This window comes from Dipodomys merriami, unplaced genomic scaffold, assembly GCF_024711535.1.
Source record: "Dipodomys merriami isolate MVZ:Mamm:240054 unplaced genomic scaffold, mDipMer1.0.p SCAF_1, whole genome shotgun sequence".
NCBI classification, from domain to species: Eukaryota; Metazoa; Chordata; class Mammalia; order Rodentia; family Heteromyidae; genus Dipodomys; species Dipodomys merriami.
In genome coordinates this window covers 56,741,682-56,813,770 of record NW_027202270.1, presented here as the reverse complement: position 1 = coordinate 56,813,770, position 72,089 = coordinate 56,741,682, and the positions used below count along the sequence as shown (strand labels likewise).

Genomic DNA, 72,089 nt, shown 5'->3' with positions numbered 1-72,089 from the left:
AATGTTGGCTATTCATTATTCACCAAAAATATTTAGCTTGATAGATAATAAACCATTTAAATTTAAAATACAACTCTGCAGAGCTTGATTAATAATAATTTATTATATAATTGCATGTAAGGAACTGTCATTTAGCCCTGAATTTTTTAAATCTCTAAATGGTGTTGGCAGAGGTGCAGAAGAATATGAATAGCAGTGACCTGTCTAAACCACACAGCTTGTGTGATAGCTCTGAGAGCAGCATTGGATTCCTGTTGATGTAAAATGTCTCTCATTTTTGTTCGAAGTAGCCCTGTTTCTTTTTAAGTTAACTTTTAAAATTCTATAAATACATAGTGGAATTAAATTCATTTCTAATTCTTTTGTTTCTACTTTGATTTTATATCATTTTTGAAAAATAATTATCAACATTGGTAATCACTAGTAACTACAGACGCATCACTCTATGTATTGGATGTACATTTCCTCTTTCCTTCCTCTTGATAATTCTATGTGATGCTGGACCCTCACCTGAGTCATTCATCTCATTAGTAGTAAAATCAAGGAGTCTAGCTTCAGAAGCATTTCTTCACAATTCTTCTCTTAAATAAGATAGCAAGAAATAGTAACAAACAATCTTAGATGTCCAGATCTCTCCTTAAATTGAAATGCTAAAATTAGAAAACTATCATTATTAAGTGAAAAGAGATCATAATAAATGCAAACTAAAGCTTTTATTGGGTCTGCATATCTGTTCAATAATATGGTAGATTTACACCTCATTCATATTTTCTTCTGATGGTAAATTCAATCATAAGAAGTCCCTGATTGGTACATCCTTTGCTCAAGGAGACAATATGTGGGACCTGATATCCACCTGTGCTCAGAGATTGCTACATTATTTGATTAGTTGAGTCATACATCTAAAAATGAGCTTGGTATCATCCTCATTAAATTCTAATTTTGTGTCTAAAGGTCAGGGCTTAAGCTAATGTCATTGCTACAGTGTAGTAGACACTGTAGTGTTCTGGAGGAGAATCTTTTCCTTTTATTATTATTTTCTTTTTATTGTAATCTTTACGTATTCATACAAAGGAGTTGCCATTTAACAAAGCAGTTTATGAATATAATATATCTTCATCAATGTCACCCCATTTCTCATTCATCCCTTCCCTACCCACCCCTTCCCTCACTCTTAATTTTGTAGGATATACATTGGATTCTTGACTTCAATCCCCCCTCTTCTCATTTTAATTCACTTACCCCTTTATTTTGACCTCATTCCATCTCTTTCGAGTACCTGCTTATAGGTGTTTTATTTTGCTGAACTTTGATTTTGCCTTTCTAGGAATTGAACTATTTCTGTTTTCCCTTTAATCTACCATATTTCAGTTAATACATTTGTATACACTTGCATACCACCAAATGGATTTACTTATAAGTTTATAAGCTAAATCTACTTCTACATATAAGAGAAAAATGCATCCTTTGTCTTTCTGCGCCTGACTTACTTCAGTTGACATAATTTTGTCCAAGTCTTTCTATCTCTTTTCAAATACCACAATATCATTCTTTCTCATAAATGAGTAAAATTCTATTGTGTATGTATGCCACATTTTCTTGATCTATTTATCAACTGAGGGGTATCAACTGAGCTGATTCCATACTTTGGCTATGTTGAATAGTCCTGTAATGAACATGGTTGTGCTGGTGGCTTTACTGTATCGTGGTTTGTTTCTTTTGGGTCAATGCCCAGGAATGAAATTGCTAGGTCACAGGTCATATACTTAATTTTTTGGGGAAACTCCCCACTGCTTTCCAGAGTGCATAATGGGGCTTCAAAATACCCACAAACTACTTTCCTACATATTGCAGGATACTTTACAAAGAAATGTAATAGCCAAATCAGAACAAAACACTACTAAATTATAATTCCAAATGCAGATGATACTGGTGATTATTGAAGTGTGAAACATAACTTCAACTAAATTACCAAAATTAAATCATCTACTTCTTGCACACAGTTAATCAGGAAGCTCAAAAACTCACCTAATGCAGGTGCTGAGATGATGGAACAAATTACATAATGATGTGCACCACTTTGTTATGCACTGACCATATCAGTTAGGGAACATGATTCAATTAATATTCAGATTAATATTAATATTTAATTAATATTCAGCAATTATTCCTTCTAGGAAGTGGCTGTAGAGAGATAGATTCATAAAACTGAACACAGAAACAATAGAATAAAGCTCTATACTAATACAGAAAATACAAGGATATGCTAGGCACAGTAGACTATAAATATTTTCTATTACTTTTTAGTGGTTGCTGTAAGGATTACAATATGCAACTTTACCTTTTTACAGTCTACTTAGAGCTCAAATTGTACTGCTTCATGAAGAACATAAAAACAAACTAGAAAATACTTCACTCTTTTTACTCATTCCTGTCCTTTAAGCTCTAACTGCTTTCCCTGTATATATTACTGATACTATAAGAAAAGCTTATTTTTTATTTAAAGAATCCATATATTATAAGAAAAATTATTAGGACAAAAATATTTTCATGTTTTCCAGACATTTGTCAATTTTTATGCTCTTCACTTTTCTTGTAATATACAATTTTTTTTATCTCATATCAGTGCCTTTCAATCAAAAGAAGTTTGTTCATTTAGCATATTTATAGGACAGATCTACTGGCTGTGAATTCCCTTCATTTCCTTCCTTCTACTGATATGTATTATCAAATTTAACTATTTTTTTCTATTATCTCTATTCTGCTATTAAGTCTTCCCGGTAAAACTTTTATTTCAGGTCTCTTGCTTTCTATTAATGAATTTCCATGCAGTTCTGGTTCTAGTTTCTCATTCTTTCCTAAGAAGTCTTATCTTTTATTTGATACGAATAATTTTTCCTTTGACATCATCCACTTTAAAATCCTTCTCAGCTATCACAAACATCTGAGTCATGGCTGAATGATTTCCATTGAATGACTAACTTATTACAGAGAAATTTGAAATTATTAAAATTATTATCATTATTATTGCCATTTGTGGTACTGAGGTTTGAAGTCAAGCCTCACAATATGTCAGGTGCTTTACTCCTGAAGCCATTTTGTTACCCTTTTGTGGATTACTTACTTCCAATCTATAAGTTACTTCTCAATCTATGCCTAGGCTGTGATCCTCAAATTTGTGCTTCCATGAGTTACTGCAATGACAGGTATCTACTGCTACAGCCATCCTTTGACTGAGATGGATTCTTGCCAACTTTCTTTTTGATTTTGCTAGGTTTGCTTCTCAACTTGACAGAATTGCAGTGTGAGACACTGCACTTGTCTAAAATAATTGTAATTATAAGTTATTTTAAGTCCTAATCTGGACACTGTGATGATCAGATTCATTTGTGCTCCTGGCATAGTTTCACTTCAGTAGTACCATTTGCAAGGAGAATAACCCAGGCAAAATAAAACTCTTCTTCTTACCCCCTCAATAGGCACAATTTCAAATCACTTTGCTCCATTACTAATCCTTAGTTTGACTCTAGAGTTTCCACAGACATATTTTTCTCTACACATAGTTGCTATTATTATTGTCTTTGTGAAGGAGGTAGGCTGGAATCTCCTATCCCATCATCTTCCTGACGTCATTTCTCATTGAGTTATTTATATATTTTTACTTTACAGATACCATACAGAGGGGTTACAGTTACATTAGTAAGATAGTGAGTAGATTTCCTATTGAGCTTTGTTACCCCCTCCTTTATTTATCCCCTATCCTCTCTTCCCTCCCCACCTCCCCAAGTCTTCCCCGCAACGCCCTGAACCTGAAGTTGTAAAGATCGTTTTCAACATAGTGTATTGTGCATCTCATTGTTACAATGGGTCAACCTGTATCTCTATTGCAGCATTTTTGTTTTTTTTTCTTCCCCTCACCAAATTAGAAAAATGTATACACAAGATGCAGGGCACCAGAATTAAATCCAGTGAAAACAGGGATAATACCGTAGCGGAGGAACATACCAAAGAAACAACAACAAAAAAAATCACAGAGTACATTATAAATATGTTAAAAGTAATAACAAGGAAGAAAAAATGCACTTGTGTGCCTATCTTGGGGTTGATTTCGCTTAACATTATCTTATATGTTCATATGTACATAGCTTTTGAACTTTACTTGTTCTACACATATACTACTTACTGCAAATGAGAGAAACAATGGGATCTATGTTTTTTGGGTCTGGCTTACTTCACTTAATGTATTTTTTTCCAAGTCTTTCCATTTCCTAACAAATGGGAAAACGTCATTCTTTCTGATGGAGGCATAGACTTGCACTATATATATATATATATATATATATATATATATATACATACATACATACATACATATTCACATTTTCTTGACCAGTTCAGTTACTGAGGGACATCTGGGTCAGTTCCATATTTTAGCTATGGTAAATAATGCTGCAATAAACATAGTTGTGCTGGTAGCTTTAGTATGGTCTTGTTTGTGATCATTTGGGTAAATGCCACAAAGTGCGATTGCTGGGTCATAGGGAAGGTCTATGTGGAGTCTTTTGAAGAACCTCCATACTGCTTTCCAAAGTGGTTGAAAAAGTTGAGAGTCCCCCCAACAATGTATTAGGGTTCCCTTTTGGCCACATACTCTCCAGCAGCTGTTATTAGATTTCTGGTTTATAGCCATTCTAACTGCTTTGGGTTTCTTTTATAGCTAGAAATTTGAGCATTTCTTCATGTGTCTATTGGCCATTCTTATTTCCTCTTCAAAGAAGTTGCTCCTTAAGTCTTTAGCCCACTTACTTCTTGGGCAGTTGTTTCTTTGAGGATTTGTCATTGGGGAATTTAACTTTTTGAGTTCTAAGTACATTTTAGATATGAGAACCTTGTCCATTGTATGTTTAGTGAAGATCTTCTCCCAATCCATGGGCTTTCTACTGATCTTGCTAGTTATGTCCTTTGCCACACAGAAGCTCTGCAGCTTCATGCAATCCCATTTGTCCAACCTTGTTTTGATTTGTTGTGTTTCTGGGTCTCTATTAAGAAAAGTTCAGCCTGTGCCAAGTAGTCCTAGAGTTTCTCTTATTCCTTCCTATAATGTTTTCAGGGTGTCTGCTTTGACTTCGAGGTCTTTCATCCATTTGGAGTTGATTCTGGTGCAGAGTGAGATATAAGGATTTAGGCTTAGTTTTCTACAGGTGTTTAACCAATTTCGCCAGCACCATTTACTGAAGAGGCTGTCTTTCTTCCATTCTATTTTTTGAGCTTCCTTATCGAAGATTAGTTGGCTGTAGGGCTGTGGGTTCATTTCTGGATTTTCAGTTCTATCCCATTGGTCCTGAGGTCTGTTCTTGTGCTAGTACCAAGCTGTTTTGATTACTATGGCTTTGAAGTAAAGTTTGAAATTTGGTATTAATATTCCTCCAGCAATGTTCATTCTGTTAAGGATCGTTTTTGCTATTCAGGGTCTTTTATTGTTCCATATGAATTTTTGGGTTGCTACTTCTATTTCATTGAAGAATGAGGTTGGAATATTGATATGTACGGCATTCAATTTGTAGCTAGCCTTTGGCAGTATTGCCATTTTCACGATGTTGATCCTTTGGATCCAAGAGCATGGGAGGTTTTCCACTTCCTTAGTTCTGCTTTAATTTCCTTTTTCAGGTTTTTAAATTTCATCGTAGAGGTCCTTCACTTCTTTATTTTAGTAATTTCTAGGTATTTTATTTTTTGTGGGGCTACTCCAAAAGGAGTTACTCTCTTAATTTTAGTTGTGCTCTTCTCAGTTTTGGCTACAGAAAATCCATTATTTTTTGAGGGTTAATTTTATACCCTGCTACTTTGCCAAAATTTCAGATCAGCTCAAGTAATCAGAGTGGAGTCCATGGGATTCTTTAAATACAAGATCATGTCATCTGGGCTGGGAAGGTGGCTCAGTGGTAGAGAGCTTGCCTTGCATGCCGGAGGCCCTGGGTTCAATTCCTCAGCACCACATAAGCAAGAAGAATAAAGCTGGAAGTGGTGCTGTGGCTCAAGTGGTAGAGTGCTAGCCTTGAGCTGAAGAGCTGAGGGACAGCACCCAGGCCCAAAGTTCAGGGCCCATGACCGGACCCCCGCCCCCCAAAAAATCATGTCATCTGCCAAGAGGGAGAGTTTTACTTCATCCTTCCCTATTTGGATCCCCTTTATGTTTCCATCTTGTCTTAGAATGCCTTGCTGTAGCTAGGCATTCTAATACTAAGTTGAAGAGAAGTGGAGAGAGTGGACATCCTTGTCTCATTTTTGAGTTTAGAGGAAATGGCTTTAGCTTTTCACCAATAAATATTATGCTGGCTGTAGGTTTGTCATATACAAACAGCCTTTATTGGAATGTTCCATGGATTCTTAGTTTTTCCAGAGCCTTCATCATAAAGGGGTGTTGGATCTTGTCAAATGCTTTTTCTGCATCTATTGAGATAATCATATGGTTCTTATGCTTGCTCTTGTTGATGTGATGAATTATAATAATTGTGTTGCATATATTGAACCAGCTTTGCATCCCTGAAATGAATCATATTTGATCGTGGTGTATGATTTTTTTGATGACTTGTTGAAGTCAATTGGCCAAAACTTTTTTTTTTTTAATATTATTTTATTTTATTTGAGAACATACTGTACAGAGGGGCTACAACTACATGGGCAGGATAATGCATACATTTCTTACCAAGCATTGCAGCCTCCTCCTTTGTTTACCCTTCACCTCCCTTCCCAGCCTCCCCCCTCCCCCCACCCAATTATACCCCCCTCCCCCCCCCACCGACATTGTAAAGCTGGTTTTGACATGACATTTTGTACTTCTCATTGTTGCAACAGGTCCACCTGAATCCTTAAACGACTTGTTTGCCCCCATCTCCTCCACATGTTATACTGACATCAAATATAGTGAAAGCGGGGGTTACACTGTGGGGGAGGGACATACAAAGCAACAAAGAAATAATCTTATAAATGCGTTAGAAACATATGCATAAAAGAGACGAAAACATTAAAATACATATTTAAGGGTTCATTTTCCTAACATCACATTATCTGACCTTTTCTGCTTGACTCATACCTATACTAGATATTGCAAATAAGGGAAACCATGGGACCTATGCTTCTTTGGGCCTGGCTTACTTCACTTAATATAATTTTTTCCAAGCCTTTCCATTTCCTAACAAATGGGGAAATGTCATTCTTTCTGATGGAGGCGTAGAATTCCATTGTGTATATATACCACATTTTCTTGATCCATTCATCTACTGAGGGGCATCTGGGTTGGTTCCATATCTTAGCTATGGTAAATAATGCTGCAATAAACATAGTTGTGCTGGTAGCTTTAGTGTGGTCTTGTTTGTATACATTTGGGTAAATGCCCAAAAGTGGGATTGCTGGATCATAGGGGAGATCTATGTGAAGTCTTTTGAGGAACCTCCATACTGCTTTCCAAAGTGGTTGTTGAGAAGTTTTGCATCAATGTTCATCAAAGAAATGGGTCTATATTTCTTTTCCTTTGTTGAGTCCCTGCCTGGTTTTGGGATGAGGATTATGATGGCTTCATAGAAAGATTTTGGCAGCAAACTTTCACTCTCAATTTCATTGAAAGATTGGAGGAGTATTGGTGTGAGTTCTGCTTTGAAGGTCTTGTAGAATTTTGCTGAAAATCGATCCCATCCTGGGTTTTTCTTGGATGGAAGGTCTCTAATTGCTCTTTCTATTTGATGCTTGATATAGGTCTGTTAACTTGGTTTAACTCCTCTTGGCTTAGTTTTGGCATGTCGATATTTGTGAAGAAATTGTCTATTTCATCCAGATGCTCAAACTTATTAGCATACAGGTTTGAGAAATATTATAATGTTCTGAATCTTTTTTCTGTAATGATATTTCCATTCTCATCTCTGAGTTTGTTTATTTGGGTTTGTTCTTTTTTTGATAAGGTTTGATAAGGGCTTGTCAATTTTGTTAATTTTTTCCAAGGACCAACTCTTTGTTTTGTTGATTCTTTCTATGGTTTTTTGGGATTCAAATTCATTTAATTCTGATTGAACTTTAATTATCTGTTTTCATCTATTGGATTGGGGTTAGTTTGCCGCTCTTTTTCAAGCAGGTTCGGATGTCTCATTAAATTGTTGGTTTCAGATCTCTCAGATTTGTAGATGTAGGAACTCAGAGCTATCAACTTGCATCTGAGTACTGCCTTTGCTGTATCCAAGAGGAACTGGTTATTTGTGTGCTCATTTTTGTTGAATATCATGAACATTAGAATTTCCTTTCTAATCTCTTCCATGACCGACTGGTGATCCAACAATGTGTTGTTCAGCTTACATGTGTTACAGGGCTTTCTTTGCTGGCTTTTGGTGTTGAGTTCTAATTTCATTCCCTTGTGGTCTGAGAGAATGCAGGGCATAATTTCAATGTTTCTGAATTTGGACAAATTTGCTTTGCAACCTAAAATGTGGTCTATTTTGGAGAATGTTCCATGTGCTGCTGAGGAGAATGTATATACTGATACTTCTCTGATACTTCTGGTTGAAATATTTAGTAGATGTCTGTTAAGTCTAGTTGGTCTATGCAGTTGTTTAGATCTGAGGTTTCTCTGTTGAGTTTTTGCCGGGTTGATCTATGCAGTGTGGATAATGGCGTGTTAAAGTCCCCAACAATTAATGTGTTTGGATCTATGTGAGATTTGAAGGAACGTAGTGCTTCTTGGATAAATTTGGGTGCTCTATTATCTGGTGAATAAATATTTAGAATTGTAATACCCACCTGAAGGAGAGATCCCTTAATTGGTATGTACTGACCTTCTTTATCTCTTCTCACTAATTTTAATTTGAAGTCTATTTTATCTGATATTAACATTGCAATTCTCACCTGTTTTGGGGGGCCGTTCACTTGGTAGATTTTATTCAGGCCTTTCACTTTCAGAATATGTTTGTTTATATGGGCAATGTGTGTCTCTTGAAGGCAGCAGATAGAAGGATCTTGCTTTTTTATCCGACTAGACAGTCTGTTGCTTAATTGGAAAGTTAATTCCATTAATGTTGACAGTTAGGGCTGAGAGGTGTTTGGGAGTTTCTGCCATGTTATCCACCTTCTTGGGAGCTGAGACAACTGGGATCTTCCTATGATTCTTGGATTCTCTGGGTGCAGTTTCTTGGCCTTTATTGTGCTCTTGTTGGTTTTCTATGTGTAGGACATCTTTAAGTATCTTTTATAGGGTTGGTTTGGTGGAGATATATTGTTTCAGTTTTTCTTATGGAAGGTTTTTATTTGACCTTCTGTTATGAAGGAGAAGTTAGCTGGTACAGTATTCTTGGTTGATACATGTTTGTCTTAAGGCATAGCATACATCATTCTAGTCTCTTCTTGCTTTTATTTTCTCTGATGAGATGTTTGAAGTTATTCTGGTTGTTTTCTCTTTATAGGTGATTGATCTTTTGTTCTCGACAGCTTTAAGGATCCTTTCCTTGGTTGAATTGATCCTGTGCTGATTATAATGTGATGGTGGGATGTCGTGTTCTGGTCTGTTCTATTTGGGGTTCTAAAAGCTTCTTGTATCTGAATAGGCCTATCTTTTTCATGTTTGGAAGTTCTCTGCTAGGATTCTATCAAATAAATTTCCTAGACCATTAACTTCTGTCTCTAGCTGCTCCTCTATGCCCATTATCCTCAGATTAGGCCTTCTGATGGCGTGTTCCAAATGTTGAATAGATCTCTAATATTTCTTGGATTTGTCATGAATTGTTGTCTGTTTTTTTCTCTATAATATCTAGGCTGTCTTCAACCCCAGGGATTTGATCTTTTGCATGATCTAACCTACTGTCAAGACTTTCTATATTGTTTTTATTTCTTTTCCTTCTAATTGGTCGGCTATAATGGCTTCAAATTTTTTGTTGGAGCTTTGTTTTAGATCTTCTAAGAATTTCTTTACTTCCTAATTTTGTTTTCAATGTTCAATCTCAAAATCTATTATTTGATTGGTTATGGTTTCATTGGACTTCCTTTCCTTCTGATGGGCTCCATTTACATTCCCTTTGTGGCTGGATTCTTTCAGCTCTCTGTTTGTGGATTCCATGAATGGATCCATTGATCTTTGTCTAGTCTCATCCCGTTCATGGATTTCTTGTATTAACTTTTTATTAGCTTCCTCACACTCACAAAATTCCTCTAATAATCTTTGGTTAGCCTCATCATGCTCATGAAATTTCTGTATTAATCTTTGGTTAGCCTCATCTTGCTCCCTATCACGCTTACACAGAGTCCTTTGCATGCTTTCAATCCTTTTATTCAGCATGTTTACCAGTAATATCTGTAGAGCATTTTGGGAACTTTGCTCTGGATTATTCATTAACTTCTCTGTCACCTGATTTTCATGAGTGGGGGTTGAGATACCTGACTTGCCATTTTTCTTGTGTTTCTCTGACTTGTTCTGCCTATTTGGTATGAAAGCAAAACCAATTTCATGCTAGAACACTATTTTGAGGCAAGCAACAACCAGAACTCAATAGTTGCACAGATTGATTGACACAGTCAAAATGAGTACAGATACAATGTAGTTTAACAGATATAATCTAATTCAACAACAATCAACTCTGGATTATTGGACTAAGAACATCTAAATTGAGTCAGCAGACCAGGGAGAATTGTGGGGAGAATATAAGATTAGAGGAATGTGGAAAGGGAAAAGGAAAGAGAGAATTTAACCAAGTCCTAATTCCAGAGAGGAAACTGATAGAAGGAAAGGATGATAGAGATAAACAAACAAGAAAAAATGAAAGAATAAAAATTTGAATTTAAAAAATGAAACATTTAAAAAATTATATAAGTATAAGGAAATAATACTGATAGAGGAAAAGTATAGAAGAGGAGGAAAGAGATAAAAATGAAAAATGTAAAATTAAAAAATAAAAAAATTAAAAAATTAAAAAATTACATAAGTATAAAGAAATAATACTACTATTAAAGGAGTTAAGGCTAAGAGTTTATGAACTGAATAATCAATATCTGAATTAAGTATGCACACAATGAAAGATAAGGTCTACTAATCAACAATGGGTATATATGACCAGAACAGCAATTAAATCATGCCAAAAAGAGAGAGAGAAAAAAAAACACAAAAAGGGAAGAGTTAAAAAAAAAAACCTCACACACACCTAAAATAAAAACTATTAAAAAAAAATAGAAAACTATTTTTAAAAATTAGGTAGATAAAAGAGTTCTTCGATTGTTTTTTGTTGGGGGGAGGGGATGATGTATCTCCCATGTCTGTAACCAGACTCATTGTGGAGTCTCTGATTTGCTTGTGTTTGGTTTTTCCTGTGGCTTGATTGATTTCTTTAGTCAGTTTGTTTGTGCGGGAAGAAAGAAACTCTGTCTTACCCAGGACTTTGTGGATCCTCCTCCCAGGCTATTTCAGTGGAAAGGAGATCTGCTTTGAGTATCACAAATGAGGGAGATGGCTGTTTCCTCTAGCTTGGAGTTGCTGTGATGAGGCTAAGTTGTGGGTAGGGTTAAAGCCTGTCAGCAATCAGTAGCTTTTCCCTGAGCGGCTAGCACCTAAAACAATCACAGAGCCCAGCCTGGAGCCATACTGAGTTTCAATTGTTTTTCTTTTACCCCTCCTGCTGCAGGGTCTGCTGCCTAAGCTGCAGTGGGGAGGGGCAGCCTCTTGCTCTGTTTACCCAGTGAAGAAGTCACTCCTCCGGGGGTGGAGCCACTGCTGCCTGGGAAGGGCAACTTTCCTCTAGGTGGAGCTTAGCCAGGCATTGTCATCTATTGTCATCTTCCAGGGCCTGAGTTGTGTGCTAGCTACTCTAGCTCGGTCTTAGTATCAAAGATGGAGTGCTTCTCTGGTGGTGGGGGAAGGGCTACCTTCCCACCGCTGCTCTGAGAGAAGGAGTGATGATGTCTTGGGGTGTACTTATGACTATCCCTTGGTTTTTGGGCCATCCAAGGTCTGCTCCTTGTCAGTTCTTGTTGGAGGTGAGTAAAATCTGCTTGCACACCACCTCTGGTGCCTTTGTCCCAGGCTCTCTCTGTTGCTATTGTGGCCGCAACAGCAGCCGCTACCGCTGCCACTGGGGACCCTGACAAGTGCTCAGATCTGTCTCTTTAACCAAGTTGCTTGGATTTTTCCTCTCTGTTCAAACTCTCTGTAGTATGATGGCACACTTGGTCTGGCTCTCTAGCCTAGATCTTTTCACTGGAACACTAAAACTGCTTTCTATGAAAGAGCTTGGTTAGCCTACAGCTTCTCCTCTGTCATCTTCCTCCAGACTCTGGAACACTTCTTCTGTTGAGTTTTAATCATTGAACCAACCTTGCATTTATAGTATTTATAAATTTGAATGAATTTTAGTTCATTCATGTAACCTCATTCAATTTGTTACAATTCTGTTAAGAGTATTTGGAACATTGACCTTACCGTCTTTCTTTGTAATATTTATAGTTTTAACATAAGCCCAATTATTGGTCCCAGTGATTAAGTTTGAAAAATTTAAATCTTTTCTCCAATTTCCAGAAGGGTTTTTGTAGTAAAATTGTTTTGGCAAATATTTTTAGAGTTATTAATGATGCCACCCCTCCATATTTTTTTTGGAGGAAGGTTGTAAAGCACATGCATTTTTAAAACTGATATTGAGCTAGTTCCATTTTTTTTTGTTTGTTTGTTTGTTTTTTGTTTTGTTTTGTTTTTGGTCGTGGGGCCTGAACTCTGGGTGTGGGCCTGGGTGCTGTCCCTCAGCTCTTCAGCTCAAGGCTAGCACTCTCCCACTTGAGACACAGTGCCACTTCCAGCTTTTTTTCTTTTTGCTTATATGGTGTTGGGGAATCAAATCCAGGGCCTCATGCATGCGAGGCAAGTGCTCTACCACTGAGCCACCTTCCCTGTCCTCAGATAATTTTTATTCTTTATGAACTTTGGTTGTTTGCATCTTTCAAAATATTTGCTCAATCTTATTGATCATCTAAATGAACCAAAATTGTGTTCCTTTTTTCCAGTTTTGCAAATTTTTAAATAATTTTTATTGTGATTAAGTGATTACAAAAATTTCACAAATTTCACAGTATTGTAAGGTAATGATACTAATTTAAAGTCACAAATACATTCTCACCTTCATGAGGCAAATTATCAGTATCATGGTCTATAAAGTTTGTGAATTCTATGAGCTTTGACAATACAACTATTTCTTCCACATCGGGTGGATTATACATTTCTTTCCTTTTGCTTAGTGTTAGCTGTTCCCTCTATCTCTTATTCCCTCCCTCCCATTGCTGCCCTTGAGTTGCTTAGTTCATTTTCATCCATTTCCAGTGCAGCTGATGAGGCCTTCTATTTTATGTTTTCCCCTGTTTCCCTCTGATTCTGTGTCCTCCTCCTACTTTCCCTCAGATGTGTGCATATATACTGTATATGTGGTCAACAGCATGGGTTTATTTAGTAATGATAGGACAATGACTGGAGGTCCTTTGTTTCTCAAGTCCTGTTTACATTGTCATATCTCCTTACATTTTGTATTTAACACCCATACATCAGGGAGACCATGTGCCATTTGTCTCTTTGCTCTTTTGCTCTTGCCTTACCTCACTCAAAATGATTTCCATCCATTTCCCTGTGAATGCCATTATTTTGTCCTTTCTAAGAGCTGCATAATATTCCATTGTGTATTGGTGCCAAAGTTTTTGGATCCATTCATCTGTAGTGGGCCATCTGGGTTGTTTCTATATCTTCGCTATTGTGAATAGTACTGCAATGAACATGAAGGTGCATGTGTCCTTGTATCCTGGTTCTTGTTCGTCAGGGTAGATGTCTAGTGGTATAGCTGGGTCATAGGGAAGGTCTATATTTAGCTTTCTGAGGTACCTCCAGACTGCTTTCCAAAGTGGCTGTATTAGTTTACATTCCCACCAGCACTGCAATAGGGTTCCACTTTCTCTACATCCCCTCCAGCAGTTGTCATTGGCTGAATTTAGGATGTGGGCCATTCTGACTGGAGTAAAATGGTATCTCAGGGTTGTTTATATTTGCTTTTTCATTACAGCCAGAGATGATGAATATTTCCTCATATGTTTCTTTGCCATTTTTATCTCTTCTGAGAAGTCTCTGTTTAGTTCCTTTGCCCATTTAGTAATTGGTTTGATATGTTTGGGAAAGATAGTTCTTGAGTTCCCTGTATATAATGGATATTAGTCCCTTGTCTGATATATTGCTGGTAAATATTCTTTCCAATTAGTTGGCTGTCTTTATAGTTTGGTTTCTATGTCTTTAGCTGTGCAGAAACTTTTTATTTTAAGGTACTCCCATTTGTCAACTCTCTCTCCAATTTGTTGTGATGCTGGGACTCTGTTCAAGAAGTTCCTGACTGTGCTTATAAGTTCAAGTATCTCTCCTACTCTGTCCTGTAGTAGTCCCAGAGTTTTAGGTTTGATGTTAATGTTTTTAATCCATTTTGTGTTGATGTTGGTGCTTGGGACAGGCTAGGGTCCACTTTTAGTTATCTGCAAGTGGCTGCCCGGTTTTCCTAGCACCAGTAGTTAAAGAGGCTTTGCTTCATCCAGTGTATGTCTGGCTCCTTTGTCAAATATCAGCTGATTGTAAGCCTGTGGTTTTATTTCTGGATCTTCTAATATATTCCATTGGTCTTTGGGTCTGTTTTTGTGCCAGTACCAAGCTGTCTTTGTTATTATTGCTCTATAGTAGAGTTTGAAGTTCGGCATCAAGATCCCACCTATGTTGTCTTTTTTTGCCTAGAATTGTTTTCTCTATTCTAGGTCTTTTTTGTTCCATATGAATTTTTGGATTGTTTCCCTATTTCAGTAATGAACGTTTTGGAATTTTAATGGAATTGCATTGAATTTGTATGTCAATTTTGGCAATATGGGCATTTTCACTATATTAAGTCTGCCTATTCAAGAACATGGAAGGTCTTTTCATTTCCTGGTGTACTCTGTGATTTTTCTTTATGTTTTATGGTTTTCATTAAATAGTTCCTTCACATCTTTGGTTATGTTAATTCCTATTTTTTGAGGTTATTTTTACTGGGGTTGTTTCTTTGATTTCCCTTTCTGCTTGTATATTGTTGGGGTACAGAAAGGCAACTCATTTTTGTAGGTTAATTTTGTATCCTGCTACTTCGCCAAAGTGGTTTATAAGTTCTAAGAGTTTGGGGGTGGAGTTTTTGGGATCAATGTGGTATAATATGTCATCTGCAAAAAGGATAGTTTTACTTCTTCCTTCCCTATGTGGATCCCTTTAATGTCTTTTCCTTGCCTAATTGCTCTGGCTAAGAGTTCCAGAACAATATTAAAGAGGAGTGGCAAGAGTGGGTATCCTTGCCTTATTCCTGATTTTAAGAGAATTTGTTGTAGTTTTTCTCCACTAAGTATAAGATTGTCTATTTGTCTGTCATATATGGCTTTTATTGTTTTAAGGAATGATCCTTCTATTCTTATTTTCTCCAGAATTTTAACATGAATGAATGTTGTGTTTTTTTTTTTTTTTTATCAAAAGCCTTTTCTGCATCTATGGAGATAATCATGTGGTTCTTGACCTTGGATCTGTTCATGTAATGGATTATATTTATTGATTTACATATGTTAAATCATCCCTACATCTCTGGGATGAAGTATACTTGACTGTAATGTATGATTTTTTTTTTGTTTCTGGATTCTGTTGGCTAGGATTTTGTTAAGGATCCTTGCATCTGTGTTCATCAAGGAGATTGGTCTGTAGTTCTCTTTTTTGTTGGGTGTTTGCCTGATTTGGGTATGAATGTGATATTGGCTTCATGGAATGACTTTGGGGTAGCTCCCTCTGTTTGTATTTCTTGGAGAGTTTGAGGAGTATGTATGGGTATTAGTTCCTCTTTAAAGGTCTTATAGAATTCCATAGTGAATCTGTCTGGTCCTGGTCTTTTCCTTGTTGGAAGGCTTCTGATTGCTTCCTCTATCTCATTTTAAGATACTGGCTTAATTAATTCATTTATTTCGTCTTGGTTCAGTTTGGGCAATTTGTATTTCTCTAAAAATTCATCCATTTCTCCTAGATTTTCCTTCCTTAGTGAGTATAGATTCTGAAAATAGTTCTTTATAATTGTCTGGATGTTTTGAGTATTTGTTGTAATTTTTCCAGTGACATCCCTGATTTTATTGATTTGGGTTTCCTCTCTTCTTTTTTTAATTAATCTTGACAGAGATCTATCAATTTTGTTGATTTTTTCAAAAAAAAAAAGAGCTTTATGTTTAGTCTCTCATCAATTTCAGCTCTTATTTTGGTTATCTCTCTGCATCTAGTAACTTTAGGTTCAATTTTTTCATGTTTTTCTAGCACTTTTAGTTGTAACATGAGATTTTTTTTTTTGTCGGTCGTGGGGCTTGAACTCTGGGCTTGGGTGCTGTCCTTGCACTCTTCAGATCAAGGCAAGCACTCTACTGCTTGATCCACAGCACCACTTCCGGTTTTCTAGTGGTTTATTGGAGATGAGAGTCTCACGGACTTTCCTGCCTGGGCTGGCTTTGAACCACGATCCTAAGATTTCAGCCTCCTGAATAGCTAGGATTACAGGCGTGAGCCACCGGCACCAGGTGTGACATGAGATTATTTATTTGGTCCTTCTCTATTTTTTTTTTTTGATGTGTACATTGAAAGCAATAAATTTGCCCCTCAGGACTGCTTTTGCCATGTCCCACAGGTTTCTTTGTGATGTGTATTCATTTTCATTGAATTGTAGAAACATTTAATTTCTTCTGTGACCAAGGTGTTGCTCATAAGTGTGTTGTTCAATTTCCATGTACTTGAGTAATTTCTACAGTATGCTTTGTTATTGGGAACTAGCTTGATTCCACTGGGGTCGAATAGGATACAGGGGATTGTGTCAATCCCCTTGTATTTGCTTAAATTCCTTGTATGAACTATGATATGATCTGTTTTGGAGAAAGTTCCATTCTGCTGAGCAGAATAGGTCTTGTGTTACTAGAGGGTGGAAAACTCAGTAGATGTCAATTAATTCTGCTTTAGATATGCCATCATTTAAATCGGAAGCTTCATTGCCAATCCTGTGGTTGGTAGACCTGTCCTTTGGTGAGAGTGGAGTATTAAAATCTCCTAATATTATTGTTTTTGGATCTATTTTATTCTGTAAGTCTGAGAGAATTTGCTTAACATATTTGGGTGCACCAATGTTTGGGGAGTATAAGTTGATAATGGTAATATCCTCTTCTTGGATTGTTTCCTGTATTAATATGTAGTGTCCTTCTTGGTCTTTTTGTATTGATTTTAATGAAAAGTTTATTTTGTCAGATAACAGAATGGCAACTTCTGCCTTCTTGCTGGGAGCATTTGCATGGTAGATCTTCCTCCATCCCTTCACTTGGAGTTTATGTTTATCTTTGCCTGTGAGATTGGTCTCTTGAAAGCAATGAATGGATGGATCTAGTTTGCCTATCCAATCTGCAGTTCCTTTTCTTTTGATTGGTGAATTGAGCCCATTAATATGTATGACTATTATAGAGAGATACATTGTATTTCCTGTCATTTTCCTGCTTTCCTAAGTCTTTGTTCTTTCCTCCTGTGCTTACTAAGTGAGGCTTCTAATGATATCTGCTGATGTGAATCCCTGATCTTGACTGTTTTCTGTTTTGTTTTTTTTTTTTGAGGGGGGGGGTCCGGTTGTGGAGCCTGAACTCTGGGCCTGGGCGCTGTCCCTCAGCTCTTCAGCTCAAGGCTAGTGCTCTACCACTTGAGCCACAGCACCACTTCCGGATTTTTTCTTTTTGCTTATGTGGTGCTGAGGAATCGAACCTAGGGCCTCATGCATGCAAGACAAGCGCTCTACCACTGAGCCACCTTCCCAATCCATCTTGACTGTTTTCTTCAGGTTGTACTCCCCCTCTTAATATTCTTTGAAGTTCTGCCTTTTTGTTTATGAATACACTTAGCTTTTCTTTATTATTAAAAAAATTTAGTTTCTCCATTAAATGTGAATTCACTGGGTATACCAGTCTGAGTTGGCAGTTATTTGTTCTCAGGTCTTAGATGATACTTTCCCAGGCTTTCCTTGCATTCAGTGTCTGTGGGAAAGATCTGCAGTGATTCAGATTTTTTCCCATTATAATATAGTTCCTTCTTTGTTATTGCTGCATGCAAGATTGTTTCCTTATTATTCAGATCTATCATTTTTACCATAATGTGCTTGGAAGTGTTCCTTCTGGGATCCTGCTTGTTAGGTGTTCTGTATGCTTCTGTTATGAAGGTAAGATTTTCTCTTTTAAGATTGGGGAAGTTTTCAATGATAATGTTATTGAGTAAGTATTGCATTCCTTTACTCTGGTATTTCTCACCTTCGTCCACCTCAGTTAAGCGAAGGTCAAATTTCTTGGCACTGTCTGCTTGTTCTTGGATTTCCCTTTGGCATAGTTTAAGTGCTTGTTTGTTTTTTCCATATCTGTGACTTTTTTCCCAGTTGCTGCATTTTGTCTTCCATACCTGATATTCTGTTTTCCATTTCATTCACTCTGTTAACTATGGCTTCCATTGTGGTTTGCCTGGAGGAAATTAAACCATTTATGACTTCTATAGTGGTTCTCAAGTATTAATCTAATCTCTTACTGAGGTGTATACTGCATCTATTTTTGAATGCATCTCTTTTTTGAATATTTGTACCTCTTTTGATAATTTGTTTCTTCGTTCTTTAAATTTCTGATTTATTTCTCACTTTAATTCTTGAGTTATTGACTTTAACATCTCTTGGGTGTAGCATTTGTCTTCCATTTCCATTTTGCTTTCACTGGGGTTCTTCCCTGGGTGGCTGCTGGCCTTTGAGGATGGCTTGCTCACTTGGCTATTGATAAATCTTGTAATTTTTCACTGTGATTTTTTTGGGGGTCCGGTCGTGGGGCCTGAACTCTGGGCCTGGGCACTTCCCTCAGCTCTTCAGCTCAAGGCTAGTACTCTACCACTTGAGCCACAGCATCACTTCTGGCTTTTTTCTTTTTGCTTATGTGGTGCTGAGGAATCGAACCCAGGGCCTCATGCATGCAAGGCAAGCGCTCTACCACTGAGCCACCTTCCAAGCCCTTCACTGTGATTTTTGCATGGGGATTTGGGGATTATTGGAGACCAATCCAAACTTTGAATGTTTTGGTTAATAGGTGGCTGTCTTTGCTTGGTTCTGGGTTGGTTCCTGGATCAATTGATGAAGCTTGTTCTCGGCCCTGGGTTGTCTGAGAGAGTTTTTACCTGGTCTAGGTTCTGTTGGGGGAGAAGCTGACCTTCAAGTGCTAGTCCATGTAGGACTCTCAGCTGCAGGCTGAAGATCATGAGCATTTCGCACCTCCAGCCAAGTACTAAACAGCCTACATTGCTTGTGCTCCCTCCTAGGGAGAGAGCTCTTGCTTTTAGCAAGACTGGGTGAGCTAGGTGTATTCTCCCAGTTGCTGGAGTCCACTGAGTTCTTGATTATAATCAGGTGCTGACAGCCTGAGCTGTCCAATCCCCAGCCCAGGATACCAGGTCAGGCTCTGATGGGATTTCTGGTACTCCTGCCCTGGACACACAGGTATTTTGTTGTGACCAGCCCAGTTCCCAGGGGTTGCAGTTCCCTGCTTTCTACCCTCTGCTGAGGCATGTGCTCACCTTCTGACTTCAATTGGGACAGGTAGATTATGCAGCTCAGGCGCCCAAACCCCAGGCCTGGCCCCAGATCCTGGTCCCCAGCGTGGGACACACTGGTTGGGCTCTGGTGGGAGCTGTGCTGCTGGGTTTCCTTCCCTGGGGTACACAGTTCAGATTTCTTCTGACACTGGCTGTTGTGGCCTGAGAGTGCTGTTCCCAGATTGATCTTTCCCTCCCTGGGCCTCTCTTGGTCAAGCCTGATGGGGTGGATGTGCTCCACAGGGTGGTGGGGCACTTTCACAGTTCCCAGTTTTAGTGGGACCTGTAGTCCAGGTCCAGATCAAGCTCTGGAAGTTACTGCCAGCAAAGGTCTCCTTTTGTGGGGAAGGCTGTCCTCTATGGGGTACTAATTTGTCCTGGAACTGGTTGAGAGCTGTCCAGTGGTGTTGCGGCAGAGCAATGTTTCTGTGTGCTGTGAGTCACTGGTTGCTACTGTACTCCACATTCCATTGAGATGATTGTGGCCTGGGCCATGTGGTGGTGGTGGCTCCGGGTCTATATTTCACACCATCTCTGCATCTGTTTGTGCTGTCCAGATCGGTGTCATGGGCATTTGTTGTTTTGCTGGCCTCCTGTGGACCTGTGGTTCTGGGGGGACTGGCAGCTTTGGCAGGATGACATGGAGCTGCTCTGCCTGTGAGGGGTGGGGGAGGGGTCTTCATGCAGGTTCAGAGCTCCCAGGTTTCTGTTTATAATCACAGGGTCTAGCACTGGCATCGTGAGCATATTCTGTGCTGGCGCTCTGCAGAAAACCCACTGTGGTTCTGGGGGTCTATGGCTGTCCCTGGCCAGGCCAGACCACACTATGGCAGAGTTTCACAGTGCACAAGGGGTGGGCGGGAGAAGGGTCTTCATACTTTTCCATCTTTGTGTAGGTTCTGAAAGTTGTTTTTTTTTTCCTTTTCTTTTTTTCACTTCCCATTTTTCTCTGGGTGTTTGCCTTTTTGCTGTTGTCAGTCTCTTGGGGAAACTGAGCATTGGAACTTAAACTCTATTTGGTTGCAGAGAGCTGTAGTGTTTGCCTACTGTTCAGTTGCCATCTTGACCCCCTCCCATGCTTTGCATTTTTAGTATATTTAATTCCATTCTGGTATTTACAATGTCTGCTTATTTGGGGTTTAATCTGTTCTAATACTCAAAAGTTATTTTAGGAGTATTGATTGGGGGCACAAGTATAAATTTTCCCATATGGACTGCTTACTGGCATTCCACACATTTTGCTGTTTAGCACCAAATTCAGTTCAAAGTACAGTCTATTTTTTCTTTTATTCAAGCTATTCAACATTTAGAAATGTGTTATTTAGTTTCCAAGTAAGTAGAATTCTAACAATATCTGTTTGTTACATTTTTCTGTTGACTATTTTTATTTTCCTCTCTTTGTAAGAATTTATGAGTATTATAAGCCTGTTTTCTCCATGCTTCCAATATAAATTGTCTGTACTTAAATATACAAACTTACATTTTACTATATATATTTAAATATACATTTAATCTATCTATCTATAAACATATACTTAGAGATATGCTTAAGTTTAATAATTCCTCCATACCTTTTTATATATTTTTATTGTAAAAAATACTGTAAGGAGGGATTACAGTTACTGAGAAAAGTAATGAGTACATTTCCTGTTGATCATTGTTACCTTCTGTTACCATCCCTTCCCTCCCCACTTTCTTCCTCCCCTCTTCAAGTTGTAAAGTTGATTTTCAGTGTAGTGTCTTGTACATCTCATTGTTACAATGGGTTAACCTGTATCCCTATTTCAGCATTTTATTATTTCCCTTCCCCTCCTCAAATTAAAAAAAAAATGTATGTACAAGATGCAGAGGGAGGGAAGGGATGGAAGGGGAAAAACATAGGAGGAGGCAACAATGCTTGATAGGAAATGTACTCATTACCTTGCTCATGTAACTGTAACCCCTCTGTACAGTATTTTTACAACAAAAAATGTACACAAAGGTGCAGGGCACCGGAATCAAATACAGTGAAAACAGGGGCTATACCATGGGGGAAGAACATACAAAAGAAACAAAAAAAATCACATAATACATCATAAATATATTGAAAACAACAGCAAGAAGTATAAAACCACTTGTGTCCCTTCTTGGGGTTCATTTCACTTAACATCATCTTATATGGTCATATGTAAATAACTTTGACCTTTTCTGCTTGTCCTAAAGATATACTAGAACCACCTTAACTTTAAGACAATATTTTATGCTCAATGACACAGAAAGGCTGAAGGTAAAAGTGGAAAAATGAATATCAAAAGGTATAAATGAAACTATAATGGGAGGCTAGTGCAAAGGAGGATGGATGAATTAAAAATCAAACAGGAAACAAATACAGAAAGAATATTCAATGTAAAAATGTGATAAAACAAGTGTGAAGTGAGAAATGAATCCAGAGGAAGCACACAAAATGCGAGAACATGATGGAAAGGATTACTCTGATCAAGAAGCACCAGACTCTTAGAAGGACAGATTAAATTGTAACCCATTTTGTACAAGCTTTTGAAGGTAAGAAAAATATAAAAAGGATATATTAAGAAAATGGCAGGAACAGAGAAAGTGTTTTTTTATTATCATACAAGACAGGTTTTATGTTGAAAGTCATCATGAAAGAAAAAAAATTATCATGAAGTCAGCTATCTCTTACACAATGATAAAGAGACCATTTAATCAAGAACACATAATAATTACAGATATATATGCATCTAACCTTGAATACCTAAGTATATAAAGTATTAATAGACCTGAAGAAGGAAATAAAAAATAGTAAAGAATCTGAATATTTCACACTGACAAAGAGAAACATACTAAGTGTCTATCAACAGATAGCAAGGATATAAAGAAAACTAGGTATAGATCTAGAATGGACTATTATTCAGTCTTTAAAAAAAGAAGAAACGTCTGCTATTTGTGATAACACATAAAAGGCTCAAGGAAATTATGCTAAATGAAATAAGTTACACAAAAAAAGCAAAAACCAAATGCTATTACTTGCAAGTAGAACCTAAACTCTCAAACTCATGTTAGCTTAAAACAGAAAGCTGGTTTCTAGAAGATCTGGTATGTAATGGAAAGGTGATGGTTAGGGATACGGGTGATGGAAAGGAATACAGGTTTCAATTATGCAAAATAAAGAGATTGTAAATGCTCTATATAGCCTGGTGCTTATAGTTAACAATACTGTATTCTAGTCTAATTTTTAAGAAAGGAGAACATATACTTACCATTGTTACCACACATACACACAGAAACAGTAATAGTAATCAAGAATATGAGAGGTAACCTTTAGAGATGATGGATATGTGTATGACCTTGTTGACAGTGATAGCTTCATGGGTGTGCACCTATCCCTGAGCATGTAAAATGTACACAGATGTTCATCCATTAATCATATTTCAATAAATTATATTTGGAACAGAAAAGTAACCAATGCAATTCACCATGTTCGCAATGAGTAGTTACAGGATAAAAATGATATAACCAACAGAATGAACATACAGAATGAACATAGAAAATCATTTTAAAATTTGGCAACTGCTGTTAATGAAAACTTTCAGCAAATGAGAAATAGAATTTCCTCAAAGTTGCAATGGGCATTTCTTACACACTACAGTGTACATCATATTGCATGGTGAAAAGTCAAGAGCCATCATCCAGACAATAGGAATAAGATAATATCCATTTCTAGTACTCCTACTCAGCATCTTACTATACATGATAGAGAGAGCAATTAGGCAGGCACAATATATAACAGTACTGAAAGGAACAATCAGACCTCTCCTTACTCACAACTACTATCTACTCACAACTACTATCACAGGATATATGTGATTCAAATTTCAAAAAGCTATATCATGATGATAGGTTGGAACATTCAATACAGTAAAATTATCAAATATCCATAAATTGATATTCAAGTGTAGCATTACTCCTATAGAAGTCCCAGAAAGAGCCAGGCCCAAAGAAACATAGGTCCCATGGTTTCCCTTATTTGTAATATCTAGTATATGTATGAGTCAAGCGGAAAAGGTCAGATAATGTGATGTCAGGAAAATGAACCCTTAGATGTGTATTTTAATGTTTTTTTTCTTTCATGCATGTGTTTCTAATGCATTTATAAGATTATCTCTTTGTTGCTTTGTATGTCCCTCCCCCACAGTATAACCCCTGCTTTCACTATATTTGATGTGAGTATAACTAGTGGAGGAGATGGGGAAAAACCAGTTCTATAAGGATACAGGTGGACCTGTTGCAACAATGAGAAGCACAAGTTGTCATGTCCAAAACGAGTTTTACAACGTCGGTGCGGTGGGGGGGGGGGGGGGGGAAGGAATAGGATTGGGATGGGGGGAGGGGGGAGGCTGGGAAGGGATGTGAAGGGTAAACAAAGGAGGAGGCTGCAATGCTTGGTAAGAAATGTACGCATTATCCTGCCCATGTAATTGTAACTCCTGTGTACAGTATGTTCACAAATAAAATTAAATTAAATTAAAAATTAAAAAAAAGAAGTCCCAGAAAGATTTGTTGTAGACATAGATAAGATTTTTTTTCTAAAATATATGCAGAAAAGCAAATAAAAATAGATGAAAATTTTAATGAATAAACTGAGATGAATCAGAGTATCTAATTTTAATTTTCATTGTAAGGCTATAATAGTCATGACAGGAGGAAAGGTAAACATATAACTCAATGAAAAAAGTGTACAATAAAGAAGCAGATACAAGTGGATATAATAACCTAATTTGACAAGGATACTAAAGCAATTCAGTGGTGAAAAAAACAGGTCTTTGTGGCAAATACTGTGGGAACAATGGAATGCCCAATGGCAAAAATACATCTTGACCTAAGTGTCATATTTTATATAAAAATTAACTCATGGTGAGACATGGAGTTAACTGAAAAGTGCAATTTTAAAAAAATTAGAAGAGCTAGTGGCTCTTGCCTGTAATCCTAGCTACTCAGGAGGCTGAGATCTGAGGATCAACATTCAAAGTCAGCCCCAGGCAAAGAAAATCTGTGAGACTCTTATCTCCAATAAGCCACTAGAAAACCGGGAGTGACGCTGTAGCTTAAGCCGTAGAGTGCTGGCCTTGAGCTGAAGAGCTGAGGGACAGCACCCAGGTCCAGAGTTCAAGCCCCACGACATACCAAAAAACAAAATTAGAAATTATCATAGAAACACATTTTTTGGCTGGCAATATGAATTAGTGGTAGAGTGCTTGCCTCAATGCATGAAGCTCTGGGTTTGATTCCTCAGTGCCACATAAACAGAAAAAGCCAAAAGTGGAGCTGTTGCTCAAGTAGTAGAGTGCTAGCCTTAAGCAAAAGAAGTTCAGGGACAGCACCCAGGCCTTGAGTTCAAGCCCTAGGACTGACAAAAAAGAAAAAAAGAAACACATTTCTGACCTGAGATTGAAAAGAATTCTTAGACTTAATATCAAAAGCACAATCTATAAGAGAAAAAATGGTGACATCCTTAAGAGAATTAAAAAAAATAGAGAAATATTTACAAATTAGACTGTATGAAAGACCTGTGTATGTATGAATGAATGTGTGCATGCTCACATGTGTGTACGTGTGTGTATGTGTGCTGCTATCCTGGGTCTTGAATCAGGACCTTGCTGTTGTTTCTAAGCATTTTTGCTCAAGTTTAGCATTTTACTACTTGAGCTATAGTTCCATTTCCAGTTTTTTTGCTGATTAATTAGAGATAAGAGTCTCATGGACTTTCCTGCCCAACTGGCTTTAAACCACAATCCTCAGATCTCAGTCTCCTCAGTTGCTAGGGTTACAATCATGAACTATCATGCTCAAGCGAGACTTGTATTATTAAAAGTCAATGATAGGAAATCAGACAAATATATAAATGAACAATAGAATTGAATGACACTTTTCTAGAGAAGATATATAGACAACAGGTCATCTTGAGATAAAAAAAATATAAAAATATCATTAGCCATTGTAGAAAATCAAAACAATTATACAAAGACACTGCTGCACAATTCAGTCTGAAACTGTTTTGTAGTATAAAATTAGCATTCAGTCTAGATGAGTTTTGTCAAGATACAAAACTACAGTGATAAAGAATGGAACAAGCTGGGCTGGCATAGGATCTGACTACAAAGAGGTTAAAGAGGGTTGGAAGGCTGATGGAGTTGTTTTGCCTTTGGTGGTGGTAACTACAACAACATTATAGCTATACTAGCACTGTAGAGCTATACTTCAAAACTCAACTTAAGTCAGTATAACATGTGGAGGAGATGGGGACAAACAAGTCGTTTAAGGATTCAGGTGGACCTGTTGCAACAATGAGAAGTACAAAATGTCATGTCAAAACCAGCTTTACAATTTCGGTGTGGAGGGGAGGGGGGTATAATTGGGTGGGGGGAGGGGGGTAAAATTGGGTGGGGGGAGGCGGGAGGCGGGGGAGGGAAGTGAAGGGTAAACAAAGGAGTAGGCTGCAATGCTTGGTAAGAAATGTATGCATTATCCTGCCCATGTAACTGTAGCCCCTCTGTACAGTATGTTCTCAAATAAAATAAAATACAATTAAAAAAAAAAAACAAAACTCAACTTAATGGATGATAATTTTTAAAGTAGAAAAATATATTTTAAAATAAAAAGAAACATACATATTGAGAAAATGAAGTAATAAATATGAAAATGTCAAAAGTATTTGAACAGAAACATGGTTGATACACACACACACACACACACACACACACACACACACACACACACAAACACATGCACATATAAAATAATGGTCATAGTGACCCATGCCTATAATCCCAGCACTTGTGAGGCTGAAACTTGATAATGAGTTTTTAAGCCAGCCTGAGCTACATAGTATGACCCTGTATCAAAACAAAGCAAAACAAAAACCAAAAAACAAGCACATGGAAAGATGCCCAACATAATTACTTATTGGAGAAATATACACTAAAAATCTACACACAAGATGAACAAATTTTAAAATAATTATGGTGAATAGACTAATTTTTAAAAAGAAAATACTCTGTGATTCCATTTTTATAAAATTTTACAAAATTTGATCCATTGTGTGGAGATAAAAAGGAAGAATTTATTTGCCAGAAGACAGTGTGGTGATTGGTGGAGAGGTGAGGCAGAGGGCAGGAACAAGAGGGAGAGAGAGAGATTAAGGATCACAAGAAAAATTTTGGACCCCTCCTAAGTAAGTGGTGCATATGTTTATTTCTTGATATTGATGATGGCTTTACATAACAAGATACGTGTCAGATCTTACCAAGCGGTACATGTCAATTTCACCTAAGTGAAGCTGTTTCAAAATAGTACAATTTAAATTACAATAATTTTTAAGTATGATGTGTGAGAGTTTGCAGAGAAAAATATTATGGAATATTCTCCTTACCAGCTACATTTTACCTGTTTACTAACATGAGAAAAATTTAAAAGAACACTTCCACTTACAAACACGAAGCCAACTTTCCCCTTGTCTTCCATTTCTTGCTCACGCTCATGTCTAGTCCTTCATTCTTAATTTTATGCAAACGTAGCCACAAGGAGCAGAAGGAGACACACTTGATATTCAGTCGGGTAAGCCTTCTACTGCCATTGAAGGTAGTCTCTTTGAATGTAGTGAGCCTTAGCATCTGAGAAAAGCAAGGGGCTTACTATTTTTCTTCAACTCTCCCTGACAGAAGTGGATGCTGCTGGTTTGGGAGAGTGTGTAGCACAGATGATTCATCAGGACCATTCTTGAGGGTGTCAGCAGTGTGGAAAGCCAAATCTGTAGCTCCCCCAAGTACAATTTCCATCCAAGGCAAAGCAACTCTGCTTTTCTAAGAAAAATCTCATAGACCTGACAGATTCAGTGTTATCGAATATTCCACAAGCAGCTTTACTTCTTTGCTCATATCTATTTAAGTGATTTTCAAAAGCTGTAATTATATAAACAAAGAGCCTCCCACACACTGACAATTGGGAAAAATACATATTAATTCCAGACAAAATGTGGGTGGTGGCATCTTTTTCTCTTTAAAGTGAGTCAGAAACTACAAAACACTGTAGCAAACAGCAGTAAGTCACTAAAAGTCTTTTGTATTAGAAACTACCATGCTTTTTCCTAGGATATTATTTTACTTTATCTTTTCTTTTCTTTTGTAATCAGTTGATATCAATCTATCCCTTTCTTAGATTCTTCTAAGAGTTCACCAGTTAGACAGCTGAGGATTTTTTGTATTTCAGTAATAAGTAGGTACAGAAAAGTCACAACTGGATCAGAAGAAAGAGCAGAATCTCATCTCAGAGAATCTAGATTTTCACGTGGCTCATTTTTTTTGATGGAGTTTGGAGTGGGTGCTTTGGAGAGGGATGAATGTATTCTGTGATAGGGACCAGAATTGCCACTGCCTAGTTCTTCATCAAAGGCAGTTATGGCTTCTCCTCTGTATACAGCTAGACCAGAGTCCCCACACTCACGTTCAACAGCACAGCTGGAAGTCAACTTCTCACCACTGTCACCAAAGGATTGTCATTTTAGGGGTAAGGGAAAAGAAGTGAGTGCCTCATTCACCTTCTTTTGTTTCCCATAAACTAAATGAAGGTGAACAGGAAGCCCTGGAAGAGGGTAAAGTTACAAGATGAAGCAATTCTCTACCCTAGAGAGGGCATATAGAAATCTGTGATTACACAAGAACATCTTGTGCCTAGAAAGATTTTAGTGTCACTGATAGTTTTTCAGATTTCTTTCTTAACAGCAAAAGCCATTATCCTACATAATACAATGCACAAAGCTTAAAGAATTCTCATTTAATATACATCATTTTATTTCTTTGAGGAACTTCAATACAGTTTTTCTGTCTATTGTTCTAAACATTTCTGTATACAGTTGGATCTCGACATCTATAGATTCTATATCCAACTATGGATCAAAAACCTCAAGGCATAGTCAATAAGTAAACAAGCCCTTTTCCACAATGGCCTCTAATCCCATTTCCAATAGAGTTTTTGTTCTCCATGAAACATGAAAAGTCCAGTCTTTACTATCCATATTTCTATCAGCATTGTTGTTTACAGAGGTCCTATAAGAATTACTGATTAAACTGCATTGTTGCATCCTAGCACTTCTCGACTTGCATCTCCAAATTCTTCCAAACACCTCCCACAAATCAGCTTCAAAGACTTAAAAATCTCATGGTCAGATTTGCTCACTTCCCTATTACCATTTTTAGGTATTCAATTTTAAAGTATTAAAATATTAGGTATAGGGGAAACAAAGGTGGAGGCTACAATGCTTGATAAGAAATGTACTCATTATCTTGTCCATGTATTGTAACCCCTCTGTACAGTATTTTCACAATAAAAAAATAAAAAAATATTAGGTATTAAATTTTTAGGCATTAAAATTAGTGATATTTTAGCACTGTGATATTTTAGCACTGTGGCAGAGCACCTCTAACTTTAAAGTTTTTGATTCTACAAGGAGTATTGCATATTTGTACTGAAAAATAGTTCATCATGTTACATAAATATGGTAAAGTAGAAAGTCTTTTAATAAATGGAAAGATGAAAGTAGTTGCTCCATAATATAAGAATCAGCCCCATTTACAGATGTGTTCATATATGACACTTGATACAGAAATTGAACATAAAATTGCTTATATAGGATAAGACATTGAACCAGGTGATTTTCAATTTTATTTTCTATGTGATTATAAGTAACAATAATACAAGTACACTATATTATTAAATAAAACTTTATTAAAACCTGAAAAAATATGTGAAGCACAACCTTTGTCCATGAGCTCAGAGTTTAGCAAGTATGAAGCAAAGTTATTAACTATTGCAACACAACCTGACAACTGCTATCGTGTGCATGTGTAGACTATGAGAATAACCCTTGAATCAAAATCAGAATTCTGCAAAGGAGTATCGTAGGCAAAAAAGATTCTTTTTTCTTTTTTGGGGGGGGGGTCCGGTCGTGAGCCTGAACTCTGAGCCTAGTGCTGCCCCTCAGTTCTTCAGCTCAAGGCTAGAGCTCTACCACTTGAGCCACAGCGCCACTTCCAGCTTTTTTCTTTTTGCTTATGTGGTGCTAAGGAATCAAACCCAGGGCCTCAGGCATGCAAGACAAGCGCTCTACCACTGAGCCACCTTCCCAGCCCCAAAGATTCTTTCTTTTGCTTTTATAGATTCTAAAATATTCTGAAATATAACTAAAACACATTATAAGAAAGACAATTGCATTTTGAGCAAATTATTTACAATTGAAGTATTTATCATAGTAGTAATCAAATTTGGTTTCTAAAGAGCATCATCCATCTTAAAGCAACAAATCAGGAATGTGCACAAGTAGTAAAGCATTCTTTATTATGTTGTTAACCTTCTTCATCATTTTCAGATTTAATACCACATAATTAGTGGTACTCATGCTTTCAAAGCTTCTCTACAATAATTTTTTACAATTTTTAATTTTTCTACAATACTCTCCATTGAAGCTTTGGGCTCTTAGTCTTCTTTCCATATCATTCTCCCATTCAAACATAGATGCCTCCCTTATTCTGGCAGTGACTCATTCCTGGGCTTATAAAGTTGCCTGCCTGTCAGGTAATTCTCTGCTTCTTCCTCACCCAATGTATGATGATAATTTCTATTCGATGCAGAGTTCAGTAGCATTATTTTACATTGTCACAGTCTTCTTCCAAATCCTCCAAGAGCACCACATTGTTAAAATCCTGACTTTGTTACTTGCCAATTAACTAACTTAGATTTGTTTGTCTGATCTGTAAAATGGAGATAATAATTACATTTAGCTTATACATTTATAATAATACTTAAATTCTCTAAATTAAATTACTCTATAAATAACTTATTTTAAATTGTTGCTAGGACATATTACTCAACTGATTTTAGTTGTTGTTATTAGCTGCAGTAACTCAATATATAAAGTAATCTTAAATCTGATCCAAATTTAACTTTACTCTTATTTCATATGAAACACCTACTCATGATAAGCAGTAGTTTTCTCTGTGTTTTATAAACTTGTCTTGCAAATACTTTCCTTGGAACTTGTGGTTTGATTATGCTCTGCCCCAAACATCTATTTATTTAATTAAATCAAATCCTATTCATTCTACATGGACTGATTTGGAACCCATTCACCACAAATCTTCTCTTGTCATAGCTGGTGGTAGGTCTCTCTCCATTCTAAATAGACATGATGATACTAAATTAAAGATGATTGAGTATTGTGGCATAAAAGATGCTGAGGCTCTAGATCATTAAAAAGCTAAATACTATAAAACTATTTCCTGTCTTCTAAAAATTGGCTGTTCAGGACAAAGGATGAACTAATGTAACAATGACACTCACTAGAAACTATGTTGGAAATGAACTTTACGACTTGGGATGGGAGGGGCATGCGGAGTATTAAGCAGGAGAAAATGAGGGAAAGAGTAACAGTGTTCAAAAAGAAATGAACTCACACCTTACTCATGTAACTGTAAACCCCCCACCATTCATCACCTTTACAATAATTTTTTTAATGAAATCAAAGTTGGCTGTTTTTATAGTGTGTTTTGTGATTGGAGCTAGTTCTTATTTCTGTGAATTGTCAAAAATTCATTGACATATACTCCAACATCTATATACATTATATATGTATATATTACAAGTTAATATATACTAATACACATTTATTAGTCTAAAGTCAACTACAATATCAAAAGCATACAAGTTGTGTATTCAAACTTATGTAGAATACCTGCAAAATGTTTATAACTGTCAGATTTTTAAAGCTATTCCTAAGGCCTCTATAAATAACTGAGCAGCGACATTCTACCCTCATCCAGCAATACTTGGATATTTTCAGTGAGGACACGCCCCTTCCTGCTACCCTGCAGCTTCTCAGTACACCAGCCTCTGCCCAATGAGGCAGGTTGGAAAGTACCTGCTCATAATTTTTTATCAAAGTGTAACAATGAATCAATCCCCAAGGAGCAATAAGCAGTCCAGCAAGTAGTACTTAAGCATACAGAGTGTGGAGCTAGCCAGACCTAAGCACAAATCATGTGTTTCTTTCACAAAATAACTTACCATGAGCAAGTTACATAGCTTTGTAAAGCTTTGTTTTCTTCATCTGTGAAATGAAGATGGTGCTAGGTCTAGAAAAACCTTATTGTAGGAGCTGTGTACTTGTTGACATTTCCATTTCAGAACCATAATTATGCAGTGCAAAGAGGTTTTTCTTCCAAGTCATGAATTCTAGAAAGTAATACCTTAGACTGGTTTCTACCTTTCATTCTGGAAAATCAGACTTTTCATTGTGTATTAGTGTTGCACCTTTCAAACATTTTCATTAGTAGCAAGAAAACCCTTTAATTTTCAAATAGAATCTTTTTTTGTGGGGGCCGGAGGTTGGTTGTGGCTTGAACTCTGGACTGAGCACTGTCCCTCAGCTCTTCAGCTCAAAACTAGCTTAGCTCTACCACTTGAGCCACAGCATCACTTCCAGTTTTCTGAGTTGTTTATTGGAGATAAGAGTCCCTCGGACTTTCCTGCCCCTGCTGACTTTGAACTGTGATTCTCAGATCTCAGCTTCCTGAGTATCTATGATTACAGACTGAGCCACCAGCACCCAGCTCAAATAGAATCTTAAACAATCTTCAATACAAAATGTAGCTTTTTTAGGGAGGACATTGAATTGGAAGACCTTGTCCCCACAACCTTGCAATGCCTGGAATCCAGAAAGTTCCTTAACACTTTTCAGTGACTTTCCTTTTCTGGAACTTTTGTTTTCTTTTTCTGGAAATTTTAGGTAATATGAATGGCTGCCCTCCTTTTCTTTTCAAGGTTGCTGTGACACTCAGATGAGCACATATGTATGAACGTCACTGTGAAATCGTAATGCCATATACAAGTACACACTGGCTTCTTATCACAACACAAGCTTCTACATTTTGGCTCACCTATTTGATTTTTTCCCAACAGATTTACCTTTTTAATTACATGCAGTTCCTTGCTAACAAGCAGGTTGTATTCTAAAATTTAATTTGCTAATCAGTTGTTAGGAACTCAGCACACATTTTCCCTTAAAAATAATGTTATAAATGGAATAGTGCCTTTCTAAAGAAATCTTCAAATGGCTCAATAGCCTAAGATGTAGTTCAAATATTATACATTTACTACAAAAACAGTTGGAGATAGTATTGCAGTGAAAGAAATCAGAGGCAAAATTTTTTTTAAAAATGAGTTTTTTATGTGAGTAAAGACAAGTCTACTTTTAAAAGAATAAGCATTAAAATTAGAGGAAAGCATAAATAAGCTTTAAAAATGATTCTGACTTGGTTGTGCTTACAATCAACAAATTTCAAAATCTAAACTTCCCTTTTGTATAATATTTGCACTTGGCAGGTGCTAGTAAATTAGTGGAGAATAAACAAGAGAACAAAGAAAGAATGAAAAAGTGTGAAAAAAGAAGCAACATGGTAAAAACACAAATTATAAGAGTCAGAAATGTAGTATTACCAACAAATAACTAGTAAAAGGAAAGGAAATGCTGAATATGTAATTTCAGTTGAGAAAATCCAAAAATAAAGGGAAAAAATAAGAAGGAAAGAATGTATATATCTTTAAAAAAGCACAATATCTTTTTGATGATTAATATAGTTGAGTTGGTCAAACCTACAGGCCTGCAATATTTACATTCAATAATGCTCACGTGGGTGATCATGCACAGAATCTCTACAGACTAGGTAAAAGCAAGAACTACAGGAGCAGGTGTCTGACTGCCCTTTAATATGAATTAGACATGTGAAACTGTTAGTGACTGACTGCTAGTAGTCAATAATTTAAGAATTACTAAAATTGTTTGAGGTAGGGAAATACTATCTGATAAATAATTAGGGGAAATTAGCCAAAGAAGAAAATATTTAATAAGATAGTCCACATGGTGGTTTGATATACAGTCATTTTAGAGATGTGTCAAATTTATTATGTGATTGGAAATTGTTTTCTACTCTAATATTAAATATTTATTATAACACATGATGCTCATAAAAATCTCTAGGGCAGTGAATAAAATGCTGGTTGCTAAAGTTTCTCAGATAAACCCTTGCTTTAAAGGTCACTGATGACTTACTCATCATCACATGCTGGTAGATACTATTCAAGAGCGACATTTCCTGTTGGCATTGCTTGCCCCATGCTCTCTCTCCACCTCTTGGTTCTAGGACCTACCAAGTTCTGAGTCTCCACCCATCTCTGCATCCATCCTTTGCACCATCTTCTAAGGCTTGTCTCCCTCTCCCTTCTTCCCTTTAAATGTTACTTTTTCTCGGAGTTCTAAATTTGGTTTTCTTTTCATTTTACAAATGCTCTGTAAACAATTTTACCCACATCCCTGGTTCCAACCAGCTACACACTACATTCCACACACTAACACCCAAATCTCCATCTCTTGCCCAGAATTCTCCTTCAGGTTCCAGACTTCTGCAATGAACTAAAAGCCAAGACAGGAGGTCCAAACAGGATTTACTTTTTCCTTTCATTTGCAATGCTATAGTTTAAATTGTTTCAGAAAATCAAATGCACTTTTTAAAAGAAGAGAGTTCATTCTTAGATCTTTCTGATACTTATCTCACAAATTACAATAATTTCACTTGTACCTAAATAGTTATGTAATTCTTTTATTCTTAGACTTGTGTTATAATAAAGAATTCACAATGCACTTGCTTTGTAATCTTTCTGATAAAGATTTTAGTTGGATCTGAGAAATTAAAATCTTTAAAGATTCAGAATAAATTTGGCTGTGTTTTTTAAGTACATTAAATTTACCTAGCAATTTTTAGAGATTATATGAATAATATATTATTAATTTTATCCCCTACCAATATAATACTTTTAAATGTCTTCAGCTATGGGGTCTTTAATACTTTCAGTTTTTATTCTACCATTGTTTCCTTAGTTATCTTTTTCAGATAATAATAAACTTAAAGAAAAAGGGTTGATACTTTGATGTAATTTCACAAATATTTTCTCCAATAACAATTTTTTTTTAATTTCTAGGGAACACTGAAGTATGTCCTTGTAAATGAAATCCTAAGCTTATAAACATTAAAGGATTCATATAAAGTGAAATCAGTAATATTATGGCAGGTCACTAGTAGAAGAAATTGATTTTTTTAAATGTTCTATGATACTCTATATACCCTCTATATACTCTATATACCCTCTATTATACTGTTATACTGTTAAGGAATAACCAAGTTGTCTTTGCTTAAAATGGCTAATGTTTTCAAATACCAGTAAGATAGAATATTTTATCATACATTAGCTAAATGTTTGTAATGGGCTCACTAAGTGCCGGCCATAGTGGAATTTTGTAGAACGTACAGATGCCTTTAGGCTGCTGGGGAATAACAGGGAAAAAACAATTATGAACAATGAGATGTACAAGTCGTTATGTCGAAAAACAAACTTTACAATTTTGGCAAGGAGGTTGGGGGGATGGGAAGGGGTGGGAAGGGAAAACAAAGGAGGAGGTAACAATGCTTGATAAGAAATGTACTCATTACCTTGCCCATACCCCTCTGTATGGTACTTTCACAATAAAAAAAAAATTTAAAAAAACAATTATGAAATTGCATCAAGATATCTTAACTTTCTATGTCTCAGCACTACCAAACATGATTGATAGCTATATAGACTTTACAAAGCCCTTTATAAATCACAGTATCTTATGTATATTAAACAACATTTTGATACACTATGAATTTTAATATGGGTGTCAAAAATATGAAGGATATTTTGATATTGCAGGTAATTGGATGTGAAACCGTTTCTAGAATACTTACCTGAAAACATTCTTTTCAGAAAATATCCTCACTCACTGCTCCCAAACTACTGTTTACAGATGCCTTCAGTCTGGTAGGAAATGATACAAGAAATACCATTATGAAGCCTCAAACATTATTCATTTCTTCTCTTCCTCACTCTTTTTTTCTATCATACAAAACCATCCTTCTTTCTAGATGTGTTATGCCCTGATAAAAAGGGCATCTGCCTAGTAAATACTACTCCTTGAAAAAGTTTGGCTCCAGGTGACAAATTCTGGAAGACCAGGTATATTTACATCCAGAAACTTAGATACCTTTCTTCTGTAGTTCCATTGGATGTCACACCCAGCCCTTTAATGCCTATACACTTCAGTCTAATGACCTGAAGAGCAGAAACTACTTCCTATCTCTAAAGCATATTTCAGTGTTGAGCACACAGTGGGTTTTCTTTTTGTTTGTTTGTTTGTTTGTTGTTGTCAGTCATGGGGCTTGAACTTTGGGCCTGGGCACTATTCTTTAGCTCTTCAGCTCAAGGTGAGTGCTCTACCACTTGAGCCACAGTGCCACTTCTGATTTTCTGGTGGTTTATTGGAGATAAGAGTTTCATGGTCTTTTCTGCCCAGGCTGGCTTTGAACCACTATCCTCAGACCTCAGCCTTCTGAGTAGCTAGGATTAAAGACGTGATCCACTGGCATCTGGCTGGTATTTCTTGAATAAATTGATAAATTTATTAAATAATACTGCACCTAATATATTAAATATGTTCATTTTCTCTTACATGTATTATTCAGAAGGGAGGCTGGATTATTTTCTACATACTATTCAGAATTATTATATTGCTAGTGGAGCATAAGATAACAAAAGGAAGATGAGTTAAAGAGGGAGTAGAGGTGATTAAAAAAAGAACTTCCGAGTTCTTCCAGAGACCTGCCCTTATTAGCTATAACTGAAACACTAATTGATGATCAGACCTTTCTTTTCATACTGTAATAGTTGTATTGCCAGCTAACCATATGATAAATTACTGTTTCTCAATGCAGTTGGCACAATGACTATAGATCCACAATCCTAACAATGCACCAAGTGATAGACTAATGTCAATCTTATAGATACAATATTCATAGTATGTACATATATCCTTTGTGTTTATTTATATATGCTTAAACTTCCAAAATCTAACAATTTTCAAATGGAAACAGATCATTCGTTTATAATGGCAAATATTCCATGAACTATTGAGAGGATCTGTTTGTCTCATATAGACCTGGAACCATTCAAAATTACATCCTTCAACACAGTCTCAAATAATACAACCAAGTCATGAAGAGTTTTACTGACCCCATAGTGTAGCAAATTACCCTAGGTAATTAAAGGCTAGATGTTAATTACCTAGAGAGTCTCTGGGTAATATCTGACAGCTTCACTTCACTCTTGTATACTTGCCAGGAAAGAAGCCAATACCCCTTCATCTTAAAAGAAAAAAAAAGAAGAGAAAGAATGAAAGAAAAGGGAAAGGGAAAAATGAAAGATTAAGAAAAGTAAAAAAGGCAGAACCAAAATCTTCCTGTTTAGTTTCAAACTTTTTCAGTCAATAATTTGTCAACGTAAAGGCCTTTTCTTTTCCTTTAATCACAGACTTGACCCAAAGAAAGGGAAGATAATATTAGGCTCTCTAGATGAATGCTCACTGGTAGATAATTCAATTATTGCAAGAAAATTATTTTAAACATTAAGATGCCCAAAGTTCAGTTTTTCTCTGTTTCTGCCACTATCACCAAGCTATTGATAAGATGTCTAAATTTATTGCGGAATAATTCTGCAGGAAAAGAGATAAAAGGTTCCTGAATAAAATATGAGGCGAGAGCTGTAAATTGTAGCAATGCATATCATTTCATTCAAATGTAGGAAGCAATTACCATCTGCTAGACTCATCAGTTCCCTCCTTTATGACTTAATTATATGTTTAATGCTATCAGATCAAGGAAAGGGCACAATAGATGAATGAGTGAGAGAAATAGAAAAGATTCGGCAACAAGACAAAAGGCAGCTGAAAAGTAACCTAAGAAGTGAATTGATTTCATTTGTTGGGAGAGAAGTTAATTTAAATAGTATATTCTATCATTTCCAATGGTGCACTGAGATAATATAAATCATGTGTTTGTGAATTTGCTTCATACAATTTTAACAAAAGCATTCAAGTTTTTGAAAACCTAAGGTCTGCAGGGTTTGATTTATTTATGAAATGGGTAACATTTACAAAGAAAGAGCAATGACTGACAACTAAAGCATTTAAATTATTATTAACAGACTTGCTATAGAAGTAGTAGATGGCAGGGGAAAGTCTGACAGATTCTCCTAGTTCTTTGCTACCTGGTTCAAAACAGTCCTCATGTCCCCGATGAAAGCATTTCTAAAATTTGACACAGTGATTTTTAGAAACTAATCATGACAAATCATGGCTCAAGAAAGGAACTCAGACACAGTTAAATGAGTTGTGCTTTGTCTTTCTCAAGGGTAGTTTGAATCTTTAAGAGAGTGCATTTATTACATAGGGAAAGGAAGTGTTGACATCTCTAGAGAATGTAATTTTCTTCACTTGGAACAGAATCCAAGATATACAGGTACTTAATAGTACCTGTCCTGGAAGTACTGTGCCTACCATCAGAATCTGGCCTAGCAACTTGTTTCTTAAATTGAAAATATACAACACCCTAAGTGAATAAGACACTTAGCTATTTAGAAGCCTAATTTCAGCCCCTTGATCCTTAATTACATGCTTTATAGGAAAAGTTGCCTCAATTCAATCTGCCTTCTCTAGAAGTTTGTCTTTAGGGTGTGGCTGCTCCCATTTAGCTTGGTCTACAACAACCCAGCACGCCTTTAGTAGGTCTTTGCCCTTAGGTATTTGTAGCTGTTACTAGGAATTGAGACTGCAAGGGTACAAAAGCCCTTTTGAACAAGTATTATTGAGAAATATTTTTCATTACTTCATATATACGTAAAAAATAGATGATTTTGGAAAAACATCTTTTATCTAGTTGCCTGAATTTCCTTTTTATAAATTATGCATAATTGGAAACACTATGCCTGGTTTTGGTGCTTAGGCACAATGCATGTCTAACAGTTTCATTTTGCCATTTAATGTCAGCTTATTGTATTATTGATGAGACAGCAATCATATGATACACATAATCTTTAAATAACTCATCAACCTTTTCCCAGCTCTTTATCCTGGCATTGGTGTCCTAAAATGAAGTTAAACAGAAGGTTTGAAGTCTCTTTATGATTCTCTCCATTGGAAGAGAAAATTGCTTTTGAGTACAACAACTAGATAGTCCAAGTGTCAGAAAGGCAGTATTAATTTTACATTTCTTTCATTTAACATATATTTTGTACTTAAATCAAAATGTTTTATTTTACTTGCATAACATTTCTCTTCTCTTGGTTGCTTAAAAGTGACCAGGTGGAATTTTGCTCGGTTTTTATTTACTCTTTTCCATATTTAGACACATATTCAACCAGATACCTTAGCAAAAATCATCTTATCACAATTCCACAAGCCTTAACAGAGTACAGAATTCTTTAATTGTTTAATGTGTCGTGTATCACTCTGTAAATTTAAAGGAAATAGCTCCCCACTTTAGAGCTATTTGGAGAGGTAAAAGCTATAAGATCAATGTCTTTTATTATTATTTTCATACATTGTATGCTTTTTTATTTGCTCAGCTTCAGGTAATTTAGATAGGTTTACATGGTAATGAGAAATGTTTCATTCTAATATCTTCCCAGTATGAAAGGATCTGAAATAGACATTGCTAGCTGAAATGATGGCATCTAAGTTAATACATCAAAAAGACACAGGCCAACTATGATATAATTGAAGTTTCATGTAGAAGTTAGATTACTTCTGCCACATTTTTTTTTTTTTGTCAGTTGTGGGGCCTGAACTCTGGGCCTGGGCGCCTTCCCTCAGCTCTTAAGCTGAAGGTTAGTGCTCTACCACTTGAGCCACAGTGCCACTTCCAGTTTTTTCTGCTTATGTGGTGTTGAGGAATCGAACCCAGGGCCTCATGCATGCAAGGCAAGTAAGTATTCTACCACTGAGCCACCTTCCCAGCCTATTCTGCCACATTTTGTACAGCTTTTATATTTTTATTATACATATAGAAAAAGACCTATACATATATTTATATACACTATATATGTGTGTGTATATATGTAGTGTTTATATATGTAGCATATATTGATATTCATGGGTACACATATGTGCATAATATAGAATATGTATAAATATAATATGGATGTTTCTGTAGTATGAAATTATATACAAGAGAGTATATATAATAAATTACACATATTAGAATATTTATATATGCATATTTATTACTAATACTTTATTGAAAAATCATACTTATATATGTTTATGAGGTAGAATATGATGTCTTAATATTTGTATAACAGTAGAATTATTAAATCAAACTATATAACGTATCATCACTTCCTTTACCAATCATGTTATGGAGTAATCTAAGTGCCTAAGCACTTATTGTAAAAAAAACATGGAATTATAAACTTCATGTCATCTTTTTATAAAACCACAGGTCTTCAGTCCTTTCTAGTTTGTTTTTGTATTTTAGTTTGTGCACAATGAATTAAGGAAAGTGCTTTACTTATGGTATTTCCTTAAGAATAGCAGAACTATCCAAGTTAACTTTATAAAGTTAATATTTGGGGAAAAATAAAGAATAATGATTTATGTTAGACTTGGCAGCTTTCTTAAGAGAATTATCAATGATTGGATTCTTGTAAATGTTAAATAAAATCATTGTTATATTCTAAATGAGATAAAAAATTGAATAATGATATCAAAAGATTAAAATGGCACGTTTAGCTAGAATTCAAGAGGTTTCCTTCTCCTGTTCTAGAGTATATAAGTCTCAAATATATATGTCATATCTTAGAGTCAGTGATACAAATAAACAACAAATAAACACACCCTTGTATCTCTAAATGTCAGCTGAACTACATTTGCTATCATTTTTCAAGTTGTCCTTCATTTCTTTTTGTTTTTTTTTCTTTTAACCTGAAGTTTTCTTTTTTTATTTTTACTTAATATTTTTTATTGTAAAGATACCATAGAGAAGGATTACAGTCACATGAATAAGGTAATGAGTACATTGCCTATCAAGCTTTGTTACCCCCTCCTTTGTTTTTCTCTGACAATCCCTTCCATCCCCAAGTTGTAAAGTTCCTTTTCAACATGGTGTCTTGTACATCTCATTGTTACAATGGGTCAACTTGTATACTTATTCCAGCATTTTGTTATTTCCCTTCCCCTTCCTAAATTAGAAAAATGAATATACAAGATGCAGGGCACCAGAATCAAGTATACTGAAAATATGGGTTATAACATGGGGGCAGAACATACAAAAGAAACACAAAAATCACATAGTACATTATAAGTACATTAAAAACAACATCAAGAAAAATATAACCTCTTGTGTTACTAAGGTGGGGCTCATTTCATTTAGCATCAACTGCCTGATTAATAAGTGGGCTAAAGACTTAAAGAGAGACTTCTCTGAAAAGCAAATAAGAGTGGCCAATAGACACATGAAGAAATGTTCAACCTCCCTAGCCATAAAAGAAACACAAATCAAAACAACATTTAGATTCCACCTCACCCCAGTTAGAATGGCTAGAAACAAGAACTCTAATAACAGATCCTGGAGGGGATGTGGTCAAAAGGGAGCTCTACTGCATTGTTGGTGAGGATGTAAACTTGTTCAACCACTCTGGAAACCAGTATGGAGGTTCCTCAAAAGACTCCACATAAAGCTCCCCTATGACTCAGCAATCCCACTTTTGGGCATTTACCCAAACAATCACAAACAAGGACATACTAAAGTTACCAGCCCAACTATGTTTACTGCAGCATTATTTACCATAGCTAAGATATGGAACCAACCCAGATGCCCCTCAGTAGATGAATGGATCAAAAAAAATGTGATATATCTATACCTATATCTATAGATATATATAAAAATCCTATGCCTCCATCAGAAAGAATGGCACTACCCCATTTGCTAGAAAATGGAAAGACTTAGAAAAAATTATATTAAGTGAAGTAATTCAGACCCAAAGAAACATAAGCCCCATGGTTTCCCTTATTTGCAATAACTAGTATATGTCTAGGACAAACAGCTATATCAAAAGCTATATCTTTCAAAAGAAATAAAACTGTCATAAACTTCTAAAGCTTTTAACAAAACAAAGGAAAAATGATCAATATGGAAACTCTGTAGTACTGTAGGAACTATGAGTGAATATCTAGAGAATAAATGATGCCAGCAGAAAAACTTGTTTGTGTGATTGTTTAGGCTGAGTGTTTGACTTTCTGAAGTAATCCTGTCAAAAGATAGGAAGAAGTGCCAGAGTGTACTTATCTTACTGCTTCCGGATATCCTGTTATCTACTTCTTGGAATGTGCCTTTATGATCTATTTTCTTTTCTTTTCTTTCTTTTCTTGTCATTTTGTGGGGCTTGAACTCTGGCCCTGGGCACTGTCCCTCAGCTCTTCAGCTCAAGGCGAGTGCTCTACCACTTGAGCCACAGTGCCACTTTCAGATTTTCTGAATGGTTTATTGGAGATAGGAGTTTCATGGATTTTCCTTCCCTGGCTGGCTTTGAACCACCATCTTCAGATCTCAGCCTCCTGAGTAGCTAGGATTACAGGTGAGAACCACTGGCATCCCGGCTAGATCTGTTTTCTTAAGGTAGCCCCAGGACAATCTGACTCCATAAAAGCATAAAATGAGGGATAATCATCAGTTTAACCATATCTGCCAGTTAAACTAATTGCTTGGCCACGATTGTATTGAAGTATGAATTATTTAATATGAAATATGGGATAAAACTGCAAGGGCATTCCTTTAACAGTTACCCTAGTATCTACTGGTAGGAATGGGCAGATCAACATATCTAGAACTCTATTTATTTTATATGTAATACACATTATAATTCAGTCACTGATTTATTTCCATAAATAATAAGCAATTAATGCTATAAATGTATCCGAGATGGAGCCAGATCTAAAGAGATACAATGCTGCTTTTCAATTTCTTCTTCAGGAACAAAAGGTTTGTTAGTAGATAATTTCAATAACATTTTGTAATTGCTCAGCAAGACAGAATTTTGTGAATGGCTTGAATTGCAATAGGTTTCAGAAAAAGAAAAGGACTACACAAGGGCTGACTAAACCTCAGCTCTTTGTTGATTCTACAAGTAACTCTAAGCATTATGCAATTTAGTCCATTCTTCTAGGACTTTTCCCAAATAGAGTAAGTTTGACCAAATACTCTCTTCTTTTACAGGTCTGTAATACTGTACTTAGGATTTTCCTGTGAATTCTCCTCAATATTAATAATAATGTTTAATGTCTGTGGTAGGCCATGGGGCCCCTGTGCAGACACCTGCCTACCTCTTGGCTAAGTTTCCACTCAGTATTTGTTACCTAGCACACCAGGAAGCAGTCACCTCCCCCTCCTGCTAGGTTATATCCTGGGCAGCCCCTGGCCTTTTATCTGACCATAGGCGGGTCTCAGGCCGTGAGGTTACATCTAGATCCAATGTGGCCACACCTTTCCCCCACCTGGCACACCGCTTCCTGTCCCTAGACTAGATAAATCGTGGTAGGGGTTCGGTCTCCCCTCTTTCGGCCATGCTTTTCCACTATGCATGGCGGGCACAGCAGTTAGGTAAATAAACTGTTTTCCTGCCCTAATAGCTCATGGTGTTCTACCTAATGAAACCTACCTATTTAATATACCTTACAGTTTATAATGAGATTTACTCTTTACCTGGAAGATTCAACCAAAAGAATACATTGTATGATCTTTTATTCGTTTTTTTGGCATCTCAATTTCTACCACCTTCCTTATTTTAGTACAGAAAATAAGTTACTTTACAACTATTAGGCAGTCATCAATATACCCAATACAAGTAAGGAATTATTTTTCAGGAGAAAAGCACTAAAATTGTCCTCTATTCTAAAAATAATTCTTCATGCCCCAAAGGAACATATTGGCTTCTACAATATGCCTTTATATCACATCCCTAGATGAGACGTCTCCACCATTAAGAAAGGATTACTCTGGGGCTGAAGATGTAACTCAACAATATAGCACTTGCTTTGGAAGAGTGAGGACTCAAGAGTGAGGGTTCAATCTTGAACACTACTATCAGGGAAAAAATGTATACTTACATATGTACTTTCATAATACTCTGTATGTAACTGGTGGTTATACATAAGACTAGCATGTAGATATAACTCTAAAGTTTCCTTTGGACAAACTCAAAATAGAAATACACATTTCTAGCCAGGCCCCAGTGGCTCACACCTGTGCTCTTAGCTACTAAGTAGTCTGAGATCTGAGGATCGCAGTTCAAAGCCAGCCCAGGCAGCAAAGTCCATGAGACTCTAATCTTCAATAAACCACCAGAAGACCAGAAGTGGTGCTGTGGCTCAAGTGGTAGAGTGCTAGCCTTGATCTGAAAAGCTGAGGGACAGGGCCCATAGTTCATGCCCCATCACCAACCAAAAAAAAAAAAAAAAAAAAAAAAAAAAAAAAAAAGAAAGAAAAAGAAAAAAAAAGAAAAGAAAAGAAAAAGAAAGAAAGAAATATATATTTCTGTCACACAATTGTTTATTCTAAAAATATATATTCAGTGTGTCTGATGACAAAGAGTATAAGCAGAAATAATGGAGCCCATTTAGTAGACTCTCCTAAATTGACTCCACAAGAGCTGTATTTGGTTATCATTTCCTGAGCCTTTAATTAATGAAGACTAGCAAACTCTCTCCAGGTTGCAGCTATCAATGCAGATTCCCAAAGACAAGTTCCTATGATGAAAAGATTTGAAGACATCAGTTCATTGAATTTTAGTCAATTTTCCTCACCAAATCCCATTCACTGTCACAAAACATGGAGTTTTGTTTTTATTTTAATTATTAGAATTAGTTTGCATCTAAAAGGAAACTAAAAAGATTTTTTTCAAAAAATTTAAGATAATACATGAATATATAACTGCAGTTATAGCCTCAAAGCTTTTCTTGAAAATATAATAAATGTCTGACCTTAAATCAGGAGAGAGGACTGGGAAGGTGGCTCCGTGGTAGAGTGCTTGCCTCACATGCATGAGGCCCCTCAGCACCACATAACAGAAAAAGCCAGAAGTGGTGCTGTGGCTCAAGTGGTAGAGAGCTAGCCTTGAGCTGAAGAGCTGAGGGACAGCACCCAGGCCTAGAGTTCAGGCCCTAGGACTGACAAAAAAGAAAAAAGAAAAAGAAATCAGGAGAGAATTCCATTGGTGTAATTCCTTAGAAAGACAGTACAACAAAATGAATATTTGGAAACAGGTACTTGAAAGGAAGTGGATTGGGTTAAGGGAAGGTAAGTAGATGAATGAAAAGAGGAAGGAAAGAGGATAATGCATTGATAAAATTCAATGTGTATCCTACAAAATTAAGAAAATGGAGGAAGGGTAGAGTTGGGAGGGATGGGCAAGACTGATGAAACGGTCACATCAATCAAGATGAATTGTATTCATTCATCAGTTTGTTGAATAGTAAATCCTTTGTACAACTACTTGGATAAAAAATGTATTGAAAACTAAAAACACAATAGTATAATCAGGAAGTAAGAACTGGCATGGAGAGGGAAGAAAAGAAAAAAAGATGTCATGTCAAGACCAAATATTTTATTTTGCTATTAAATGTAATTAGAGATATATTTGTTTAAATGTGTATAAGATAAAGATATAATTGGTAGGATTTAAAACAGAAGTTCTCTCTTTTAAACTCCTTCAAAGGACAAAAGCAAACAAAATATGGTCCAAATATCAAGAGAGAAAACATAGAAAATGGCAAAGAAGCACAGAAAATAGAATCTATAAAACAAGATGACAGAAGTAAGACCAAACATATCAGTTATGACAATGTATGTAAATGTGTTGAACTCCCAATTAAAAGGCAAAGACTTAGATTAGAGTAAGAAACAGAATTCAACAATATGCTGTTTACAAGAGGCAAACTTAAAACAGGATTACTTGGAAAGGTTATAAATAAAGGATAGTCAAAGAAATATCCACAAAATATAAACAAAAAGACAACAGCAGTAGCAGTATTCATATCAGCTAAGGTAGAATTCATGATATAATGCAAAGAAGCCTAGATTTTCTTTATAATATAGGAAGCATTTGTAAATAAAGTTAGATTCACTATCAAATAAATGCGACAAGTAGAAAAGAATCAAAATATAAAGGATAGTAACCCATATAAATAATTTTAGTGTAATCATAATCATAGTACAAAAATCTCAGTGCATCTAATCAAGCCATACCAAATCACTGAATGAACAGGAGCCATGAGAGTTTTGAATATATTAAAATTCTCGGGGGCTGGAAAGGTGGCTCAGTGGTAGAGCGCTTGCCTTGCATGCCTGAGGCCCTGAGTTTGATTCCTCAGCACCACATAAGCAAAAAGAAAAAAGCCGGAAGTGGCGCTGTGGCTCAAGTGGTAGAGCACTAGCATTGAGCTGAAGAGCTGAGGGACAGCACCCAGGCCCAGAGTTCAGGCCCCATGACCAGACCCAAAAAAAAAAAAAATTCTCACCTTCCAAACTGACTCATTTAAAAAGTGATAACACTCAGGAGCATAGGGAGAATAGAAATAAATTCTCTAATGTAGAGTATACTTTCTCTCAGAGTATACTTTCAAAGCATGACTTGCAATTGTAAAATATGAAAGGAAATTTAAACCCAATTTTAATTGAAAGTTTAAAAATTACTCCCACAATATGAAAAGTTTGAAACTCAAATAAACACATGGAAAAGGAGCACAAATTAGTACAATGGCCTAATCAAAAATTATAAACTAACATTTATGTAGTACTTTGTTTGAGACCAATCCCACTGTGTGCATTCATGCATTAGATTCATTGGTTTCCACAACAAACATATGAAGTTTGAAGAAGGAACAGGAGGTGGACATAAGGAAATGGAAAGCAAATGAATTCAAGCAGAAGAAACAGATTGAGCCAAGGAGCATGGATGAGAAAACGAAAGACACATATGGGAAGAGCAAGAAGTTCAAGTTCCATCCAGAATTGTGGATGCGTGCATAAAAGATGAAGCCATAGCTTTCAGTTAGACCATGGGGCTAGACTTTATTTCTAGGAAATAATGATTCATTGCAGATTTGTGAACAAGAAAATAAAATTTCCATAATTATGTTTGAAGAAAATTACTCTGATGACAATTAATTGGAAAGATGAAGGAGTGAAGCAGTTAAGTGTTGGGCCTGTAGCATAGTGGTAGAGCACCTGCTCAGCATGAGTGTGGCTGTAAGTTAGCTCTCCAGAAATGCCAAAAGAACAAACACAAAAGAAAGGATAATAGAAGAAAATTCAATGAGGAAGTCCAAAATGGGATCAGTAGATAACAAGGAAATAAAGAGACAATTGTAAAGAGTATCTATACAAAAGGTTAATAAGATTTGGATACTGGGAACAAACAGAATTTTGGAAAACTTTGGAAAATGTACATTCCATTCATCTCATTTGTTAGATGAACTGAAGTTTATAGTAATTAAATACATTTTTTTCAATGGTCCTAGAAGCTATTGTTGGGAGAGGATAAAACAAGAACCAAGATACAAGAGTTCCTAGTTCATTCTCTCCTCTTTATTAACTTAGTACTAGGAATGAAGGAGAAGAAAGACATAAATATTTAGGGTTTCGGTCTACTGATGTCACAGAGTCACTGTGGTGACATCCACCAAAATAGGGAACCCAGGAGAAATTTCTTGTCCACTTATTGTTCTAAAGGAGCATCTATCTGAAAAGATCTATCATTCAGCTGAAAATTTACAGACAGGTGAAAATCCACCACTGGAGATGGAATGGAAATTGAACATAGGTTTACTATTTACAGTTATGTGAGAACTTGTGAAGAAAGGAAAGAAAGTCCATGAATAGGGGTGTGGGGATTTAAGAAGAGATGAGAAAGTAGATGACTCTGTGTACATATTGTGTAGGACACTAGAAGAAAATCCAGGAAGAATAACAATGAAATGTTGGAGAAATAGCCATCAAATCTAGGTAGTCTCTTAAAGAGACTATAGGAAGGCCTGCTGCCTTGGGAGGTTTTATATATCTGTTTTTATAGTTCTTTCAGACTATGGTCTATTGATGTAGCAAAATGTGAGGTGAATTTGAATAATTGTAAACATTATTTTGTATGTCTGTAATGTTAACTGATAGGAATTTATAAACGCAGCTTTAAGTAGTCATTAAATATTAAATGTTACTAATACTACCAATTCTTTTGGCATTGTTCTTTGTCTTTGGAGTAAAGGCCAAATGCTTCTCACATTTTTTTTATTTTTGTGTACACATACATATTTACATAGCCTTCACAGGTTATTTGTGATTTTTTTTTCTTTTTGCATACTACAACCATTTAGAAAGTACATTTTGAAAATGGATATAGGCTTTTTCAGTTACATACAGATCTCAATTTTTTGTATGGTGCTGAGGCAAACACTCTACCACTCTACCACTGAGTCATACCCCATCCCTTTACTTCAGGTACATAGATTACGCATAAAATAATTTAAAATACTGATAGAACTACCACTCTAATCCTCGTATATAGAATAAGAGGTCAAAAGAAAATTCAAGATTACATGCTTATACAGCAGACAAAACAGGGCATACTGCAAGTTGAAGTACTAACATAAGTAGATCACAAAAATGAATGCTAATTTCCTCCTTAACCATAGCCTTACCTTCAACTTTTCCTCATATCATGTCTCTCCTTCCTCATTTCGATGTCTTTAATACATGTGAGCCGTATGTTCCCTTCCTTGGAATCCTAGTTCTCTTAGTGGCTTGATACTATTTTATGAAATATATGTACACAATCTGACAGAACTCCAATTCTCACCAAATTGTGGTAGCCTTAACATCACATGATAAGACAAAAAAAAAGCTTATCTTAACCCTTTTGCCAACCTCTGTCCTCTCATTTGTAGATATCTTTCTCTACAGCATCACTGGTGATGCGCAGGGGCAGAGTGGTTCTACAGTGAGTGTTCTCATAATAGGCAGATTGTTTCTAAAGACAGTCTAGAGCAAAACTTGTTTCTGAAAACAATCTCCCATGCTACTGTGCTCCAGATAAAGGCCTGTTTTCTCCACTTGGATCACCGCCTATCACAGCCTCAGAGAAGCCAGAATGTCATTATGATTCTCTCTACCTTAAATCACTGATGCTTTCTTGATATTCTGCTTAGAGATCACATGAGCTATTTCTTGTACCATGGGGTGTACATCGGATTGGAGACATGACCCCGCTTTCCCTCTGTCTGTCATCTAACTACCTAAAAAAAAAACTTCTGGTACTGACTGGATCTTCAGGGCTTTCTTCATACCTGCAAACAGGAAGGCACAATAAATATAAACATGCTTTGCTCCTCTAACAAAGTCCTATAATCCTTCATCTCAAAGATATTAATAGTAGCTTTATTTATTGAAAATTAAATCCATGTATTGACTCATCTAGTCTTTTGAAGAAATCTTTAATATAAGTCCTACTGTTATCTCTGTTTCTCAGTTGATGAAACTAAGACACATAGCACAAACTGGCTACTAGTAGGATTTGAACTCAAGCAGTCTATCTTTGAAGCTTATATTCTTTTTTTTTTTTTTGGTCGGTCATGGGGCTTGAACTCTGGGCCTGGGTACCACTTGAGCCACGGTACCACTCCCAGTTTTCAGTGGTTTATTGAAGCTGGCTTTGAACCGCAATCCTCAGATCTCAGGCTCCTGAGTAGCTGGGATTACAGGAGTGAGCCACCAGCACCCAGCTTTGAAGCTTATATTCTTAAACACTTGACTCAGCAAAAGTTTGAACCAGCACAGAATTTCTAAAATATACAAGTTTCTTCTCTCTAACTCATGTGGATTTTCTAGACACTAGATTTTCTTGACGGGTTTCTTGTCAGTCCCCATTTTCCTGCAGGGATCTTTCCCTCGGAGTTTTGCAGTCAGACCACTACAACTATTCATCTTAATTCAAAGTGACGGGGATTTCTATTTATCTTAACCTATAGTGAGATCAGAATTCAAGGTCTTTCCTGACATATACAGAACAGGATTATAACCAGAAGGTTGAAGATGGTTTCTTTACCCACCAAGTTGCCTATCTCAACTGATTCTGTGACTCAGAAGATTCTCCTTCCATTTTCAGACTGCTATGATTCCCTAATTCTACTGAGAGCTGTTTGTTCATAGGTTGTCTCTATCTTCTACATTTTTGTAGCGTGTATCATCTAGCAAGTGTTAACGAAAGTTCGATGGAGGGATTTAAACTAAGTGGATCTTTTGGTTCTCACAAGAAAGAGAAAAATGCAGTATAAATATAACCATCAGGTCCAGGCCTGTGAAGATAGTTTAAATACTAACAGATTTCCAAGTCTTTAGTACAATAATGAACAGAACTTACCTTTCTGGCTTTGAGACTCTTCTCAGCAAATATAAAAGGCATCACAATCATGAAACAGTTGAACCAACCACAGAATAATAACTCAAGAAGAGTGGGTAGATTACATCAAGACTTTATATTTTCTTTCATAATTTTATTATAGGAAAAGTCAGTTGTAGTAATGTTTGACATTTTTAGAAGTTTAAGTATTTACAGTTCAACTATTATTGCTACTCTTCTACAAACAGTAAAATGTCAATATGCAAAGGAATGCCTTAGGAGATTCATTAAACTAGCTGTTAATCACAAGCCTTCCATGGAATACTCTCTCCCCAGATGTCCTAAACTTGAAAACCATCATAGTCATGCACAGAAAGTACATCATTTAGAGATCTTCTTGTATAAAACAAGGGAGGATACAGCTGGATCTGCTTCTGAGGTTGGAGGAAGTGGGTACCTAGCTATACAGATTTACAATGCATTTTGTTTCCATTATATCTCCTGTCAAAGTGATGTCCTAATTTTGCTTTGTAAATTGGTACATATGTTTCCTGTTTCTACAACAGATTACTGTCCACAGTAGTCCAAAATATCACAGCTGTATGTCACAATTATGGGTCTTTCCAGGTTTTCAGCAGGCTGCTTGCATTTTCTGTTAGGAGTGCTAAAGGAAGGTTCTTTCTCACTCGTTGGAGCTTAAGAGTACCATGTTAACAGCTTATAGACACCTTCTTCCATCTTCAAAGCCAGTGACAGCAGGTCTAGTCAGTTTCACATCAAAACTCTATGACAAATTCCTTTGTTTCCTTCTATTTTTAAGGACTAATAGGGATGGGGCTAATTTAGGATAATCTCCCATCTCAATGCCTTTAATCATATTAATACATTTTTGTCTATGCAAAGAGGTAAATCATAAGTTCTAAGTATTATAACGGAGATCTCTTTGAGAAGCAGGATTTTTTTCCTACCATATCTGGACACCAGAGATGCTGAGTACCAAACAGATTTCTACAAGTGCTGTGTCCAACAACATCATCTTTATATCTCAGTGTAGCTGCTTCACACCGTTTTCTGTATTAGAAAAACTCACTTGTATTCATCTAGAGATTTACTTAAAGGCCAAAATTGCATGATGCCCTTCCCTGACTTACTCTAGAGTTCAGCCTTTGCAGGTTTACTTTGGCTCCTTAGGCACTGAGAAGACATTTTTATTCATCAATGTGTTCGAGATTGTGATCTTTAAGTGGAAATGTGCAAACAACCACGAAGTCCTAATATCACCTTGGAAATGCAAAAAAAAAAATTGATCTTTATTTTCAGACTTCAAATTACTTATCAGACCCTATAAAAGACAAAGTAAAGACCATAAAAACAAACGTATGGCATTGTTATCTCTGGCTGAAAAAGCAGGAGGCAAGAAAATCACAACACAATTTTGTCAGCAAACATTACTCTGAAATTCATTTATGGACTCATTTTTGAGTGCTTACTTTCTTCTTCTTTCATTGCTCGAACATATTCCCCTACACAAACCATTAATTTAGAAATATAAATAAGGCTTTGGAAGCCATTTTAAAGCATCAGAGAAAAACAGGAAATAATAAAGTAAATCAAGAATAAATCTGCTTAGATAATTACAATAGGCAAGTCATGAATTACACATGGTGTACTGCAGACAAGCCATGGTTTTCAGCATACAGCCTCATGCCAGAATTTGTATTTTAGGTTGGATGTTTTGTTGTTCATTTGTGTGATTTTATTCCTTATCAGGTTTTCTGTGATAGGAAATACTTCCAAAAGTGAATATTTGTCTATACCCACACTGTGGTCACACTCCAAACTGATTTTTGTACAAAACACCACTGCTCAATGTCATGTCAACAGGGACTTCATCTCTGATATATACGAGAATAGAAAAACTTAGGGATTCCCAAATTTACTGATCTATAGCACATGTTATTAGACAAACTATTAGATATATCAAAACATAAATTATAAATAAATAATGAAATAAATTATTGGGATAATTTATTGTTTAAAAAGGAGTGTTAAAATGAAAATGGAGTATTTATGCACATGAGGAAATGTTCACCATCCCTGGTTGCAAAGGAAATGCAAATAAAGACAACCCTGAGATACCACCTAACTCCAGTCAGAATGGCCCACATCCTAAAGTCAGTCAACGACAAATGCTGGAAGGGATGTGGAGAAAGAGGAACCTTATTACTTTGCTGGTGGGAATGTACACCAATACAACCACTTTGGAAAGCAGTCTGGAGGGTCCTCAGAAAGCCAAATATTGACCTCCCCTATGACCCAGCCATAACACTCCAAGGCATCTATTCTGAAAAACAGGAACCAGGATACAAGGACACATGAACCTCCATGTTTATTGCAGTACTGTTCATAATATCCAGGATATGGAAACAGCCCAGATACCCCATTACAGATGAATGGATCCAAAAATTGTGGGATCTATATACAATGGAATATTATGCAGCCATTAGAAAGGACAAAAATAATGGCATTCACAGGAAAATGGATGAAACTAGAAATCATGTTGAGTGAGTTAAGCCAAGAGCAAAGAGACAAACGGCATATGGTCTCCCTGATAAGTGGATGTTAAATCCAAAACATAAGGTGATATGACCAAAGTAAACAAGACTGGAGAAACAAAGGACCTCACTCATCTGGTCGAATCATTACTAAATGACCCCATGCTGCTGACCACATATATGGTATATAGGTGCACATCGGAGGGAAACTAGGAGGAGGACACAGAACCAGAGGGAAACAGGAGAAAACATACAACAGTGGGACACATCAGCTGCACTGGACATTGATTAAAATGAACTAAGCAACTCAAAGGCAGCAATGGGAGGGAGGGAATGAGTGGGGAAGAAGGACCAGCTGACACTAAGCAAAAAGAAAGGAATGTACATATCATCCGATGTGGAAGAAATAACTGCATTGTCAAAGCTCATAGAACTCATAACTTTATAGACCACAATAAAGACAATTTACATGTGTTTGTGACTTTGACTAAGTATCACTATCCCACAATACTGTGAAATTTATGAAATTTATGTAATCACTTAATCACAATAAAAATTTTGCAAAAAAGAAATGAGGCTTATGGTAGATTAATCCAATAAATATGTGGAAGAAATAGGAAGAGATAAAAAATCCGAGGACATATGGTAAGAGAATGCAAAGTTAATATATGAAAACTTGATTTAAGAGAGCATGCATAAAGTTAATGAGGTAATAGTCATGAAGGTATAAGGCTCATATCTATCACTAAATTCATTTTCATTTGTTTTATTCTCTTAGGTATGCCAATGTTTACCCTGCCGTCATTTAGAAAACTTCAAGACTGAAGAGAAAACCAAGTCCTTGAATTTAACTAATTTTGGTTGAAATTCAATAGTACTACTATCTGTATTAAGAATTTTGTGATCAGAGGGAGGGTCCAGAAAGAGTAATTTTGTCAATTAATAATAACTTCTATGATATTGGGGGCTGGGTGGGCACATGCTGTGTGTGAGAGCCTTTATATGAACTAGTTTTCTTATATATTAGAACAATGTGATGTCTTTAGCTCTGATCTCCAGCAATACTACTTTAGTGCTTTCTTTTCAAAAGATTCTGAAGGTCCCCAGGGCATAGAGCTAATAGTGAAGAAAATGAAGAATGTATGAAAACTGTGAGACAGAGACATTCTCTTCTCTCTATATTTATTTTCCTCATGATTCTGGAAAATGCATGCACTAATACAACATAATTTCATATTGTAGTTTCCCTATGTCCTTTTCACAATAGTCTGTTTTTGCTTGAAGTATTGGTGGAATAGATAACTCCCAATTCTCATCTTGAACCAAGAGGTGTTCAGATTTGCTATAAAATTAAAATTGTGATGAAGTTTTGATTGTTTCTTGCCAAAGCTGCATCAAATTAAAGCTATTATACAAGAAAGAGTTGAAAATATTGAGTTGCTACTACCCAAAAGATAGATTTTGTTCGGAAGTAAGCATTCCTCTAAAATCTTGAGTGTGAATAACTTTAGCCCAGACTTAAGCTACAGTCTTATCTTTCCCTACTGACTTTAGTTCAATCGTTTAATGACTTTTTCCATTGAACAGTGTTATCCAGCCTCTAATGACATAAACGATGGTTAAAACCACTGATAATTTCTTTTTCTGTACAGGTAACTTTTTAAATAAGTAATTTAACAATCCAGGGAGGATGAATACTGACCAATGAGTGAAAACAGATTGGATAAAGGAACTAGGATTGTCAGTATTCGGCAGAGATCAAACTACATCTTTACTAATGTCATCTTGAGGGTGATGCGAAATAGAGTATCCAGTGTTGGCTTTATTGTGATGATGGGTTTAGAAGCCTAAAACCATGGGGAAAAAAATAAAAGAATTTAGGGCTATGGTTATTAGAATTATCTTAATTGTTAATGAAGAAAAGGCATTCACAAATTTTACAGTGACTTGGAAAGTGATGGGGAAGGCTAGATTATTAATTAACAGAAGGAAATTTTTCTAATAAACAATTATGAGTAGATTGCCTCATGAGATATGAGTTATCTTCCACTTAAAATGGTCGTACAAATTCTGCAGGAGTCAAAGGACTATTGTACTAGTGCAGGGATTGACTAGATAAAATACCAAATATTTTCCAAATTGAAAAGTTCACTACAGCCAGATGAACTGTAGTGGCAGAATGATAACAAAATATTCTTGAATCAAGAAGATTTCACACTTCTCTCAAAGATAATAATCTGAGCCAGTAAAACTCAAAGCTCAGCTGGGCCCTGGGGGCTCACACCTGTAATCCTAGCTACTCAGGAGGGTGAGATCTGAGGATTGTGGTTCAAAGCCAGCCCAGGCAGGAAAGTCCATGAGACTCTTAACTACAATTAACTACCTGGAAACCGGAAGTAGCACTGTGGCTCCAGGTGGTAGAGCACTAGCCTTGAGCAAAAGAACTTATGACCTAGATTCAAGCCCCATAACCAACAATAACAAAAAATCCCTAAAACTCATGGATCTCTACTCATTTCTAAAGCACCTCACAATTGACAATTTGAAAGAAGACTATGATAAGGCTTGTTTTACCTTATGTTCTTCTCAAAAAAATGTCTGTGACATTTTGTGGTATGTTGGTATGTTGTTTAAGTAGAACTATGAAGAAGGCTGCTATTTCAATAGGACTGATGCATGCCCATCTGGGTAGATGGACACAAAACACTTCTCTGATAGACATATTTTGATAGAAGAGTTAAATCTTGTTTTACCTCTACAGATTTTTTTCACCTCACTTTCTCCTTGATTTTATCCCAAGTATTTTGAAAACCTTCCAGTTTTGACATCCATCCAATTGCTGGGAACTCTAGCATAAAATGAAGAAAGACACATGAAAAGAACAGCATTAAGTACATTCACATCACATTTATAAGGCAATCAGAGAAAAAACATATATACTCAAGATCTGTAGTTTTACATGTCTAGCAATCTATCTGATAAAGGAATACATCTCTTCTATATCTGTGCTTCAACTATTTATACTTCATTTCTTTAAACAATAACTATAATTCAATGCTATCTAACTGCCTTACATTTCATGACCAAAACTTAGGAAAAAAACCTCTTATGTACTAGTTGCAATGAATATTGTTAATGGTATCTCTTTGCTTCATAGATTTATTATAAATATCTAATTTGTGGCAAAATATTTCAACTGTAGAATGATATAGAAAAATAAATAAAATTATGTAGAATAATAAAACTATCCCCATGTTTAATGGCTTACTACATTAAGCTTTAGTCTCTTTACAGCAGATCAGGTTGAACTCTGTTGAGCTAATCTTATGTAGGCTAACTCAGATCACTGATGGTTACATGGCTTTACTCTCATTAATGATTAAACCATTTGTCCCTTATCAGTCAGCGACAGAGCCTCAATTCAACAGGTCTTCTGGAAAAAAATAACAGACACTTGCAAGTGCTTTTCCAAGACTCCCCTTGCTTCAACTTTGCTACCCTTTGATCAATACATGCCACATGACTAATAATTGCAAAAGCAGTGAACTCAAAGAGTGAGTAATGTAGAGCATGGCTTTGTGAATTGGATGTTTTGGAACATATAAAACCAATTAAGATAGTATCTGTAAAGGCAGGGTCAATGTAATTGTGTTTGTGTAAGAACTTACCTAAAAATGGACAGGCCCCTTACCTCAACTAATCAATATGCTATTGGCATTATACAGCAAGAAATTAAAATTTTAGATACCATCTATTGATACTATGTTAATTGACTGAAATGTTAAAATTATTCATAGTCATCATTCACTGAGGATCTCAGTTATTCCATGTACTCTACTAAGAGTCATTTTACAGCCCAATGAGGGGAAAAAAACATGCAGACTTCTTTCCAGTATGCTGTCAGTTTTGCTGGAAAATTTCCATCCTTAAATTGAAATGTTGGCTTTATTTCTATGTACTGAAGTGAAAAAGTTCAACATACCAAACTGCCTACTTTCCATGGTCTGGTCTATGTAAAACATAATTCAGCAACTTAAATATGACAATAGAAAGTATTTGTGCTTTGATCTCTTGTTTTCTATTTATTCTTTATCTTTTACTCTTCAGAAGATAAGAGTACTCATTACATGACCAAATCTAAGAACACTAGTGATAAGCCCCACTTCTTTCCACAAAACAATTCTATGAATAATTAGAAACAAAATTAACAACAAATGACCAGACACCTTTTTGTATTTCCTAAGAAGTCTTAATTTTATTAAGAATCACATGAATTTCTACCTCCTCAAACTTCTGAAGCAATTCAATGATTTCTATTACTGGAAGATAGTAAATACTATTAGGGTTTCTTTCCTTCAAAAAGTCTCTTTAGAGACAATACCACAATGGTAGCTACAAACCAAAAGACTATTTCATGTGAAGTTTGTTTTGCTTTATTTTCCTAGATTCCAAAAGCGACATGAATATTGACGTGAATATCACTTCTCTCCTTAGGAGTAAACACCCAAACAAATGAGCACATTTTAAAATAACAAAGATGGTACAAAAGTTCAATGTGCTGGAACATCCTTTAAAGTACTGAGGACTTTTCCATTTACAGCAGTCTTATTGTTACTGTCCTTGCCACATCTGCTATTCATTTCAGCTACCTCCCACAATTCCGTTCCCTTAGGTGCCAAAATGCTGCTACTAATAACTCTCAAGTACCTTCTTCTGTTCCTGAATCAAAGCTATCTCAGATATCCAAAAGGTTCTTAATACTAAGTGAATCTGTTCTCAGATTTGAGCTACCAGTCTTTAATTTAAGTGAATCTGTTTTGTGACCCCATGGAACAGTGGTAGTAAGGGGAACTGACGTGGAGAAGGAAAACATCAGTGTTTATTCTTTGTGATTAGTTCAGCCTTGTTCTTTCAAAGGTGGCTATGAACATTTGGCTATGAACACCTCTCTCAAAGGTGTCGGTGAACATAACTATAGCTATGACATAAATGTCCCAGAAAAGTCTTATTACTGAAAACAGAAAAATCATTCCCTATGCTGGGAATGTGGCATAGTGGTAGAGTGCTTGCTTAGCATGCATGAAGCCCTAGGTTTGACTCCTCAGTACTACAAAAAATGCCAGAAGTGTTGCTGTGGCTCAAGTGGTAGAGTACTATCCTTGACCAGCAGAAGTCAAGGATAGTGCATAGGTCATGAGTTCAAGCCCCAGGGCTGGCAAAAAAAAAATCATTCCATAAAGGAGAGTTTTCTGTGACATAAGTCCTCTTTGCAAATGGAGATTTTTGCGGTTTGAATTTCCCAATAAGGAGGCCAATACGCATGTCTAGAGTAAACAACTGCAGCTCCTCTTTAAAGGCCAAAGATGGAGAGGGAGTGGTGTTTTTGTTCCACAGGCACAGATGCATTCAGCTTTAAAACAACCTCCTACTTCATCCCTCTCTGCATCTTCTTGCCAAGCTCTGTGGAAATCTTGAGTTTTGGATCCCCTCCAACGCCACATCCCGTCCATATGCCTACTGCAGAGGAAGGTATTCCGCAGGCTCTTTCCCTTGCTCCATGAATGATTCATGGGTTAGCATCTTAAATACTTACTGAATGAAGGACCTAATGCCTTGCAAACCTGATCTGACGTCAAAGAAATGTGTTAGGGATATGCTTCTAGTACTGATTGTTTATCTTTGTTCAGTCCAGATTGGGAAAGTCCTCTTTCAGGCAAGCAGCGAGTATGGCAGTATCCTCTTCTTTATGAAGGACCCTTTAGCTCTAGTGTCAATAGAGAATGGACTTTTACTGGTAAAAATATATTTAAGTTTTCCTCAGGAAAAAGTAAATAAAATGTTAATTCTACTACTTTCTTCCAAGAAAAGCAAGCCACACTGAAAAATTACTTTCAGTCTACAACAAAATAATTTTTAAAAACTTGAATATCTACGGTGAGAGGCTGATAACTAAAGTAAGGGGAAATAGTCAAAGCATTGTAGAGGATAGGTTGGCCCTCCATGTCCACACATGCAACCATGTGCGGATTGAATGTATTCAGAAAAAAAAATACGTCTGTGTTGAACATGTACATACTTTTACCATGTCATAACAGTTACACTGTATTAGAAATAATACACAATTTGGGAAAGTTGTAAAATACCTGAGAGGACATGAGGTAGTTTACATGAAACTATCACACAATTTTATTTAAGGGCTTCAGTCATCCACAGGTTTTTGTAGAAAGTCCTAGCCTGTCCTAAGGATACGAAAGAACAACCAGACCTACCCATTTTAACAAGCCACAACCCCTATACTGTCACAGTTCAGTGACTTTTAACTGAACACATGGAACCAAAGTTGCCAGAATTCTTGAAATTCAGAAGTTCCAAACCCTTGGTCTTAGGTGAAATGCCCCCCCTTGAAACATTGGCCAAATATGACTAATTTAAGCATTGTCTAAGTCAAAGAAGCACATCTATAGACTAGACTTGACCAGTATAGCCAAAATTCATTTAAAAGTGTTTAAAACATTTTGAAGCAGAAAACAAAAGGAACTCAGACTTCTTTTAAAAAATCACCAAAACCATGTCATGAAACTATGAAATAACCTAAGTAATTTTATTCCATAGAATTAGGAAAGGGTAATCTTGGTTTAACTATCTCATAGCTGGAGAATGTTTCCTGATTTCTCTGAAACCGGGAAATGGTTATAGTAATATTCCTTTTAGCAGGGCACTGGTATCTCATGACTGTAATCCTATCTACTCAGGAGGCTGAGATCTGAGGATTATGGTTCGAAGTTAGTCTAAGCAGGAAATTCCATGAAAGTTTTATCTCCCATAAACTACTCAGAAAAAGCCAGAAGTGGTGCCATGGTTTAAGTGGTAAGGTGTTGGGTCTTCGTCTGTCCCAGGAAAGACAGATGTGTCTGAGGACTCACCTGTTCCCCAGCCTCCCTCAGCCCGGGAGACAATCAGACACAGCGGGGAGCCAAATGCAGCAGGTAGAAAACTCGTTTATTAACAGAGAGCAGCCCTTTTTAAAGCCAAAAAGGGCGGGTGGTATGGCAAGGGAGGAAGAGGAACCAATCACTATCAAGGTCACACCCTACCATGCACCTGAGCCTTCACGGGCTGGTTAGGCACTGATCAGAAGGTCAATTGCCCACTCTACTCTCTCTCAGCGCCATCTTTGCTGCCCATGTGCTCTACAGTAAATTGGGCTCTGCCCACTCAACTCCCTCTCAGCACCATCTTTGCTGCCCATGTGCTCTGCAGTAAGGTGCTAGCCTTGAGCACAAAGAGGCTCAGGGACAGCACCTGACCCCTGAGTTCATGCCCCAAAACTGGCAAAAATACTGGATCAGTATTTCCTTGTTACATGTGTGTATGATTTCAATCCTTTCATAAAGTAATTTGAATCTCTTTACATGAGTAATTTTTAATTAATATGAATTGATAACATTTATGCATAATTAATTATATTGAAAAAAGCATAGGGGTCTGAAAAAAGCATAGATTATATGTTAAAAGAAGATGAAGATGACTTAACTTACTTAGAAATCCACATAATTTATAATTCTGAAATCTGGTAAACAAACCAGCCTCCATTTCATCTTATTTTTTCTTTCTACCAGAATCTTATTTTTTTGTTCAGTTACCTATCCCTTCCTATCCTGAAAAGGAAAACAAATCCTCACAGTCCCACCTGAGGGTCTTAAATCACGTACAGTAGGAACATTCTTCTGTCTCTTCCAGGTGGAGGGCCAGGCACACTCAACTCAAACAAAAACACTTGGCATTCTATGCTTGACATGAAAGGTTGGTGATATCTCTGGTTTCCACTGGCTGGGAACAAGGTACATAAGCAATATTTGTTCCAATGGGTAGAAAATTTCCTTTTGCATTTAGAAAGTAAGAGCTAGATTCAGAAGAAGACCAACATGTTAAGACAGCAGAGCAAAGGGTCAGGAAGAACTAATGTTTCTCAAGAAATTATTGAGTCACTTACAGTTGAAATCTCAGTTGTTAGTTATATGAGATAGCAAGCCACCATTTTATAATCAAGCTGTTCTGTTACTTATAATTGAAACCATGCCAATGATTAAATTATAGTTCTCACATATTCTATGATTAATAAGTGTATGTGGAATGTGGAATCATTCAATATATTCACTTATTCTATTAACTCTGTTTATTAAAATCCAAAGCACTTAGATCCCTGGTTGTGATCCATCCAACAGTAGTTTCTTTTTTTTTTTTATTGTGAAAATACTGTACAGAGGGGTTACAATTACATGGGCAAGATAATGAGTACATTTCTTATCAAGCATTGTAGCCTCCTCCTTTGTTTCCCCTTCCCATCTTTCTCCCCCCCCACCCCTCACCCAATCCCCGCTCCACCAAAGTTGTAAAGTTCATTTTTGACATAAAAGAAAATGTAGTATATATACACAATGGAATTCTATGCCTCCATTAGAAAGAATGACATTGCCCCATTTGATAGGAAATGGAACGACTTGGAAAAAATTATATTAAGTGAAGTAAGCCAGGCCCAAAGAAATATAGATCCCATGGTTTCCCTTATTTGCAATAACTAGTATATGTCTGAGTCAAGCAGAAAAGGTCAGATAAGTTGATATTAGGGAAATGAACTCTAAGAAATGTATTCAAATGTTTTTTTTCTATCATGCGATTGTTTCTAATACATTTATAAGATTATTTTTTATTGCTTTGTATGTCCCTCCCCCACGGTATAACCCCTGCTTTCACTGTATTTGATGTTGGTATAATTTGTGGAGGGGAAGGGAGAAAACATCAGTTAAATAGGGATACAGGTGGACCCATTACAACAATGAGATGTACAGTAGTTTCTTCATGGTGGGATAAAATCAGTGTTTAATCAGAGCCTAACCAGGCTAAAATTAAATTTCTCTTTTCAACCTCAGCCAGTGAAGGAAGCTTTCCCACCACCCAAAGCAATACTTTAGAACCAGAGTTGATATCTTCCTATTGGCAAAAATATCTATTTCTATTAATTGTTCTTTCTTTTCTTTACACAGAAGTTCAAAAGTGTTTCATAAAAATAGAACACAGTTCTACTCTTCATATATACTTGTTCAATTGGTCTATATCAATTGTACAAATGTGCTTTATTGTGGTATTGCCACACAATTTCACCAACTTTACCCTCTATTACTCTTTGCCACCCCCTCTTTCTCAGCACTTTTTGATGGATTTTAATACTGTTTTCACATATGTAGATGAAGTACTTTGATTGTTTACCTCCTTTACCCTCTTTCCTTGTCTCTTTTCTCTCTTCCCCCTCCAGGTAATTCCCATGTTTGATGTCTCCCCACCCACCCATTTTACACTTGTGTCATTTTGTTTGTAGGTTTAGATTCTACATGTGAGAGAAAACAAAGAATTTGTCATAATTTCATTCCTCTTGATGGTAAAATAATACTCAGTGATGTACAAACTTTTCCCATGCCTTTTACTAGTATCAATGATTTTTACAAGGGGATTTCACTCTGGTATGACCACGTATGCATACAATGTACTTTGATCGAACTCACCCCTTCCTCGTTCTCCCTACTCTCTCCCCAAACCAATCTCAACAACCTTCATTGTTCCGTTTTCTCACAGGTACAGAAGGTAATATGTATGCTCCCTCTTCAGCACTCTCCATTCACCCTGTAAATACATTTTCTTTGTATATAGTTTAAGATCTATTTTGATCTTGTATAAGGCCACTTTGAAATAATTAGTTTATAGCATCAAAGTCATTATACAAAGAGAAATTTTCTTTAAGAGCACAGAAGAGATCCAGAGCAGATTTTAGGAAGTTTTTTTTCTTGTTTGCATTTGTGTGAGACATTACAAAAGGTACTTCGTTTAGATTCCTTAAAAAATTCAGGAAAATGGTCCCATGGCAAATAAATGTCTCAAGGAAATTGCAGTGTAGATTGGCCTGGATCCCTATTCCCCACTTCTCATTATGTGGCCTCCATCTCAATACACTAGTGCTAATTAAATGTGAATCCATGGAGTAACCCTGCCTACCGAACAGTATTTCTAGGATGTAGACCAGAAATGACATTTCAAACAAGACCATGGAAGATTTTAATGTGTACCAGTAAATTGTAGACCTTGAGAATTACAAATAGTCCCATTGAGTCAGATTCTCTATTCAATAAATGGTGTGTGTGTGTGTGTGTGTGTGTGTGTTATTGAAACAAGATTCATAGTCTAAACAAGGATCCAATACTCAGAGACCAAAGCAAAAATTTAGTATATTTAATGACAGCTTTGGGTACTTGGAAAAACTCGGTCAAAAAAGAAATATGGAAGAGAGGAGAGAAGAGACAGTGACAGAGACAAAGGCAAAGACTCATACATCTGATCCTTTTTTTCTATAAATATTCCTCAATTCCCCCATAATCTTTGATGCTAATGGCGGGAATCCAGATTACCTAATCTTTATGATATCTTTTATATGCAACCACATTTACTATATTGTAACAATGTTGCTGGATTAGTCTCTCAGGAAGGCAGCAACCTCAGAAATAGAAAAAACACAGAACATTCTATCCTTAGAGCTGAATATTTGCTTCTTTCAAATGGCTAGTGTGCACTCCGGCTTTCAAAGATCATTAAAAAAACTTAGCACAGTTCCTACCATGATAAAAAAAATTCCACTCATAGAAAATAATTATTAACTCTGAAACTCTTCAACTGATGAAGCACTACATAAGCACTCTATACAATATTTGAGAAACAGATGTTGGTCTCAGATTGGTCAGGATTGTCTGTGTACAATTCTGAAGGGCCCCACTTCTCAGTAGTATTTCCTCTTTGATTTCTTACCCAGATGCGGAAGGATTCATTCTTTTCCCAGTCGGGGAGCCCAGCCCTCAGGCTCAAGACCAGGCGAATGACTTTGTGGGTTTCTCAAAAGTAAGTATCTTTTTCCTTTTCATCAAAAGGCATTTGTAAACCATAAGGATTATTCCTGCCTAGTCCACCATTGAAACCAGTTCACCACTGTTCATCTCTCTATGTATTTTCACCTTTTTCTCACAGTTGCTTCCTTACCTGACAACAACTTTTGACTCCTGTTGTTGGGAACCTCCCCATACAATTCTGTACTTCAGCCTCTGTACTATACATAAGGCACCAGCCAAGAGAGTGCTAGAGTTGTCAAAAATCTAGCCCAGACTCCCCTCAGCCAGCTTCCAGTCAGTAAAGATGCAGGCATCCTTCTGTTGTTCAGAAGGGCTTGCTCAGTAGGAGACTTCTTTAGTAATGGGTCTACTTGAGGAAACCATATTTCCTCATTTGTATGAAGCACAATGTGATGGTTGAGGCCTTGCCAACAAGCATCCATGAAAGAGGTCACTGAGAGGCAAATGTTTTGTGAGTTCTACAGTTTTTAATGCAGTTGCAAATCTGAGATCTAAATTGCTCCTTCTTTATTGCCCAGTCCAAGGTTTGTGGTACAATTTCTCCTATACTTACTAGACTTCATGTAAAGGACTATGAAATCAGACGATCCAGCTTTGGGTAGCCATAAACCCCTGGGATTTTTCACAATTCCTACAAAGATGGTGAGCTTCGTGGGCCTTCGGATAAAATCAAAGAGGAAAGAATCCATATAAAAACAGCTATGTATTACATAAGACTCACCTGGGAAGCTTCTGGGAAATGCTCATTCCTTATTCTGTCCTAGATACCCTGATTTGGATCTGAGGCAGGGCCAACTTCATCTTGAGAATTCTATGTAGGGTTGGGCTTAGGGGAGGCCATCTGGTTGGAAGAGGAAGCTGGGAGGCTTGCCATGAGGCTATGTTTGCAAAGCAAGCATACTCTTTCTTAACTTAGTGTATATGTGACAGATCAATATCAATATTAAAGTTTCCTAAAGTTTTACTCACACTTTATATAAGAGTGATGAAGTTGGCTATGTTGAAAGAAATCTTCTTATTTGGGAACAGAAGGAATGGATGGGGATTGGGTGGCTTCTGCCCTTGGCACTACCACTGAATTCAACCCAGGCATCTGCCTTTTAGCCAGCACCATAGAAAAGCAAAGTTTTGTTCATTCAATCAACAAGATATTGATTGAGTTGCCAGACAATGTTTTCAGTAGGTTCTTGAGACATAGCAATAATGATAATTGACGTTAACAAAAGTAACAGGCAAAGATCCTCCCACAGGAATTATATTCTAACAACAGTCAACAAATAGGAAAAACAATAAGTAAGAAATTTATATAGCAGGTTAAAAATTGTTAATAATTGAGAAACATGATCTTTGGAAACAACACATTCCCTAATGAGTTGCCTCTCTGATATGTATTTGTCTATAGATAGATAGATAGATAGATAGATAGAAATATGTCTATCTATATATTGTTATTAGGGCATTTCTCTAGGAGATCAACTTATTAAAACTAGATACAAACTAGATGTAACTCTCTAGACTTAAAAAAGAGAAATACCAAGCTTGTTTGGGTTTAAAGGGGGGAAATGTGGTGTGTGTGTGTGTGTGTGTGTGTGTGTGTGTGTGTGTGTGTGTGTGTGTGTCTGTGTGTCTGTGTGTCTGTGTGTCTGTGTGTCTGTGTGTGTGTGTGTGTGTGTAAGCTTAAGTTTAAATACCTTATGGACAATCACCAAAATTTGCACTTTAAAATATGTCTTTAGAATCTAAATGCTATGAAGTATTTTTTGTGCTATACAATTGCTGTTTTCCCAAGAAAGTAAGCAAAGCTTTTGAAGTCTATGATAAAGTGGTTGCAAATTAAATCAATTCCATGGCTGAGCATTTATACAATCCACAAATACACATATATAAATAACATAATCATACAAGATGACTCAATACTTCTCTTTTCCCTATATGAGAAGAAGTACTATTCATTTCAAAAGCTAAGGAGAGATGAAATGACTTTATACTAATTCCCTTAATTTAATCACCCAAATGTCAGGACAATGTCATTTAAAACCCTTTAATGATTTTTAAACAAATGGTCCCTGTAGTGGGAAAATAGTTGGACTAACATTGCTAACATTAATTTAATTTCTTTGGAATTGAAATATTAAATGAACCCATTCTATCCCATTTACTTTCAAATAGAGTTAGAAAATACCTGAGGACCTCTCAGAAAAACCTAATAGGATCCTTCCTTCTGTTCCTCAGTCCAGGAGAGCTCAAACTCGATTTGAATCTAGTCAGTTCTATCTGATCCATAGAAAAGAGTCTATTATCACTGTGTATGTTTCTCTACAAACTTCCTTTGTGAAGATTCCAGCCCCAATTTATCAACATCAGAAACTTACATAGCACGGTTACATATTCTCTCTATATATTTTTTCCAGTGTTAATGTGAGTCATCATAGCATATCTCCTTAACCATATGTGCTAGAGTGAAGGACAGACAGTTATTTTAATATTCCTGGCCTAGAATCCTTCCCACAACAAACACATTTGATGCTCATACATGGTCCCTTTCTTGCCGACACTCATGCCTGTCAAAATGGCATGGTGCCTACTCAACATATGGACCGCTAGCTTTTCTCACTGGGGCACAGTTGCCAAAGAAAGATGGGTTAAGCTGGGCACCCTGCATAGCAAAACAGGTGACAGCTCTCCCATCCTCTGTCATGTGGCTGCAAATCCTCTAGCCACATGCCTGTCCCTACCCTTTTCACAGGAAAAGGAAAAAGGGGCGAGATCTTTAACAGTACCCCTCGGCATTCAGACAGTTTCTACTAAGTGCCTTTGCTCTCACTACCTTTATTCATGGAGAGGAAATCTTCCCTCTGCCAAAACTATAGTGAAATTTAAAATCATTTGGAAGCATGTAATTATAAGTAAAGTTGATAGCCAGCAAATGCATTTAGTATATGCATGTAACACCCATACATGCACACACACACACATACACACACAGGAATTTTGTCTTGTTTCTACACTAGATTCTCATTGTTCACCTGTAATTGACAAGGACTGGACAGACACCATAGCACAAAGTGTTTAAGTTAAAACTTAGTGATTGTTTATGTCTTGTAAAACAGAGCTCTCTCCTTACGTTAATTCCATGAATCATTTCCTCCTGAACCAGGTTACATCCTGTCTGGCTTGCAATTTTTATTTTAAAATTTCCAAATCCATTTTCTTACTTGTTCAAATAAGTTTGTTTTGGCACTAACAAAAAAGTATCATGTTTCCCCAAACAAGGAATTTTCTTTTGGTCTTCATCATTCTGCAGGAAACCCAAGTCAGGTTTTGGTCAGAGTCTGACACTGTAGAAGTTCAGACACTGTAGAAGTTAGATTTTGTTTGTTTGTTTTGGATTTTTTTTGTCATCTTTACCAAATGAATCTATCCAAATGAAAACAAAACAGCGAATTTTACTTGTGTGAAATTTTGGAACAATGCTGTAAATGGACCATAACCATACCTCTACAATGTATGAGCTGTCAGTTTGCCCATTTTAGAAGTGGTGTAGAAATCTCTTTTTTTAAATTAATAAGACTTTTGAGAAAATACTGTACAGAAGGGTTACAATTACATGAGCAAGATAATGAGTACATTTCTTATCAAGCATTGTTGCCTCCTCCTTTGTTTCCCCTTACCATCCCTGCTCTCCCATCTACCCTCTCACCCCCCCATCTCCCACCCCCGCCAAAGTTGTAAAGTTCATTTTTTGACATAATTGTACATCTTATTGTTGCAATAGGACCACTTGTATCCCTATTTAAACAATTTGTTTTTTTCCTTCCCTTCCCCAAATTATACCAACATCAAATACAGTGAAAATAGGGGTTATACCGTGGGGGAGGGACATATAAAACAACAAAGAAATATTTTTGTCTGAGACAAGCAGAAAAGGTCAGATAAGTTGATATTAGGTGAAATGAACCCCAAATAAGTATTCAATTTTTTTTCTTTCTTAGGATTGTTTCTACCATATTTATAAGATGATTTCTTTGTTGATTTGTATATCCCTCCCCCACGGTATAACCCCTGCTTTCATTTTATTTGATGTTGGTATAATTTGTGGAGGGGAAGGGAAAAAACAAATTGTTTAAATAGGGATACAGGTGGATCCATTGTAACAATGAAATGTACAAGTCGTTATGTTAAAAATCGAACTTTACAACTTTGGCCAGGAGAGGGGGGGTGGGGGATTGGGGAATCAGAGGGTTAGGAGATGGGAAAGGGAAACAAAGGAGGAGGCTACAATGCTTGATAAGAAATGTACTCATTACCTTGCCCATATAATTGTAACCCCTCTGTACAGTATTTTCACAATAAACAAAGAAATATCTTATAAATATGTTAGAAACAATAGCAAGAAAGAAAAACAATTTGAGTCCTTATCTTGGGATTCATTTTGCCTAACATCAACTTGTCTGACCGTTTCTGCTTGTCTCAGACATATACTAGTTATTGCAAATAAGGGAAACTATGGGACCTATGTTTCTTTGGGCTTGGCTTATTTCACTTAATATAATTTTTTCCAAGTCTTTCCACTTCCTAACAAATGGGGCAATGTCATTCTTTCTGATGGAGGCATAGAATTCCATTGTGTATATACTCTACCTGGGGCTTCCCTATGACCCAGCAATCCCACTTTGGGGCATTTACCCGAATGATCACAAACAAGACCACACTAAAGCTACCAGCACAACTATGTTTATTGCATTGTTTACCATAGCTAAGATATGAAACCAACCCAGATGCCCCTCAGTAGATGAATGGATCAAGAAAATGTGGTATATATACATAATGGTGTAGAAATCTTATCAGTGATCTCTGCTTGGAAAGAATTTGGCACTGTTTTAAATAAAACACTGATGAAAACCTTACCACATGCTATTCTATAAGCCCTATGCAGATCAGTTCATTTTCAAAGTCACTAGGGAATCCTGTCAATACTCAGAATTTACAAATGAGGGAAAGGAAGCACTCATGAGTTAGCTGACTTATCTAAGGTCACACCTCATGTGGTGATAACAATATTCGAACCCAGACACTTAAACACTAGAGTTATGCTTCTGGGGTAAGCCTTATACACATTCTCAGTCAATTCTTTCTTGTTGTTCATGATATTACAGTTTGAACTCAGGGGCTTGTGTTTGCTAAGCAGGTTCTCGATCACTTGAGCTACTCTTTCATCCCTTTTTCCTTTTGTTACTATGTTTGTTTTTAGGAAGCTCTTACATTTATGACTAGATTGTCTTAAACAGCTATCTTAAGCCTAATTAGCTGGTATGGCCAACACGTAACACTAGCCACTATACTAAGTCCAACCAATTCTTTAGTCTTGTACCTTGATAATACCATAAGGACCCCATGCTTCCTTAAAACTTCCTGGAATTACTCTTCTAATCAGAGACCTATAGCTCTTCTTTCCAAAAGAATAAAAGTCAGACTGGCATGCAGCCTTCAAGACTTCCAAATATGTTCTGGATTCTTTCAAATCCCCTCACATGATTCTTAAAATTTGCTCAGTAAGCTCTACCCTTGAGCATCTATGTACATTTATTCATGCATTTTATTTTGTTCCTCTTCTGGGAGGACCTTGGTGTGTCTCTCTACTCACTCAGAACTTATCTAACCAGCTTATCTAAGGTTATTCTCTCCCCCCTTTTTTTTTGCAATTCTCCATATATAAAATATCTATAGTCCTTGCCAGTGCTCAGCAATACTATCATTACCATCTCATTCACAATGTTATTGTGTGTGTGTGTGTGTGTGTGTGTGTGTGTGTGTGTGTGTGGTCCACTCAACTAGAATAAGCATTCATGGAGGAGGTGGATCATGCTTTATATTGTCTATGTCATTGTTCCTAACTCATTTATTGTGGGATCAATATTTTGATTAGTCTCCAATAATTTCCATTATTGCCCATCATTGTATCCTTATATTTTTCACTCTTTATGAATGCTTCTTGAGAGTTTGAATTGCATAAGTCCCCAATTACAGAGTTGGATGTGATAACTTTACAAAAGGTTACCTTCTAGCCAGTACCAAATTTGCATCATTCTGAAAGGTCAGTATCAATGTGAAAAAAAAAGAATCTCATTTCAGTAATAGACTTCTGAGAGATGATTTCATTCTAAGCATTCTGTTCCACAAAAGAGCAATGTTTTAATTTCTTAATAGTTTATTTGGTTACATAAGCCAAGAAATGAAAGGCCATTAAACTTATTTCACCTTTAAAACCATCGTATCTGTCATTTACATAAATAAATACATTACTGAAATTGTGGTCTATACTATCCCATGTAGATAAGAATTGAATATTCAATTTTTAATGGCCAGTTGTTACTTAGAATCTATGTAAAGTTTATTTGGTGTGTACCTGAGAAAGTGTTATTGATACTCTTAGATGGCTTGTCTACACTTCTACCAAAGTTCAGAAAATGGACTGATGACTGATTTCTCAGTTATTTCACCTCTGATTTGGAGAACTTCAATTTTTTGCCTTCTACCCTTCTCTGGCTAAAGGCAACCACTTTGGTCTCATTCCCTCTCATGCAATTTGGAAGGTCTCCAAGTATAAAATGGTACAACATATGTAGCCCAAAAGCAGGGCAGGCATAAGAAACACCATAAGGATACATGAAAGCAAACGTCAAGCTGTAGAACGCTGGGAAACAATCACAGGCAATGCACCAACTTGGCAAGAAACAATTGGAGAATGAGGTGGCTCTTCCTGAGCAAAAGCATCTTCTGGCAGAGAGGCAAAGAAGACCACAAAGACAGAAATATTGTACTCAGCGCTTAATGCTGTTAGCCAGAAGTGATCTACATAAGTGCTCACATAAGCAATGCTTCCTTTTCATCTGTATTCACCCTCCTGAGAATACTGTCCCAGCAATACTGCTCCTTGGGCTACAACTACATTATCTATACATGCTAAACAAAATCTATCCTTCCTTGCCAATCCTTCTCCCTGACAATTTTATATTTACTCTTTAAGAAAGCATTTTAAAGTTTTGCCCTCAACAAAGCCTTCCCTAACAATCTCAGGAAGAATTAACCAGTCTCCTTTCTGTATCTATCAGTATTTTGTGGCATTTAATTATGACATTATATTTATTTACTTGTAGGTTTATCTTTTAGTGTATACTGTAAGTTCTTCACAGCAAAGATTATGCCATTTTTATTCATTGTTATATCCTGACTGTTAGTTTGACCTCCATCTTTCATTTAATAAATATTTTATCAGATACCTTCCATGTACATTGTTCTAAACACATAAGAAACTGCAACAAACAGACACATATTCTTCCAGTGCAGAACATAAACATGAAAAATAAGAAAGATACTGTTGATGTTGTACTAAGGGAGATGATAAAGAGAAAAATAAAGCAAAACAAGAGATAAAGAATCTTAGAGGAAGGTTATAATCTTAAATAGTGATGTTAGACTGGCATCATAGAGAATGTTAAAATTCTGAGTAGATATAGAAAGGGGGCATATAAATATCAGAAAAAAAAGAATACAAAGAAAAGCATAAGTGCTCATTTCGGCAGTACATATACTAAAATTAGAACAATACAGAGAACATTAGCATGGCCCCTGTGCAAGGATGACACGCAAATTCATGAAGCATTCGATATTTTTAAAAGTACAGCTGTGGCTCAAGTGGTAGAGTACCCCTTGAGCAAAATGCTGAAGGAAAGTGCCCAGGCCCTGTGTTCAAGCTCTATTACCAGTACAGCAACAAAACAAAACAAAAAAAGAAACAAAAACCAGAAAGCAACATTAATAGAAGTTAAGTTTTGCTAAAGGGAAATTCATTGTAGAGATATAAACAAGGTAATGTCACTTAATTAACTAGTGATACAAGAATGGGTGCTTTTTTAATTCCTTGGTTATTTATCATACTTTGAATATTTTTACCTTTTAATGTATGACCAAAAAGGGACTTAAAAATAACTATAAAAATACACAATAAAAAAGAAAAGCATAAATACAAAGTTCTAGGAGCAAGAAAGTATTTGAGAGCACTATCTGTCTACAAATAGTTCTCAACACATGACTAATAATATATAATGATTTAGACCCGGGATTCCGGGTCTAAATGTCGGGATTCCGACATTTTTTTTCTGATTATTGAAGGTCATGTGATTCCAAAACATTCAATGTTTATCAACTCTGTATAATCCAAATTGTGAATTGTGCTGGTAAATGTTATAATTTCTGCCAGGGCAACACTTTTTGTTCATAAACAGAGGAATGCTTTTAGCTTACATCTGAACCAGAAGGGAAGCTGTAGTTTATCTTCTCAAGCAGATCTCCCTCTGGATGTGTTGCTAACATTGTTTCAAAAGTTTTTTCTTGGCTGATGAGCATTTTCCTCCTTCCTGATTCATAAAGGACTGCCCTTCCTCTCTCCAATTGCACACCCTCTTGGATCCTCATTTTCATGTCTTATTCTCACCTAATCCCACCAATCGATGGACCACCGGT

The 72,089-nt window shown here is 36.3% G+C and overlaps 1 long non-coding RNA gene and 1 other non-coding gene across 2 annotated transcripts; one reads left to right on the top strand and one right to left on the bottom strand.

Moving 5' to 3' along the window:
• Positions 1–30,071: 30,071 nt before the first annotated feature.
• Positions 30,072–48,573, bottom strand: LOC138837094 (uncharacterized). Its single transcript, XR_011375193.1, has 3 exons — positions 48,366–48,573; positions 35,536–35,605; positions 30,072–30,465 (listed from the first exon to the last, which is right to left on the bottom strand). It is a non-coding gene; the product is annotated as an uncharacterized lncRNA (long non-coding RNA).
• Positions 48,574–71,133: 22,560 nt separating this feature from the next.
• On the top strand, positions 71,134–71,240 carry LOC138835700 (U6 spliceosomal RNA). Its single transcript, XR_011374703.1, has one exon. It is a non-coding gene; the product is annotated as a U6 spliceosomal RNA (small nuclear RNA).
• Positions 71,241–72,089: the final 849 nt, after the last annotated feature.